We start from the raw sequence: 72,089 nt of genomic DNA on the forward strand, positions 1-72,089 counted from the left end.
ACTTCATTCCTTTTAGGATATGGTACACCAGTAGCAAGTAAGCCAGTGATAAGTTGATGGAGGAGGGTTAGGCTACAGTTAATGGGAATAATAAAAGCTATAAATATAATGTTCATCATCATCATCTTAGGCAGTTCCTACCAGTTCAGCAATAGTCAAGTTGAGGCTCTTATGCTCAAACTTACCTTCATACAAATTTAGAAGTCTCAAAAAATGCCCTCATTTCTTTAATCTTACCATCTTAGTTGTCATTTGGGCATCCTGTCTACCCTGCTACTTATTTCATTACCAAGATAAATGTATCCTGTTGCTTGCTAGGCAACAGAGTAGCCCTCCCGTCAGAAAACATCTTGCTTTACCTTTATGATGTCAGCTTGCTAGGCAACAGATTGGCCCTCATGTCAGACAACATCTTGCTTTAGGTTTATGGTGTCAAGAGCGCCTCAGGTCCAATTGTCCTTGTGGAAGCTGACCACACAGGAGGAGGAGATATCAGAAGTTTGCAGTAGGTTTCTATCTTTATTGATGACTTCAAGGCAAGCAGGAGGAGGAATGGTAAAGGACTCTAAACCACTCCAAGCACTGGGGCCTTTTTGAAAGCGGGACCGAGATACAAAAACAGATGATCCTTTCTGTCACGAAGCCGGGCTCCCTGACCTGGATGAGCTCCCTGACGTGGACAGACGGGGTGTGCCTGCTAACGTCTCTTCCTTTCCACCCCGTCCGCAGGATCCTTGTGACGTTTCCTGGGCTTCCCCGGCTCTGCCTCCAACACGTCAGTATCTGTATCCAGCCTCTATGACGTTGGGGGCGTGTTCTCCGACAGCGTCTACACACAACCACTCAGGTGCCTGGACGTCATCTACCGCTGTCCAATCACGGGAGCCAGGGGCGTTTAAGGAAGCTTTGTCCCATTCATGCAGCGCGGAACCTTTGGAAAGTGGACCGGAAGACGAGGAAGACGCCGCCAAGGAGGAAGAAGGAGGAACCGTCATGGAACCGCTTTTGAGACCCCTGGAGCAGAGACTCGACAAGCCAGGAGGCCAACGTTTCCATGAGCCGCCCGCCACACTTCCAAGGGAGAAGTGTGGCTCCACAAGGTACGAGGGCGTTTTCAGGGGTTGTTTACCTCACGGGGTGGGACAGGGTAGCCGGAGGGTGGACACTCTCGCCGTACCTTGCCATCCTGCACTCATAGGCAGCTATAGACGGTGGTAGTAACCTGGTGATCCCTCACTACCCTACCCCCCTCTCTCCCTTTGTACATAGCGATCTCAGTCCCTAATGTGGCTCTTTTCTTTTTCTCGAGTACATCCCCGGAGCAAGCAGACCATCTCTCGTTGAGTCACGACCGGAAGTGAAGACCTCGACAGTTCACCGTTGGAGAGACTCCCCGCCTATGTTTTCTGAACTTTATCCCTTTTGCTTGCAATCAACCCAGTCTTATTGAAGCAAATAATAAAAACCGGTTAAAGACACACTTAGACTTGTGGCGACTCTCCTTCACCCGACCCCCCTCCCCACAAGTGGTGCCGTGACTCGGATCCTTCAGTGAACCCCACCATTCGATACAGAATGGAGAATCTGTTGACCCAAATGAAAGCTGACAGAGCCGCGTTTACCCAAGCCATTCAGACCCAGTCCGACAATCTTATAAAACTGGCTGAAGGACAAACACAACTGATGACTGTGATAGGACAGGGAAGGACTGCAGCTCCACCCCCAGGCACTGTTGTACCGTTACAAAAATTCAGTCCAGGCGAGGACCCACTGGCTTTCTTTTTGAACTTTGAAAGAGCGGCAAGAGCCAGTTCCTGGCCTGGGGATAGATGGCCCTTCTACTTGGCACCCTTATTGATTGGTGAGGCCCAGGCAGCTTACCAGACAGTGAACCGTGATGGGACTACTGCTTATGCGGTCGTGAAACAGTATATCCTCGACAGGTTGGGGGTGGACGAGGAAACCCATAGACTCAGGTTTCGTCAAGAAAAGGGTTCACCCGGGGATTTACCCAAAACTCTGTTTTTTAAGTTAAAAGAGTCTGCGGACTTGTGGCTTAAACCCCAGGAATGAAACGTTGATGCCATAATGAACAAGGTATACCTTGAACAGTTCATCGAGTCCCTTCCCTATAGCACTCAAAGGTGGCTTAAAGAACATGCCGGGTTAACGCTGGATCACGCTATAGAAATGGCGACCTGTTACGCCCGAGCCCAGGGTAGGCCTTATACGAGGGAACCAGAGAAAAATGCCAAGTTGTTGCCTCCTGTCAAAACCGAAAAAAAGACTTACCCAAACCCCATTCCTGAACCAGTAAAGGCACGGTTCCAACGACCTGAACTTCCTAATACAGGCCCTCAATGTTATGATTGCGGAGAGTGGGGTCATATCGCTCGGTTTTGTCGGAAAAAAAGGAAAGAGAAGAAGAACCCATGGACGTGAGCTATGCCCCAAGGTCCATCTTGTACGCTCAAGAAACCGGAACCACTTTCTATGTACGTGTCTTATTGAACGGTACTAAAGTAAGAGCGTTGTTGGATTCCGGCTGTAAACAATCTGTTATAAGAAAGGAGTTGGTGGAACATACCTCTCTTCTTACAGGGAGACGGGTCAGTATCCGTTGTGTCCATGGGGACGTCAAGGATTATCCTGTGGCCAAGGTCACGTTGACAACGCCCTCAGGGACACAAATGGACATAGTCGTAGGAGTAATGGCTAGTCTACCCGAGCCTGTAATCATAGGGACCGACAACCCCACGTTTAGTACTTTACTATTAGAAGCTCTTCACCACCTGTCCCTTCCTAGTGATGCCTTGTTAGCCGCAGAGCCCTGGGCCACGGACACTCATTTTAGGACAGCCTAGTTGAATGACGCAAGCCTTAGCAATGCATGGCAGGTTGCCCGAAATGGACAAGACCCGTCCACCAGAAGTTATCCCACCTTTGTCGAAAAGAACGGCCTGCTGTATAGGCTCGCCAAGGTGGATGCCGACCCTCAATTGCTGGTCCCGAATAGTTTTCGTGATCAGATCTTGTTTTTTGGTCATGCTCATCTGTTAGCCGGCCACTCCGGGGTAGACAAAACTGGCCAGTCCATCTTACGTCATTTCTTCTGGCCAGGCATTTATGCCCAAGTCCAAAAATATTGTCAGGAGTGTAGGATATGTCAGAAGTGTAACCCGTACACTCCTCCTCCTGTCCCTCTGGTGCCCATGCCTATTATAGGGGTTCCCTTTGACCGAATAGGGATGGATTTAATCGGCCCTTTGCCGAAATCCTCCCGAGGACATCAGTACGCCCTAGTCCTGGTTGATTACGCCACGAGATATCCCGAGGCTTTTCCTCTTAAGGCTGCTACTTCTACAATGATAGCCCAGAGGTTGGTTGAGGTCTTCTCTCGTATGGGTTTTCCGAAGGAGATCGTTACCGATCAGGGCACCCCGTTTGTTTCACGGTTGATGCAACAGGTGTGCAAACAATTAAACATCAAACACATCAAAACGTCTGTGTACCACCCACAAACAGACGGTTTGGTTGAGCGGTACAACGGCTCCCTGAAGTTGACGTTAAAAAAACTGTTGTCGGGTGACGGGAAGAACTGGGATCAGCTATTGCCTCTGGCCCTCTTTGTGCTCCGTAGCCAGAAACAGTCTAGTCTAGGGACTTCACCTTTTGAATTGTTGTTCGGGAGACCCCCCAGAACACTTCTTGAAATCACTAAAGACAGTTGGGAGACTGAGGGAGCACAGGAAGCCGAGGCCCTTTTGGATTACACCAGGCAATTACAGAGCAGGCTACATAAACTCAGGACCATGGCTCACGATCACTTAGCGGTGGCTCAAACCAAACAGAAAACCCTCTATGATCGGGGTACAAAGTGGAGAGTACTAGACGTAGGTGATTGGGTTTTGATACTTTTACCCTCCTCTACACACAAAATGAGGAAGGAGTGGCAGGGACCCTTCAAGATTGTGAGGAAAATAGGACACACGACATACTTAGTACAATTAGGAAGAGGTAAAACCCAAATGTATCACATCAACTTGCTTAAAAAATGGCTAGGAACTCCCCCTCAGGCAGTCAATGTGGCGTCTCCTGTTTCCGATACAAGCCACACAGTTGGTGATGCTCCTATCAACCCTGAGCTGTCTGCTACCCAACAACAAGAAGTGAAAAACCTACTCATGTCCCATACAGCGGTCTTCTCGGATCAACCGGGCCGTACCCACTTGGCGGAATACAGTATACCTACTCTCCCCAATGCAGTGGTAAAACAAAAGCCCTACCGCATCCCAGAGGCAAGACGCATAGCGTTCCAGGACGAGGTAGACAGTATGCTGAAATCCGGGATCATAGTGCCTTCCCACAGCAATTGGTGCTCACTGGTGGTCTTGGTACCAAAGCTTGACGGTAGTGTCCGGTTTTGCATCGATTTCAGGGCCGTTAACCGGGTGTCTAAACAAGACGCATACCCCTTGCCTAGAGTCGATGAACTGCTGGACCGCCTCGGTGAGGCCCGGTACATCACCACCATCGATCTCACCAAGGGGTATTGGCAAATACCCCTTGCTCCTCAAGACATGGAAAAGACGGCGTTCTCAACCCCTTCTGGTCATTTCCATTTCACGGTACTCCCCTTTGGACTGCATGGGGCGCCAGCAACGTTCCAGAGGGTCATGGATGAACTGCTGGCACCTCACTTACGATATGCGTCGGCCTACCTGGACGACATTGTGGTGTTTAGCAAGACATGGGAGGACCACTTGACACATCTTGGGAACATACTGACCAGTCTAAAGGAGGCCAATCTCCACATTAACGCAAAGAAATCCCGATTTGCTTTCCAGCAGGTCAAGTATCTCGGGTATCTCTTGGGGGATGGACAGATTAAGCCTCAGACTGAGAAACTGGAAGCAATCAAAGCACTACCCTACCCCTCTACAAAGAAAGAACTCAGGGCCTTCTTGGGGTTGGTGGGTTACTACCGCCATTTCGTTGCTCAGTTTGCTAGTCTGGCAGGACCCCTCACTGACCTACTTGGGAAAAACACCAAGTCTGCTACACTCCCTTCCCCTTCTGTTGTGCAGTCTTCGGCCTTCCAGGCTTTGAAGGACGCCTTGACTTCTTCCTCTGTTCTAGTGTCTCCTGATTTCCTCAAACCTTTCATACTCCAAACGGACGCCTCTGGAGTGGGTATTGGTGCGATTCTTTCCCAGGTGGATGTGAATGGAGCCGAACGACCTGTGCTCTTTATCAGTCGCAAACTGTTTCCGAGGGAGCAGGCATATTCTACGATCGAAAAAGAATGCCTGGCTGTCCGTTGGGGTGTGGAGAAGTTGAAGTACTATCTCGAGGGGAGGCCCTTTGTGTTGTATACTGATCATGCTCCCTTGACTTGGCTCCAACGCAACCGTGGGAACAATGACCGCATCCTGCGATGGTTCCTGGCCCTACAGCCGTACCAGATTGAGGTCCGTCACAGGAAGGGTTCCTTGCAGGGTAATGTTGACTTTCTGTCCCGGTATCTGATTCCCCCCGATCGGGTCAATCCTGGGGGTGGGATGTGTCACGAAGCCGGGCTCCCTGACCTGGATGAGCTCCCTGACGTGGACGGACGGGGTGTGCCTGCTAACGTCTCTTCCTTTCCACCCCGTCCGCAGGATCCTTGTGACGTTTCCTGGGCTTCCCCGGCTCTGCCTCCAACACGTCAGTATCTGTATCCAGCCTCTATGACGTTGGGGGCGTGTTCTCCGACAGCGTCTACACACAACCACTCAGGTGCCTGGACGTCATCTACCGCTGTCCAATCACGGGAGCCAGGGGCGTTTAAGGAAGCTTCGTCCCATTCATGCAGCGCGGAACCTTTGGAAAGTGGACCGGAAGACGAGGAAGACGCCGCCAAGGAGGAAGAAGGAGGAACCGTCGTGGAACCGCTTTTGAGACGCCTGGAGCAGAGACTCGACAAGCCAGGAGGCCAACGTTTCCATGAGCCGCCCCGCCACACTTCCAAGGGAGAAGTGTGGCTCCACAAGGTACGAGGGCATTTTCAGGGGTTGTTTACCTCACGGGGTGGGACAGGGTAGCCTGAGGGTGGACACTCTCGCCGTACCTTGCCATCCTGCACTCATAGGCAGCTATAGACGGTGGTAGTAACCTGGTGATCCCTCACTACCCTACCCCCTCTCTCCCTTTGTACATAGCGATCTCAGTCCCTAATGTGGCTCTTTTCTTTTTCTCGAGTACATCCCCGGAGCAAGCAGACCATCTCTCGTTGAGTCACGACCGGAAGTGAAGACCTCGACAGTTCACCGTTGGAGAGACTCCCCGCCTATGTTTTCTGAACTTTATCCCTTTTGCTTGCAATCAACCCGGTCTTATTGAAGCAAATAATAAAAACCGGTTAAAGACACACTTAGACTTGTGGCGACTCTCCTTCACCCGACCCCCCTCCCCACACTTTCCAACAATCCATCTTAAGTATCAAAGTCCAACATACAGAGTGCAGGGGAAGACGTTAGATGAGCTTCCTTCCGTGAGAATGTAACACTATCGTTCTAAAGTAAGATAGTGCATTTTCGCCGCAATGGCAGCAATTTCCTTGAATGGTACATTGCTAGCATCTGGATCTAAACCAGGCTTTAGTAAACTTGGAAGCTGTCAAGTCTGTTATTAACTAACATGACCAACATAATGTGATCCATATTACTTCCATCTTGACTGAAATTATATTCAAGCACAGGCCCCCACTGAAAGGTAGTGAGAACATTCAGATGCTGTGAAAGTCTTTTTAATTCCTAAAGGAATGATGGTGAGATTTACTTACCATATAAATTGGTCAAATGATGCTGTATGCCGGAAGCCTGCTTTATTTTTTTTCTTCAGTCCCGGCAATGCAGAGAAATTCTGTTGTGAAACACTGCCACTGCTGGTCATTCAGTATAATCTGCAGATGGAAAAGGCCACTGTTAGCATATTTACTATAAACAGTACAAAAAGTTGTGATTTTTATAAAGGGTAAACAGATCAATTCTATGAAGTCTCTATTATTGTGAAAATCAACAGCACGTTAGAAAATCAAATCTCAATTTTTGTTTTTAAGCTCCCATACTTCTCTGAATCCCATGCCTCCTTTGCTAACAATCTCTAAATAACTGTAGCATGTAGATTAGGATATAGATAAAGAGATCTTTTTGCAAGCCAAGTGGCAGTGTACCAATCTCACTTCATTCCTTTTAGGATATGGTACACCAGTATCAATTAAGCCAGCTGATAAGTTGATGGAGGAGGGTTAGGCTACAGTTAATGGGAATAATACAAGCTATGAATAGCATGTTCATCATCATCTTAGGCAGTTCCTACCAGTTCAGCAATAGTCAAGTTGAGACTCTTATGCTCAAACTTACCTTCATACAAATTTAGAAGTCTCAAAAAATGCCCCCATTTCGTTAATCTTACCATCTTAGTTTTCATTTGGGCATCCTGTCTTCCCTGCTACTTATTTCATTACCAAGATAAATGTATCCTGCTGCTTGCTAGGAAAAAGAGTAGCCCTCCCGTCAGAAAACATCTTGCTTTAACTTTATGATGTCATCTTGCTAGGCAACAGATTGGCCCTCATGTCAGATAACATCTTGCTTAAGGTTTATGGTGTCAGAGCGCCTCAGGTCCAATTGTCCTTGTGGAAGCTGACCACACAGGAGGAGGAGATATCAGAAGTTATGCAGTAGGTTTCTATCTGTATTGATGACTACAAGGCAAGCTGGAGGAGGAATGGTGAAGGACCCTGAACCACTCCAAGCACTGGGGCCCTTTTGAAAGTGGGATGGAGATACAAAAACATATTATCCTTTCCAACAATCCATCTTAAGAATCAAAGTCCAACATACAGAGTGCAGGGGAAGACGTTAGATGAGCTTCCTTCCGTGAGAATGTAACACTATCGTTCTAAAGTCAGATAGTGCATTTGCGCCGCAATTGCAGCAATTTCCTTGAATGGTACATTGCTAGCATCCGGCTCTAAACCAGGCTTTAGTAAACTTGGAAGCAGTCAGTCTGTTATTAACTAACATGACCAACACAATGTGATCCATATTACTTCCATCTTGACTGAAATTATATTCAAGCACAGGCCCCCACTGGAAGGTAGTGAGAAAATTCAGATGCTGTGAAAGTCTTTTTAATTCCTAAAGGAATGATGGTTAGATTTACTTACCATATAAATTGGTCAAATGATGCTGTATGCCGGAAGACTGCCTTCTTTTTTTTCTTCGGTCCAAGCAATGCAGAGAAATTCTGTTGTGAAACACTGCCACTGCTGGTCATTCAGTATAATCTGAAGATGGAAAAGTCCACTGTTAGCATATTTACTATAAACAGTACAAAAAATTGTGATTTCTATAAAGGGCAAACAGATCAATTCTATGAAGTCTCTATTATTGAGAAAATCAACAGCACGTTAGAAAATAAAATCTCAATTTGTGTTTTTAACCTCCCATACTTCTCTGAATCCCATGCCTCATTTGCTAACAATCTCTAAACAACTGAAGCATGTACATTATTTATTTATTTGCGTGTTTGTATCGCGCTTGAATCGACTCCCTAGGGAGTATCTCTGCGCCCTAGAAACATAACAGACACAGTTAGAGATGGGACCGGATGGAGCTAATTTTGAAACAGGAAGGTTTTAAGTTTCTTCCTGAACATAAGATGTTCCGAACACTGTCTGAGGTCTAGAGGGAGTTTATTCCATAGCGATGGACCGGCCACGGAAAGGGCTCTACCTCCGTGCCTTGCTTTTCTTGCGCGGGGCACAACCAGTAGGGATTGGTTGCTTGACCTGAGGGAACGTGAAGGGGTGTAAGCTATACATTTATTATTGAGGTATGCAGGACCTAGTCCGTTTAAGCTTTTGTGGATTAGGCAACAGATCTTAAACTTAGTCCTCTGCCGAACTGATAGCCAATGTAGTCTGTCTAAAAGAGGTTTAGAAGCAGACCGTGGGGGGGCGTTTAGGACCAGGCGGGCAGCAGTATTTTGCACCACTTGGAGTTTTGCCAATACTCCCTCATTTACGGATAGTAACAGGCCGTTACAGTAATCAATGCGGCTCAGAATCAGGGCCTGTACTAGCGTTTTCCTGACTGAGTCTGGGAGAATGGGGAATATTTTCCGTAGTAAACTAATTACGTGGAAACATGATCCCACGACGTTGTTGCTATGTTGTTTTAACGAGAGTTCCTGGTCTAAGCGGATTCCTAAGTTTTTTACAATTTGTTTGGGTTCGGGGACTGGACCCAGATCATGTGGCCACCAATCTGGGGTCCAGAGAATCTTAGCCTCCCCGAACAGCATAACTTCGGTCTTGCTCACGTTACACTGCAAGCAGTTAGATGACATCCACTGTGCCACTGCTCTCATGCCTTGTGAGAAGGAATCCTTTACCTCGTCGGTCAGGGATTTAAAGGGGAAAAGGAGCTGTGTGTCGTCCGCATAGGATACGGGGACGAAACCATATGCTCGCATAGTTCCAGCCAGGGGTGCCACATAGACGTTAAAAAGGGTTGGGCTCAAGCAAGAGCCCTGTGGCACCCCTTTGGAGATCTTCACCTCCGCCGAGCGGTAGGCACCCATGGTGACAGTTTGGGTGCGGTTGGATAGGAAGCTTCTGAGCCATGTCAGGGCTTTGTCTGTTAGACCGATGTTTTCCATTCGGCTAGTCAGGATGCTGTGTGACACCGTATCAAATGCTGCTGACAGGTCCAACAGCACCATGATAACAGAAAGGCCCCTATCTTGATACATGTGCAGGTCGTCCATGACTGATATCAGGGCTGACTCCGTACTATGTTTAGGCCTAAAGCCGGATTGTGAATAGTCCAGTCCTCCTGTTTGTTCGATGTACATGGATAGATGGTGATTCACATGCTTTTCAAGGAGTTTTCCTAAAAATGGAAGCAGGGATATAGGCCTAAGGTTGGACAGATCTGTCCAAGGGATAGTTGTATTTTTTCTAATTGGTCTGACCAGAGCCCTTTTCCACCCTCTGGGGACCACACCGGTATTCAGGGAAAGATTCACCAGTGTCTGAATCGCGGGCCCTATTTCAGAAGCAATCATAGGCATGATTCTTGCTGGGATGGTGTCATCTGGGCAACCACTCTTTATTTGGGATATGATAGATGCTACCTCCTCAAGAGTGATTGCGGGAAATATGGCCGGGGGTGTGGGGTGGAGACCGGGTATTCCTTACTTAGCGGAGGAGAGTTGTTTCCTCCGAAGGACAGGTTTGCGTTAGTGATTTTTTCATAGATGTTATCTATTTTTGTAGTAAAGAAGTGTGAGATGTCGTCACACAGTTGCTGAGATTCGCACTCCGAGCTCTCGCAGGCCACTGGTTTAGTAAAGGATTGTAAGATTTGGTATAATACCCTTGGGGTGTTTCCCGCAGCTTCAATTTGGGATGCAATATGAGTTTTGCGAGCCCTACGAATGGCTTTGTGGTATATGGAGAGGGATTCCCAGAAGCGACTTCTGTCATCATTCTGGTGAGACGATCTCCATTTCTTCTCAAGTTTTCTGGCCGTTCTTTTTAGGGATCTTAAGTGTTCAGAAAACCAGACCTCTTGTTTGCGTGCCGGACGTGGTTTGAACAGTTTAAGGGGGGCAATTTGATTTACTGCGGTTACCAACGCACCTTCAAATATAGTTAGGGCTTCCTCAATGTCCTCTGTGGGCCTAGGGGAAGGTTCAACAAATCTATTTTTAAAAGAGTTTTGGGTGATTTTATGCCATGGTCTACGTTCACTTGGCAGGGCTATAGCATTTGAGGGGGAGTGCAAAGGTAGGAGGTATAGAACTCTATAATAAAATGATCTGTCCATTTTACTTGCGTTGGAGGGAGACATTTGATTTCTGCTAGGTTGGACATGATTAAATCCAGAGTGTGTCCTGCCTGGTGTGTGGGACCACTGTTGGCTTGTTTGAAGCCTAGTAGAGACAAATCTGTCAACAGGGTTTGTGCTTCAGTACACTCTTTTTGTTCGCTATGATGTTGAAATCTCCCACGAGCAAAAAATTTCTTTCTTTACTTACGTGGGGAGCTAGGGCTTCTAATAGTGTGGTGGAAAAGTTGGCACAGGGTCCAGGAGGTCGATAGATCAGAGCTCCTTTTTGGCAGCATTTGGGTGAGGTGCTGATTTTAAAGATTAGTAGTTCCAGTTCTGGGGTGCATAATTCATCTAGGATGGAGACATTTATTTCTTGTTTGTAGACTATTGCAATTCCGCCCCCAACTTTAATAGGGCGGTCTAGTCTGACCATTTTGTATCCTGTTGGGATTCCTAGTGTTATGGCCGGGACCGAGTGGGGTTTCAGCCATGTTTCCGTCAGGAAGCATAGGTCGGGTTCTGTTGATGAAATTAGGTCCCATACTTCGGTGGAGTGTTTAGATAGTGAGCGAATATTACATAGGAGGTTCTTATTCCCAAGCGATGCATTGATGCCCACCCTGTCAGCAATGGTGGGACTGTTCTCTACAAGGTAGCTTGACGTAGTAATCGTACTGCGAGATCCAACAGCAGGGTATGTATTAGTTTTGGCCTCCAATGCCGTATGGAACTGGGATTTGCAGTGCCGGCAAGTGAAAGGCCCCTCCAAGCTGGTGTAAACCCCCTTGGAACATGAGTCAGGGAATGTGCAGCGTAGGGACGTGAGAGTCTGAGGGGAGTATGAGATAATAGACGCAGACCAACGATCTGCATTGGTCATAATCGGTGCCATTGCCCCTGGCCCCGTCCTGTCGCGGACGGGCGCAGACGGGCTGGTCTTTGGCTCGTCTTAGGCGCAGAGTTAGGCGCCACCCTGTGCGCCAACGCTGCGCGCTGGGAGCCGACGAGGGCTAAATAGCCTTTGAAAATCGGATGTCTAGAGCGCTAACCGCTCTACTCTCCGTGTGGTCTGTCTCTGCCCCGCCCTCCACACACCGCGATAGGCTGAAGTGCTGCAGTACCGGTTCAGGGGTCAGGAGGTAGACTGAGGATCCCTAGTTGTATGCAAGTGAGTGAAATTCAATTTACAGCGTGCCTCTAGTTATCTAGCCAGGAGCAATACACATTTAAAACAATATTAGGATATGTGGCAAGTTATTACGAAGTGCAAGGACATTTTTAAAAAAACGATCATTAAAACATTTTTCGAGCTCCCTAGACAGTATTACAAGTAGCCCAGCGTGTCTGTGCAGTGTCAGCGCCAAGCGGAGTTAGAGTAGCTGCCACCAACTCCTTACCGCAAATGTGCCTGCCTCCTCGCTGCCTAAATAGCCTTTGAAAATCGGATGTCTAGAGCGCTAACCGCTCTACTCTCCGTGTGGTCTGTCTCTGCCCGCCCTCCACACACCGCGATAGGCTGAAGTGCTGCAGTACCGGTTCAGGGGTCAGGAGGTAGACTGAGGATCCCTAGTTGTATGCAAGTGAGTGAATTTCAATTTACAGCGTGCCTCTAGTTATCTAGCCAGGAGCAATACACATTTAAAACAATATTAGGATATGTGGCAAGTTATTACGAAGTGCAAGGAAATTTTTAAAAAAACGATCATTAAAACATTTTTCGAGCTCCCTAGACAGTATTACAAGTAGCCCAGCGTGTCTGTGCAGTGTCAGCGCCAAGCGGAGTTAGAGTAGCTGCCACCAACTCCTTACCTTAGGATATAGATAAAGAGATCTTTTTGCCAGCCAAGTGGCAGTGTACCCATCTCACTTCATTTGTTTTAGGATATGGTACACCAGTAGCAATTAGGCCAGCATCATTCCTTTAGGAATTAAAAAGACTTTCACAGCATCTGAATGTCCTCACTACCTTCCAGTGGGGGCCTGTGCTTGTATATAACTTCTGTCAAGATGGAAGTTAAATGGATCACATTGTGTTGGTCATGATAGTTAATAAAATACTAACTGCCTCTATGACTACTAAAGCCTGATTTAGATCCCGGTGCTAGCAATGTTCCATTCAAGGAAATTGCTGCCTTTGAGGCTGAAATGCATTATCTCACTTTAGAACGATAGTGTTACATTCTCACGGAAGGAAGCTCTAACGTCTTTCCCTGCACTCTGTATGTTGTACTCTGATACTTAAGATAGATTGTTGGTAAGGATAACCTCTGTTTTTTATCTCCATCTCACTTTCAAAATGGCCCCAGTGCTTTGAGTGGGTCAGTGTCCTTTACCATTCCCCCTCCTGCTTGCCTTGCAGTCATGAATCAAGATAGTAACCTACTGCATAACTTCTGATATCTCATCCTCCTGGTTGGTCAGCTTCCACAAGGACAATTGGACCAGAGGCGCTCTGACATTATAAAGCTAAAGAAAGATGTTGTATGACATGAGGGCCACTCTGTTTCCTAGCAAGCAGCAGGATACATTTATCTTGGTAATGAAATGAGTAGCAGGGTAGACAGAATGCACAAATGAAAACTAAGATGGTATGATTAAAGAAATTAGGGAATTTTTTGAGACTTTTAAATTTGTATGTAGGTAAGTTTGAGCATAAGAGTCACAACTTCACTATTGCTGAACTGGTGGGAATTGCCTAAAATGATGATGGTGAACATGCTATTCATAGCTTTGACCCCCCTTTCTGTTTCCGCTGAACAGCCGAACTCACACGGCCAGGAGGAGTGGTCCCGTGCAGACCCGATGGAATGGTGGAGGGCCGATGTGGATACAGAACGCGGCCCCTTTAAAATCCCCGGCGTGGAAGACGAGACTCCGCCCCCCTGGGACATCAGAGAACCAAAAGGAGGAGGATCCCGGAAGAAGACAGACGGCGTTTCCCGAGGTGGTGAAGGAGAGAGGCACGAGAACGCGAGAGTCGACTTCGAGTGTGGAGAGAAGGAGACGTGGCAGAGCCCAGTGGAGGACGACAAGCCAGGAGGCCACCGGTCGGGTGCTTCGCCCCGCCACGCTCCCGCGGGAGGGGCGTGGCTTACAAAGGTACGGGGCACGCTGGCGGGCTGGGTCTCTCGTAGTCAGCAACCTCCTGAGTAATGTAAATAAGTGTACAGTCTCTTGCTCCCTTTCCCTCACGAGCACTGCAGGCACTAGCTATTCTAGTAGAGCGCACTTGTACCACTTGGTGTCCCTCACTTACCCGGTCCCTAACAAACTCCGGTGAGGAGCGTCAGACTGACTCCCTACTTTCTTTCTTTCCTTTTTGGGATTACACACGACCGGAGTGGCGAACCTCGGCCCTGACAACCTTGTTGGAACCCCCGGTCTGGAGGGCCCTAATCCACAACGTGGCAGAAGCACCCTGGAACTCCCCATCTTCCCCAAGGGCGTCAGGACGGAGCCCGACGAGTTTGCCCGGATTAGACTGTCCAATCGACGGAGAAAAGCTTACTTAAAAATAAAGCCTTCCTTGAAATTACTTTTCTCTGGGTCAGAGTCGCTCCCTTCACCCCTCCTGTGCCCGATCCCGTACAACTGGTGTCAGAAGTGGGATCTCCATCGCAGTCCATCTGTGCAACCGAGATGGACGCCCTCATCCAACACCTGGTAAAGGGGCAGGAGAAATTAGAATGGGCAGTGGAACGACAGATCACTACGGCGCAGGCCGACCACGACCTATTTACGAACACTATTACCGCCCAGTTGGACAGTCTGCAGAAAAATCTGGTGCTAACTCCAAGTGCAGTAACAGTAGAGAGCAGGGTGCATGTCCCCAACCCCTCGGGGATCGCCCTACAGAAATACATTCAAGGGGAAGACCCCGATGCCTTCCTCATGAACTTCGAGAGGGCCGCCAGGGCGTTAGGATGGCCGGAGGAGAAGTGGCCGTTCTTTCTGGCTCCTTTGTTGACCGGCGAGGCGCAATTTGCATACCAGGTGGCCAACCCTATAGGGAACGCCCCCTACATGCTGATCAAAAACGTGATCCTGGACCATTTGGGGTTGGACCCTGAAGCGTATAGGGTCTGTTTTAGGAAGGAGAAAGGGACCCCGGGAGAGAATCCGAAGACCCTTTTCTTCCGCTTGAAAATGATGGCAGACAAGTGATTGAAACCCGAGGCCTGTACAAAAGATGACATCCTGGCAAAAATATACCTGGAGCAGTTCATGGAGGCCCTTCCTTATGGGTCTCAGAGATGGCTGAGACAACACTCCGGTATCACCGTGGAACAAGCCATCCAGATGGCTGCTGATTATGCGAGGGCTCAACCCCGCGGGTGGGAGCCGGAGAAGTACACCAAGGGCCAAACCCCGGTTAAAATGGAGAAAAAGACGAAGCCGCCAATGGACCTTGTAAGACCCAGACCGATGAGGATGGAATCCCCTACGTCTCGCGGACCTCAATGCTTCGAATGCGGCGAATGGGGTCACATAGCCCGTTTGTGTCCCCGAAAGCGCCCACCAGAAGAACCCATGGAGATTGGCTATCTGCCAAAGACCATCCTATACTCTGCCGAAACCGGAACATCTTTTTACGTGAGTATGAGGATAAATGAACATATGGTGAAAGCTCTTCTGGATTCAGGCTGCAGACAGTCTGTAGTCCAGAAACGCCTAGTTCTCCCATCTCAGTATGTCCCTGATTCCATTGTACACGTCCGTTGTGTACACGGAGACATCAAGCCCTACCCGATAGCCAAACTGACTATCTGGCCCACAGACAAACCCCCCTGTGTAGTGACGGTAGGAGTAGTGGACTCCCTTCCTGAGGACATGATTCTAGGGGTGGATAATCCCGGGTTCCTAGCCCTGTTCCGTGAAACAGTGTTTGACCGTCCCCGGACTGTAGAGGGACCCAAGGCCGCTTATATCACCCCAGACCCGTGGATATTAGATCGTAGTTTCTGATTCACTCAAGCTGAGGACAGAACCCTCTACAACGCGTGGGAAGCCGCTCATGCAGAACAAGATGCCTCTGCCACCTCTTTCCCCAGGTTCGTTATACGCAACGATCTACTGTATAGGGAAGCCGACCGAGGACAAAACCTCCAACTATTGGTCCCGGTGACCTTCAGAGAGCAGGTACTTTTCTTTGCCCATGCCCACCTGACGGCTGGCCACGCCGGTAAGGAGAAAACGACGGAGAGCATACTGCGTCACTTCTATTGGCCGGGGGTATACAAAGATGTGCAGGACTATTGCCAGAAATGCGAAATCTGCCAGTGCAAAAACACCCATAGACCCCCAGCCGTACCTCTCCAACCTATGCCTATCGTAGGGACCCCCTTTGAGAGAGTGGGTATGGATTTAATAGGACCATTGCCTAAGACCTCGAAAGGACACCAGTACGCTCTCGTAATTGTCGACTACGCGACAAGGTTCATAGAGGCGTTTCCCCTAAGAGCCCCCACCACCGCAAACGTAGCCGAGAAGTTCGTCGAATTATTCACTCATGTTGGATTTCCCAAAGAGGTCTTGACAGACCAAGGTACGCCTTTCACCTCCCGGATGATGAAAGAAGTCTGTAAAACACTGAACATCCACCACTTGAAGACGTCCGTTTATCACCCACAAACAGACGGCCTGGTTGAGAGGTACAACCAAACCCTAAAACTAACCCTTAAAAAGATGTTAGCCACCGAGGGCCAGGCATGGGACCGCCTGCTCCCCCTAGCGTTATATGTCCTTAGGGCTCAAAAATAGAGCAGCCTGGGATGTTCATCGTTTGAACTCCTTTACGGAAGAGTCCCACGGTCTCTGTTAGAAATCACCAAGGAGACTTGGGAGACGCAAGAAGCCCAAGAGCAGAAATCCCTCCTGGAATACACTCTACACTTACGCTCCAAGCTGGGAAAACTAAGATGTCTGGCACACACGAACCTAGAACATCAACGACACCGACAAACGGTATTACGACAGAGGGACGAAATTGAGACGCCTTAGAGTCGGTGAATGGGCCTTGCTTCTGCTACCGTCGGTTACGCACAAGAACGAATGGGTCGGTCCTTACGAGGTCATTGAGACTATTGGGAACACCACTTACCGACTTCGCATCTCGGCCACCAAAACACACACTTACCACATCAATCTGTTAAAGAAATGGATTGGCCCCATTCCGAGGAGCAACCACCTGGTGCTCCCCTCCCTGACAGAAGAAGCCTCAACCTTAGATCGGCTTGTCATAAACCCTGATCTGTCGGGGAAGAAGCAAAAGAAGCTTCAGAGCGTCCTACAACCCCTGTCACGAATCTTTTCGGATGTCCCGGGGAAGACGTCTCTGGTAGAACACTGCATCGAAACACCAGCAGGAAGAATCGTGAAACAACGGCCCTATCGGATACCAGCAGCCAGACGAGAGGCAGTCCGGAGAGAGGTGGGGGATATGTTGCGACTAGCTGTAATACGACCGTCCAAGAGTAATTGGGCCTCCCCAATCGTGATGATCCCGAAGCCGGACGGCTCAAAGAGGTTTTGTATGGATTTCAGAGCCCTGAATGCCATCTCCTCATTCGATGCCTATCCTATACCCAGGGTTGACGAACTAGTGGAAAAACTAGGGGACGCTGTTTTCATCACCACCCTGGATTTGACGAAAGGATACTGGCAGGTGCCCCTCCGTGAAGAAGACCGAAAGAAAACCGCCTTCATCACCGACGAGGGATTGTACGAGTTTACTGTTCTTCCATTCTGTTTACACGGCGCACCCGCCACCTTTCAGCGTCTGATGAACCAGGTGTTACAACCCTTTCCATCATTCAGTTCGGCCTACTTGGACGACATCGTCATTTACAGCAAGACGTGGGAAGACCATATACAGCACATACGTATCATCCTAACGGCGCTACAAAAAGCTGGGCTGCACATTAACTCCAAGAAATCCCGTGTCGCCTTCAATACGGTCAGATACTTGGGTTATGTCCTGGGAGGGGGCACGATAGCCCCACAAGCCGAGAAGGTGAAGGCCATTCAGAACACCGGCTTTCCAACAAGTAAACGCGAGTTACGTGCCTTCTTGAGTCTAATAGGCTATTATCGCAGATTCCTGCCACACTTCGCCAAGGTAGCCTCACCCCTTACCGACCTCCTCAGAAAAGATATCCGACAGAAGGAAATACTGCACCCCTCCAAAGAAGCCCGGGAAGCCTTCACTACCCTGAAAACAGCCATGACTACGGCGCCTGTGCTAGAATCCCCCGACTTCACTAAACAATTCATACTGGCCACTGATGCTTCGGACGTAGGGTTAGGGGCTGTACTGTCACAGGTGGGCAAAGATGGGGTAGAGCACCCCATTCTATTTATCAGCCGTAAACTGTACCCCCGGGAGTGCAGGTATTCTACTGTAGAACGCGAGTGCCTAGCGCTCAAGTGGGCTATTGACAAACTGCACTACTATCTGGAAGGGAGGACATTCATACTGCAGACTGATCACGCCCCATTGACATGGATGTACAGGAACAGAACCCTCAATGCTAGAGTACTCCGGTGGTTCCTCTCCCTGCAGCCCTATTCCTTTTTGGTGCAACATAAGAAGGGCACTGACAATGGAAACGCGGACTTCCTGTCTAGGGTCTTCCCTCTCCCCGATCGGGAGAGTCCAGGTGGGGAGGGGTGTGACGGGGCGGGTTCTCACCCTGACGGCCCCCGGGAGGAACACGATAGCTGTGACTGGTGGTCGGCTGTCCCTTTGACCCCCCTTTCTGTTTCCGCTGAACAGCCTAACTCACCTGGCCAGGAGGAGTGGTCCCGTGCAGACCCGGAATGGTGGAGGGCCGATGTGGATACAGAACGCGGCCCCTTTAAAATCCCCGGCATGGAAGACGAGACTCCGCCCCCCTGGGACGTCAGAGCACCAAAAGGTGGAGGACCCCGGAAGAAGACGGACGGCGTTTCCCGAGGTGGTGAAGGAGAGAGGCACGAGAACACGAGAGTCGACTTCGAGTGCGGAGAGAAGGAGACGTGGCAGAGCCCAGCGGAGGACGACAAGCCAGGAGGCCACCGGTCGGGTGCTTCCCCCCGCCACGCTCTCGCGGGAGGGGCGTGGCTTACAAAGGTACTGGGCACGCTGGCGGGCTGGGTCTCTCGTAGTCAGCAACCTCCTGAGTGATGTAAATAAGTGTACAGTCTCTTGCTCCCTTTCCCTCACGAGCACTGCAGGCACTAGCTATTCTAGTAGAGCGCACTTGTACCACTTGGTGTCCCTCACTTACCCGGTCCCTAACAAACTCCGGTGAGGAGCGTCAGACTGACTCCCTACTTTCTTTCTTTCCTTTTTGGGATTACACACGACCAGAGTGGCGGACCTCGGCCCTGACAACCTCGTTGGAACCCCCGGTCTGGAGGGCCCTAATCCACAACGAGGCAGAAGCACCCTGGAACTCCCCATCTTCCCCAAGGGCGTCAGGACGGAGCCCAACGAGTTTGCCCGGATTAGACTGTCCAATCGACGGAGAAAAGCTTACTTAAAAATAAAGCCTTCCTTGAAATCACTTTTCTCTGGGTCAGAGTTGCTCCCTTCCCCCCCTCCTGTGCCCGATCCCGTACACACACATAAGGTGTTAATGGCCCGCTTAGCAGCGCTGGTCATGGTGAACATGTTGCGCCCCCAAGAGTCCAGCCAGCGGGCCTCCCGGGACGGTGGAGACAACAGTGGCGGCAGGGAGGGAAAGGCAGTCCGCAAAAGTGGGCTGGAGGCAGAGGGGTAGAGGGAAATACACGCCGGGTTAAGCGGCGCCGGAAGGTGCCGGTACAGGAGGTGTTGGGGCAATGGGCCCCCTGTGGCGGGACACCCCCAAGTCCCCATCAGGGAAGAAAGGAGCAAACCCTCGAAGTGAAGCAACAGCTACCTCCCACCAGAGCCCTGGTGGAGAACCTCCAAAAGATGATTTGCAGGGAAATGAGCAAGCAGGTCACCCATGCGCAAAATACCTACAGCGAAGGCCGCACCCGCCTCCGTAGGGTCCAGCGGTAGAGAAAGCAGCTCCTCTGTGGGTGACGGCTGCAAACGAAGGCGACCATCTCCGAAGCCAAGCGGGCGAGCAAAGGCCAGACCTGAAAAGTAGAAGGAGGGGCCGAGGAGTGGGGGACTTTCACTCCTTCCGCGAACACCGCGGCCTCAGGAATGACGGGGAGCCCCCCTTTGATGACGCCGATGGAAAAGCTACAACACGGCGGTCCATCTCTGGTGAGGACGACACCAGTTGGCACCCAAGCTCCGGAGAAGAGGGAGAGTCCGAAGACGAGTCCGCAACTCGACGCCTGTCCAGTACCACAGAGTCCGCAGCCTGAGGCAGGACGTCATCACCATCCGGCGCCAAGGAAAACGCCGGACATATCTCCCCCACATCAAGCAGTGCTGGGGACCGGAGCTGAGCCGGAGCTGAAGTGGCCAAGGGACGGCGCCAAAATTGCGTAGACTCAACCTCCGACTAGGCAGTCACCTGTGTTGAGGGGCGAGAGGGACGGGGGAGTGACAAAAAGCCCTCCGCCAGCTTTGACCCAGAATGGGACATAGGGGGTCCGCCGACCCATGCGGTGCCACCAAGGCAGATTCAACCTCCGATGAAGCAGCCACCGGCATGGAGGGATGAGAGGGGCCCGGAGGGGGACGAGGGGTCCCCATCCAGCCTCGACCCATAGCGGGACGAGGGGGGTCTACCGACCCCTGCGGAGCTGCCCGGGCCAGCAGCTGCTGGCACTGTAGCGGCATCACCTCAGTCATAGATGAGGCCATGGCCTGTCTAGAGGGCCAAGCGGGGCTCGAAGATGTGACCCGAGCCCAGACAACCTCTCGCGACACCATAGGGACTCCCGCAGGAGTTTGCTGTGAGGCAGAGGTGCCGTGGTCCGAAGGAGGGATCCCCAACGGCACCACATCCTCCAAGCCTGGAGCCGAGCCAGTCCGCACTGGGGCCAGAGCCGCCGGTGACACTGTGGAGGGCCCCACACATGCCAAGGGATCCACCGACGTCCCAGGAGGGGAAGGAGGAGGAGGAGACGCCAGCAGGGCCTGCAAAGCCGCCGCTTATGTCTCCATCTGGGCTCTCGATGCCCCCTCACCAGAAAACAGTGGATAGGGAGACAAAATGCGAGCCGCATCACCCGCGGAGAGCCCATGCCCCCAACAGGCCAAAAACCAGCCCCTGGGGACAAGCTGCGACACTTTCCCACCAGGGGTACCTACGCTTCTTTACTGGTGCCAAAAGGACAGCCAAGTACAGGCACCTAAAGTGTGGCCTAGCAACATACGTAGCAACTACTAGTTTTGTCAAGACAGAAGAAATTGGGATTTCCTCTGCAGCTGCGCTTGCTGTTAAACTGGCCCTAGCACCACCAGGTTCAGGCAAAGCCAGTATTGATTGCATTCTGATCAACGCTTATATCTATCCCAAAGAAAAAAAAAAAGCAGCAAATGAACTACACATCTTCTTGGAGGAGGAGTGTATCACGGGATGATCAACAACTAACATTGTACGTACAGGGGACTTCAACCTTAACCTCATGGGGACTCCACAAGAAGAGGTAATCTTAGCTCAAAATATAACTTGGGACCTACCGTCGCAAGGGAAGCTACAAACAGCTAAACAAACAAAATTGGGAGCGCAGATACTTGAAGAAATGGAGCACTTCAATATCAGAGCCTTAAACGGTAGGTTTGGGGGAGATAGGCCACCAGCTCCAACTTACTACTCAACGAGAGCCAACAGCATACTAGATTATACCTTTATCTCATTACCTCTTTTTCATTAAACAACCTCATTCTGGATAGGAAAAAAAACTGACAGTGACCATTGCCCTCAGGAAATTGTTTTGGACATTGCGAGACCCATACTCGAGCGATCAAATACCCCAAAAGAGTCTATCCATACGGTTAATTTAAAAGACATTAAGTACTCGGTAGCAATGGGCAAAAACTTAATAGGAAGGGCACAATATCACTTTACGGAGCACACGGGATCAAATGAAATCATAAAATGGGAACAATTTACAACCACCATGTCGAATTATGCAACGAAGCCCAAAGCACAAGCAAAGCTCAGCAACATGGACAATCTATCTCGAGAGCACAGAGAAAAAAATTAAGAAAACAAAAAACTCGATTTACCGTTTAATGAGATAAATACAGCTGGATCCTAAAGAAAAAGCAAAGCAAAACCACCTTCGGACACTGAAATCTTCACTAAAAAAGCTGAAATGGGAAGCAAACAAAACAATGGAGGAAAACTTGTGGGCAAAACTCCACTCAGACATTAAACAGAATGACGGGGCAAGGTTTTGGAAAACCGTTAACTCTCTAACACGTCCAGCAAACATGGGGGTTTCTTCAAACATCACAGAGGAAACATGGGCACTCTATCTTGGTAAGCACTTTAATCGAGACTTACCCAACAATCGGTGGTTATCCGACCTTAACACCACAAAAGACTATAAAGCTGACAACGCGCAACTAATACAATCGTACACAAACATTAAAGACAGTCATGAACCAAACAATTCCCCAATGCTGCAACATAACATCAAACGCCAAATCAAAAAAGGCAGAAGGGAAGGAGTTCCGGGTTCAAACGGGATCCCGCCAATCCTCTTCAAACAAGATGTGGGTTATTGGGCAGCTGCTCTCGAACCCCTTTTTTTTTTTTAAATCAGGAGCTCGAACATCTTGCCAGGCTCCTGGAAGGGCTCTATCATTACCCCAATATATAAAGCAGGGGACAGGACTCTACCCCAAAATTACAGACTAGTGGCCCTAACTGACAATGAGGCGAAGTACTTCGCAGGCCTTCTGTTGGAGGAACTACAGGCATGGGCCACAAAGAAAGCTCTGATACCGGTTTACCAGACAGGTTTTGTTAAATCAGTGGGCATGACGCCCAATATACTAACCATGGGCATTTTAATAGATAAGGGAGAGACAAAAAAACTGCCCCTACACCTCTGCTATATAGACTATAAAGTGGCTTTCCACAACATCAACCGGAATCTCCTATGGTCAAAATTAAACGGCTGGGGGATCTCAAAACCATTGTTGGACTTGTTAATATATCTGCACACGGAGACTTGGATACAGATAAAGGTGGGGGACGGCTCACTGCTGTCAAGGCGCATACAGACCAATAATGGCCTCAAGCAGGGTTGCGTTTTGGCCCCCACACTGTTTAACCTGTACTTGGGCGATCTGGCTCCAACTTTGAACAACTGCAACTCACATGCCCCTAAACTAGGAGGGCTTAACCTACCATGCCTCTTATATGCGGACGATATTGTTTTAATAAGCCACACCAAAGTAGGTCTCCAAAACCTCTTGAACACCACGCAGAGCTGTTCCAAGACAAACAACCTAATAGTAAACCTCGAGAAAACTCAAACTATGACCATCAGCAAAAGAAAAAGGAAAACCTTTTCGTGGTTTTGGAACAGATCTCGCATCAAAGACACGTCGACATATAAATATCTAGGCGTGAAGATTGATAACGGCGGTCGTTTCAGTGTGCAAAGGTCTAGCATCAGAGGCAAAGGACTTGCACTGGCAATTGCCTTAAAAACACTGAATAACAAGCTCTCCGGCCCATCTCCAACACCTTTGGTACAAGTTATCCGTCCCAAACGGCTGCCCACAATAACTTACGGAAGCGAGGTGCTACGAGGCAGAGGCGCAACAATACTCGACAGCACAATCATAGCCGCATATAGAATCATCTTTAGCCTTCCTAAGCTGACCGCCCCACCACAGATCAGGCTGGAGTTTGGCAACCAACAACAGCTCCTGGCACGACAGGGGGCCTACATCTGCGTATGGGACAAAGTGAGGAAATCCACAGAAGGAACTTTGAATGAATATCTGTGGAGAGAGTTAGAGCAATCTCCGACCTCACCAGCAGCTAAATACTTAGCAAAAAGTCTTGCAAACACCGGGCTGGAACAGCTCTGGGCTTCCTCCACAGACCACAAAACGTTCAATAAACTGGCAAAGAAGTCGATTAAACAACAGTCGTGGGTCCAATACAAAGCAGATTTTTCAAAAAGAATGCACGCCTGGATGATTTTGAACTCATACTCGGCAAAAGCTCCCCAGCACTATTTTGGTCTGGGCTACGCCAAAAAAAACAAAATGTCCTTCTTAAGGTACAGGCTAGGTCTGCTGCCGTGCAGTCAGCATGTTCCACACTGGCTAAAAAAGAAAGCAGGCACGCTATGCCGGCTATGTGGTGTCACGCAAGAAGATATGCTTCATCTGCTATGCTCCTGTGAGACAATGCTAGAGGAGCGGAAACTTTTTCTGAAGCACCACTTCATCCGACATGGCACACGAAGGAGCGCAGTTCTCACCTGTTTTTCATCTCAGGACCCTCAGCTGAGCTGTAGCCTTGTAAAATTTTTAAAGGCAGTGGAAAAAAAATGCCCGGACTCGATCCTTGAACTGATTTAATACACAAAAAAAAATCTGATTTTAACCTGTTTTAAAACAGAAACTGCGTCTATTGTCTAAATACTAGTGTGACAAATGAAAGGTTAACATTTTTTAAAATCAGGATGAACAGAACAGCAACGTCCACGCCATGCTGGTTCTAAAAAAAACATGTCATTTTATATTGTGTTTTATTTTAATTCATATTTTGTAATTGTATGGCATTGGTTTTAATTAACTGTGCAAAATAAACTTACTTACTTACTTATCCACCCACCCACCGGGGAGCGATGCTCATGCGGTATCGGAGAGAAATGGGGATGACGACGGCCGCTTCTAAAGCCTTCCGCAGAAGCTGATAGAGGAGAGGAGACGAAGAAGACTTTGAGAGACGCGCCGAGAGCAGTTTAATCCTGCGCTCCCACCGCTACTTTGGCTTCAACAGTTGACACGCCTTGCAATTAGTGGAGCTGTGATCTTCCCCTAAACACCACATGCAAATGAGGTGAGGGTCCGTCACTGACATAAGGCGTCCACAAGATGGACAAGTTTGAAAGCCCGAAGGCATTCACACACTGTTCCACACAGATAACACAATATTGAAAGAAAAAGGGGGGCCTAAACAGGCCCGGAACAGAGACCGGATACGCGTTGCACGTGGTAAAGAAAAAAAGTGACGTACGGCACGTCGGGTGGGACTTATGTGACCTCCCTGACGTCACGTATGCGGACAATGCCTGGGCGGAGTCGTGTGATGTCGTCTCCCCGACGCACAGGGATGCTGTGGCAAAAAAAAAAATTCCAGATCCAGTCTCACGCCTGGGGATAATTCTACATTAAGGAATCTGCGGCTAGTAATCTCTATCAGAATCAAATAATAAATAATACATTTTAACATCTTCATTTTAGCCAATTTCTACCAGTTAAGCAATAGAGATGGCAAGACTATTATGCTCAACCACCACACGTTCATACAAATGTATACATTTAAAACAATGCCCAAATGTCTTTCGTCTTTTCATCCTAGTTTTCAGGAGGGCCTCCTGTCTACCATGCTACCCATTTCAATCCCAGGCTAAATATATCCTGTTTCTTGCTAGGCAATTGATTGGCCCTCATGTCAGCTGACATCCTGCTGTAGCTTAATGATGTCAGGGCACCAATGGACCAATTGTCCTGGTGAAGATGACACACAGAAGGAGGAGATATCAGCAATTATGCACTTGGTTACTATCTGTAATTATGTCTGCAAGACAAGTAGGTAGTGGAAAAGTAAAGCACTCTGAACTATTCAAAGCATTGGGGCCTTTTTAAAAGTGGGATGGCGTTACAAAAACACAGTTTTTCCTCAACCACAATTAATATTGAGTGTCTGAGTCCCACGTACAGAGTGCAGAGGTTCAGGTTAAATGCAATTCCTTTCGTGAGAATGGAAGATCATCGCTCTAACGTAGGATAATACATTCTAGCCTCAAAAGGCAATAAATTATTCAAATGGAATGTTGCTAGCACCGGTATCTAAAGCAGGCTTTTGTACCCTTTGAGGCAGTCAAGCTCTGTCATTATCTATCATGACCACCACAATGTGATCCAAATTACTTCCACTTTGTGAAAATGTATATTCACGCAGAGGACCCCAATATAAGGTAGTGAGGACCTTCAGATGATGTGAACGTCTTTTGATGCCAAATGAAAAGATTGTGAATTTTACTTACCATATTAATTGGTAAAAGGATGAACTAAGGTTCAAGTCTTCTTGTTTTTCTTTCTTTTTTTGTTTTTTAGTCTCGGCCATGCAGAGAAAATCTGTTGTGCAACACTGCCACTGCTGGTTTCTTCAGTATGTTCTGCAGATGGAAAATTCTACTGTTAGTGCATATACCATATGCAATACAACAAAAGCATTATAAAGCATTAACAGATCTGTACTATGGGGTCTGTAATATAAGTATATTGCCCTTATATCAGATGACATACTGCTGTAGCTGTAAGATGTCAGGGCACCAATGGACCAATTGTCCTGGTGAAGACGACACACAGAAGGAGGAGATATCAGCAATTATGCACTCAGTTACTATCTGTATTTAGGACTGCAAGTCAAGTAGGAAGTGGAAAAGTAAAGCACTCTGAACTATTCAAAGCATTGGGGCCTTTTTGAAAGTGGGTTGGAGTACAAAAACACAGTATATCCTCAACAACAATCAATCTTGAGTATCAAAGTCCCACATACAGAGTGCACGGGTACAGGTCATATGTGCTTTCTTCCATGAGTAATATGAAGACAATCATTGTAATGTGGTAGCTCCAGACTTATACCAGCCATTTAAAGCCCGGAGCCGTTCCATTGTCCTCAACAGAGCTCTCAACATTCTAATTTTCTAATTAAATTAAATTAGTTTCTTGCAAATCATGAATATTTTAAATTTATCTAACCTATTCAATGTTTTCTATTTAGCATGTAATGCCGCGGAGATGGAGTGAATCGGTCACATGTTATGGTGCAAGGAATGACTGCGAATTGTAACTCCACCAGCGTTTCAGAGGGTACCCAAACACGTGAATGCCTTATTCTCCCCTTATGGGATTTTAGGATCACTGGCCCAATATGTGACACCCAGTGACCGTCAGTCTTTTAGATGCAGCTCCTTGGCATAACTGACTCTGCACCTCCCCTCCAGGTCTGGCAGAGGTGATACTTGCATGTGACCAACTGTTCCCCTGTCCTAACAGCTGTTCAGTTGTGATGATGACATGTGACTCACTATGTTCCCATACTGCTTTTATACAAGATGTCACCCCAAAAGGAAGCACCAGCGCTCCGATTGCCCGATATCATTTTATATATAAGATAACTGTGTCAAGTTTAACATCTTCAGCCAGTTCAAGTTTTTTTAAGGACTCTCATGCCCCAGGATCCTACTGGATTTTTGCTAAAAAGACAAAACCGGTTGAGGCTTTCACTCAAGATTAGTGAACACTAGGCAATTATGTATCATACTGTTCCCTGGCCATACCAACCTCATAGGGGCACGATGGGGGAGAAGGACCAACAAACAATATATTACAACCTGACAAAGCGAGTCCGACATGCATTACCACAGTAAACACACAGACATCTAAAGTGCTACAGAAATGAGAAGTTTGACATCTGCATTTCTAGCTAATTTAATCCAGTGCTTTGATTTTTCTTTTGCACTGGTAGGACTTGCAAACAGACAGAAGAGATAACATGCACTACTCAAAAGCTATGCTCACAAATCTGGCATGAGACACTTGTAAGGCCGGCCACCAAGTCTTAGACTACAGAGAAGCAAGGAAAACAAAAATAACCAGAATATTCCTACCTGTATTTAGTAACCTACTATCCAATCTGTGTATCTTTGTTTACCGTGTGAAATCTTCCCAAAGTGGCACATAGTTTAGATATTTGAACTTCTACACAACAATAAGAATAAGCTGACCTCAAATTGCTTGAACAGTATGGACTTCTCGGGGCCAATACCACACACTAGTGGGCAAGCAGTCATGTCAAGCGCACTCTGCCTCAAGGTAGAGGGGTCCTGTGGGATAGTGAATGAGTGCAGGTCCACAATGCTGTGCAAGACCTGAACTCCTCCGGCAGCTGAACCCAGCTATGGGACGGCCCAGGTAGTTGCCTAGGTGACAGATGCCTGTAGGCTGGATACCAAAGAATTTGAGGGGCTTGGGAGAGTTCCAGCACGTCTAAGCAGCAACTAATACCCAGGAATAGTGAGTATCAGTGTTCCAGAATTTCTATTTGAAGCATTTACCCACTTTGCCTGCAGGTGCACTTTATTTTAGGAAACGTGCCACAAGAAGACGTATGCTGGCAATAAACAGACGCCGTATGTCGTGTAGTCAACCTTCGCCCACAGCGGCAGATCTTATTTTGCTAGTGTTTTAACACTTCAATCTGCAGTGCTTGAGTGCTGCCCTCAATCACCGTTCATGTCAGACAAGCCCTCAAGCAGGAGCAGTCAGTTATGAGAGGAAAGGGGACTTTCTCTTCCATGCTTGATAACGGACTTGTTACCATGCTTTAATCTCCATTCTTTGAAAATCTCTGACAAGCCGTGCCCGCGGATGATACGCTGATCTAAGTGCAAGTGACAATTTGAAATGGCCGGGAGAGGGGGCGCAAGGGGGTCTTAAAATCAATCAATCATGCCATTTGTATAGCGCACTACTCACCCGGGAGGGTCTCAAGGCGCTTGGGGGGAGGGGTATGCTACTGCTCGAACAGCCAGGTCTTGAGTTGTTTCCTGAAGGCGAGATGGTCCTGCGTCAGCCGAAGGTGGATGGGGAGGGAGTTCCAAGTCTTGGCAGCCAGGTAAGAGAAGGATCTTCCTCCGGCGGTGGCTCTTCGGATGTGTGGTACGGCTGCGAGGGCAAGGCTGGTGGACCGTAGCTGGCGGGTGGGCGTGTAGAAGGTCAGGCGGTCGTTGAGGTACTTGGGGCCCAGGTCGTGGAGAGACTTGTGTGCGTGGGTGAGGAGCCGGAACGTGATCCTCTTGTCGACGGGGAGCCAATGCAGGTTCCTCAGGTGGCTGGAGATGTGGCTGCGTCGGGGGACATCCAGGATGAGTCGGGCGGAGGCGTTCTGGATGCGCTGGAGTCTTTTCTGTAGCTTGGCTGTGGTTCCGGCGTAGAGGGCGTTTCCGTAGTCCAGTCGGCTGGTGACGAGTGCCTGGGTGACAGTCTTTCTGGTCTCGGTCGGGATCCAGCGGAAGATCTTGCGAAGCATACGCAGGGTGTTGAAGCACGATGAGGAGACGGCGTTGACTTGTCTGGTCATCGAGAGGGAGGGGTCCAGGATGAAGCCCAGGTTGCGTGCGTGGTCGGTTGGCTTGGGTGCGGTGCCCAGGGCTCGGGGCCACCAGGAGTCGTCCCAGGCAGAGGGCGAAGATCCCAGGATGAGGACTTCCGTCTTGTCCGAGTTCAGTTTCAGGCGGCTGTCCTTCATCCACTCGGCGACGTCTTTCATCACTTCGTGTAGGCAGGTTCTGGCGGTGTCGGGGTCTCTGGTGAGGGAGAGGATCAGCTGGGTGTCGTCGGCGTAAGAGATGATGTTGAGGTTATAAACAATTTCCAAGTCTTCACACTGTCATTGATAGCGCTACTTGATTGATGGACCTTACGCGGAGGCAGGACCCATGCAGTTTCTGGCGCAGTGTGCCCAAGATATGGTGGGAGGTTTATTCCTTTTAAATTGAACTGGACATGCTGCTATGATCGTTCATGTATAGTAACAATACTTTTTGCACCTAACTTTCGGGATACTAAATACTTTCTGCACATCACCACCACCCACCAACAGTGCTTTAAATGGGCCGTTACTCACTGGTACAGAGTAGGGGCACTTATTTTTTACCCCCCATTCAGTATTAGAACTTCTCCATGCCCAAGGAGAGCACCGATACTACCAGCAGCATCTCGGGATTTGGAACTAAATGGTGATCATTTGAGTATACACAGCATTTTTACTCAGCTGCGCAAGCTCATGTGATTACCATATCACACTGTCAGTGGCAGAGCACATAGCTGCCAATGTTTAAGATTGCCATGCATGGCATTTTCTTAATTTCAGTGTAATTAAGAGTGACATTTCAACGACTATGAGTGACACTTTCTTGCAAGCAATGAAATATAAAAACCAGAAATGACACCTATTTGATCAACAAGAAACTCTAAGAAGTCATTGAATTAAAGTGCGCTAACAGGGCATGCGAACTGCACCAGCGAGCTACTCTGCTAATCAATTCGGCCCATGCCGAGTGGTGGCCTGAGTAAAACAACCATGATAAAAAAAATAAACAAAACATAAGCAAACGCTCGATTTAAGATATGTGTAGAGATAAGATCCAGTGTGGAAACCATCATATTCACCACAAATCGGTGGCTTAGTCGCCCATTACCCCACCCCTAAATTAAGCAAAGTTATCATCCAAGCAAAGTTATCCTCCAAGCAAACTGATCGTAAAAAACACAGGTGGAACCAATCCTTTTAAACATAGGGCAGAGTTAATCTACAAACATATGACTGACTGCAAGCTGAGCCACAAAATTAAAGAAGACATACTGATGACCCTCTGCACTGAATCACACTGCGCTTATTCACGGAGCTTACTACGTGAAAAATTATACCAAGCACTCCTCGGAAAATATAAATGAAAATAGATAATCAGAACAATTGTAAAGAGCACAAAAATGCAGCTGTTGCTGCCTAAATTATCAATAAACTCTGACCTGAACACGGTGATGCAGATCCCTCACAGTCTCAATTCAAACTATAAATGATGAATAGTGCCTCGGAAACAATTGTTTACTTACACCTTTTCATTGAAAACATAAACGAAAAAGAATTAAAACAATGCTCCATGAATAATTATTTGCAATTTGCTTTTGTATAAAGACGACTTTAACTTAAGCACAGAATACAACTTGCTATATCCAGGAGGCCTCCGATGTGGTTTAATATGTAACTGCTATTTCAAACTCTCCGGGTTCAACATGATCAGGCGGGACAGAACAAGAACAATGAATGACTTATGAATTATGGTCGAATGCACTCCATTTCTTTCAAACCCTTTTTTAGATGCTAGAAAGGAAGAGTTTCAGGAGCGGGACCCCAGAGTAACCTCTCAGCGTGACTAGACAAATGTGCCCGGTCCCCCTACTGCGAGATTTTAACAAATGAGCAGATGATTGACGTTCATTAACGAGCGGGGGCTGGACAAATGTGCCCCTCTGCCACGACATGTGAAGGTCTGGGCAGGTGAATGTTGCAAGTGTGGGTGGGCCTTACACGACTCTAGAATTAGAACTAAAACCTGCCTCCTACCTGACAGTCTTGTACAACCAGGGCTCGAGACGGGGTACCACGCGGGTGGACGGCGTCCCCCCACTTATTTTACCAGGGGAACGCCATCCCCCCTGCCAAACAGCTGGACTTCACTCTTTGGCCTCTCTGAGACGAGGAGCTCGGCACCTTTCGTGGCGTCACTTCCGGCCGTGACGTCACTTCCGGTGACAGCGTCCCCCCACTTATTTTTTTACGACTTGGGTCCTGTGTACAACACAAGTCTGAGTGCAACTCTAGCTCTCAAGTTGAGAAAAGGCGCTGCTCTGCCAGAGACGCTCGCTAGGAAAACAAGCATTGCATAGCCAATAGGTCTCGCCTTTGGGACCAATATAGTGTTTAGCCATGCAACACTTTATCCTGGGTAATACAACATCTACTGGTACTTCATGTGCCACTGGTGAACAGCCACGCACACCTAAGTTTGGGTTTTATTGCTAGTTGATGAACACTGGAAATGTAATTCATGCCCAAAAAGGGCAAGCCTGCAACCTAAAAGAAATTAAATGATGAATACAAATAATGTTATTGAAATAATGCCTTTACTAGCTGCAATAGTCGGTGATGTAATGAAAAAACCTATATTGATTAACGGCAAGAATGACATGATGTATGTTACTTGATTATTTTTGCAGCCCCTTTCGGAAATGTGAAAGTCAATGAGGGATGAATTTGTCTTATTTTTTATAGTTTTAACATTCTTACTGTAATTTCGCATTGTGGATAATAGTCGTCATTAACCAGGGTTCACAGTCTGCAGTGCCGAGACGGAGCTTAAAGGCGATCTTTTCAACGTATAGCGTGCCATTGAGTCTCTAATTAATAAATCTGACTACCTAATGCATCACAAAACCTCAAATAATTTAAGTACTAAGGTCTGATAATCATCAGCTACCTTCCGGAGAAAGCCTGGGGCACGTAATGATCTTGTGGCTCACTTGAAAAGAGCGTCACTACATTACATCAAAAGTGTACTAAAAAGTTATGCATTTTTTGGGCTATAATAATTATAACACAAACAACATATCTTTCCCTTAATTTTAGCAATTCCACATTATCATGCTAGTTTCACAGATATATTCTTAATTTTTCCGTTGATAGGCTTGCTTTTTCTAAAGTTTTTGAAAAAGTAATTTCTGGTCTTGATCAACCTGTGAAGTGGCAGGCAAGCGTATTAAATCAATAGGAATACATGTGCTATAATTCTCAAGGGACACTGAAATAAACAAATACCAATCAACTGGAGAAAATTCGTTCTATTGAAGTGACTAATACCTATTTTTAACTCCATTGTTATAGGTTTGAATATGGGCATGAGCAGCACAACTTTCACCCTCTGAGGAAAATACAGTCAGTAGCACTGAATATGGTAATGATAATGATTAATCTGCAGGACAAATGCTTAATTCTCAAGGGTTAGATGACTCTCAGGCCTATGCAGCATGTGCTCAAGCCACTAAGCTATCTCACAAGATCTATTTTCAGGAAAATGTTGGGTTACATTTCCTGGAGAAGCTGGTGTTCATAACTCCAATAAACTATATTTTTTTTTATACGCCAGTGAAATTGGCAGCTTGTTTCCTAATGAGGTGAAAGTAAAATGCAAACATCATTACCTTTTTTATGCACTAGTTCCCTGACATCCCCACAACACAGGTTCGGCATAGCCAACAGGTTTTGCCTTTGCGACCTATTGGCTTTGCCAATTGCTTTTGGTTGGAACGGGCAGTATTGGGACACACACTGGGCAGCATCTTTACTCGGATGAAAAGCACCTAAAGTTCATTTGTTTCGGAGAGGAGCTAAAGAAATTATTTACTGACGATCTCACTTAATGCACATTTTTTTAAATAAATAATACAAGCATTTAGAAACATTTGGTCAGTTACAGGTGATAAAGTAATGAACAAGTGAGCGTACGTGCAGAGGCGAACCTAAATTTACTGCATACGGTGCAATGGCACCGGGTACTGTGGTGTTGGGTTCAAATCAGGCCTACATACTCTGCTAAACTCTCGAACACCTTAGTATAGAAGTTGGCACGGACACTGGAAAAGGTAAAAGACAAGTTTATTAAGACCCCATGGGGTGGTGATACATTCCTACAGCACCCTTCGGCAATGTAAGAAGTAGCACACCGAACATCGGTGCGCGACCTCTTTTATATAGTTTTAATAGCAATAAAAAAGATAGGCGGTTACAAGTTACACATTTTAGGTACATATAAGGTCATTTTTGGAACACAGCCAACGTGTGGGAGGAGTTCAATAACACTGGTCAGTTAGTGCTAACATTCCTAAAGAGTGACCAGTTGATGCATAGTGCGCATGTGCGCTTGACCAGTATTAAAAATAGCCTGTTGCCGAGCAGAATAGGGACCATGGGTATCAAGAAAGGACAAAAGGGCACACTGACCACGAGGCTGCGTGTTCATAGGAAACGGAAGTCAGAGGGATTCAAAATGGCCCCGTTCGTTTTGGTCAAGTTAACAGAAAAGACCGTGTAGCTGTGCTAAACGCTAACTCAGGAGCTGCCAAAACACGACAGACGGCCCTTTTAGCATTTAGCAAAAGCTACCTCATAGTGAACGTAGTCAGAATGTTCATCCTCAATGTTAATAGCCATTATTTTCAATACTTCATCATTGATCAGTTTCTCTTGCTTAACAATAGCTTGTTTGGACGGAATACAGGCTGTGATACATACAGAACATAATGTAGGGCCACATTGAATACATAGAAAAAAGAAAAAAAGTACTCCAATAAAAACACAGAGAATCGTTAATAATTTCCAACCCCAAGTACTAAGCAGGGTCCAGAACCAACCAGAAAAGGTCCATGTTCCATTTTCTGGGTGGATCTCAGCAGCTATCTTATGTAATTTTGTAATCGAATCATATACAGAAGGTGAGTTATCTGGTACGTACACGCAACAACTACTTCCGATGACGCGGCATGCTCCACCCCTATCAGCTAGTATCACATCTAGAACCATTCAATTCTGGAGCGCCACAATTCTGGTAATTTGCAATTCCTCAGTAATATTCCCTAAAGCAGAGGCAGTTTCATTAGCGACAGCTTCCACCACACGCGTAAGCCGCCTTATCTTCCTGCTATTCAGTGCAGCTCCTACGAATGAGAATAACCCCAAATTGAAATCTACATATTGTTGTAAAGTGGTATCAGTCTGGTCTATTTCATCAAGATCTACTGCTCGTTTTACTCTGTTCAGTATGAAATCATGGTACAGAACGTAATCATTGTGGTACATGGGAGGAGCAATAAACACAGGTGGTAATACAAAAGCTATATAACACGTTCCTAACCATCCCAATGGTAGACGATGGTATCCCTTATTTCCACAAATGAAATATGTGTTACGTGAAGCTACAAATGCAATTCCAGTTGGTGTATCAAAGGTAAGTGTAATATTACATTCACTGCGGCCTACAGGGATTGTACCTTTATTTCTAATACACAAATCTGCTTTTGTATCAATGACTGTTATCATATGCGAGCTCGTCACATTTATAAGTCTTTGATTCGTATATACACGAGGTGTAGAAACATTGTCCGGACGGTACTCTTCCCATTCAAACTTAGTTCCTTCAGCGTGTGGATAGCCGTCTTTGTCGTTATAACATATTTTATTCAACCGAAAAAGTAGTCCACCTTTCGTTGGCCATCGCAGAGTAAAAAGAAGAGTGTACCAAGCATGACAAGAACCATTATGAGAAAACGGGAGAGGAATGAGTGGTGTTCCTCCCTTCTTCTGATGTCCGGGCAACATTCCACATACCCAACAATTGGACGTGTTGGTCATGTTATGAGTATGATGCAAAATCTTAATAAAGCTGTTATTCAAATAAGTCTGCCTATGTCTTTCTTCGTGAAAAGGCAGAGTGAAATGAAAATGTTCAGATGGACTTGGAGTGGTGGGCAGCAAATGTTCTCGTACAGGAAACAACAGTTCTATAGTCCAAGCTAATACTGCGATCACCACTACGGTCAAGACAAACAAAACAGCACCAAGAATTCTCCCTTTTCGTGTCGAAGGAGATGCCATAGTTCACAAAACAATACTCTTCACAAGCAACACTAAGCGAGAAAAATAAAATAAAACGATGGTTCTGAACCGAGGCTGCCGTTGATTTGTTCTCCGGGATTCAAGACGGGTGTCGCTACACTGGGCAGAACTGATCCCCCCCCCCCTTGATATTCCCGGCTTCCGTTTCACAAACCTCAGAGCGGTTACCAACCAGTTTCAAAAACACAAAAGGAATCTTATTTCCTGGGGCGTAGATTGTACTTCACTTTATCAGAAACAACGTGGTCCGGGAAGGCTCCCTCCAATTCATCAGGCGTGACAGCTGGGCTCTTTTCTGTATCCAAAATCTTTCTGTAGTCGGATAGCACCACAGGGCTCACCAGATCCGGAGAGACACGTCGGCAGTGCGTTGAATGTATCTACCGCTTCTTGTTGGTGACTCTCACAGCAGTTCGCGTAGCCAGCAGCACTTGCTCAGGGCCATGCCATCTCGGTTCCAAACTGCTGGATCGCTCAAATACTTTGACCATCACGTGGTCCCCAGGGCGGAGATCGTGAGCCTCACCAGTGAAGTTATCAGGGAGCGCCTCTCGAACCTGTTGATGAATAGAAAGCAAATCATTTGTTAATCGTGCCAGATAATCGTTCATCATTATACAAGGCATATCATGTATCAAACGAGGTTTTGGAACTCCCCAAATATTCATAGGCCTTCCAAACACCACTTCGTAGGGTGTGAGGCCAGATCGAGAATGTGGCACTGACCGAATGGACAGCAATGCCAGAGGCAAAGCGTCCGGCCATTTCAGAGATGTAGATGCCACTATCTTTGCTAGCTTCAGCTTCAGAGTTGCATTGTATCGTTCTACTAAACCTGCTGATTGAGGATGAAAAACAGCATGGAATCGTTGCTTGATTCCCAATCCTTTCAGGACGTATTCCACTACTTTTCCAATGAAATGAGGGCCATTATCACTCCACATAAGTTTACAAACACCGTAGCGCGGGAAGTACTCCTTGAGTAACACCTTAGCTGTTGTCAATGCTGTATTGTCTTTCGTAGGGTAAGCCTCAATCCATTTGCTGAAGGCACACACCACTACTAGGACATACTTGAGATTATTACAGCGTTCCAGCTGGATGTAATCCATTTGTAGTACTTCGAATGGTGCAGTAGGTGGAACAAACCCTCCTTTAGGAGTATGAGTCCCTTGTCCAGGATTGTGCTGCAAACATATCAGACAGGTCTGCACTACTCTCTTAGCCGTGCTAGCAATGTCAGCATTTTCCCAAACTCGTGTAAGCAATTTAGTAATTGCGAGAGCTCCAATGTGTGCCAGCCCGTGTGTCATTTGCACCATTGTTTGTAAATAGGCCATGGGTAGTTTCCATCTCTCCATATCTTTACTACGCCAGCAACCCTCATCATCCAATACTCCTTCAGTGGCCCATTTCATACGTTCTGCCTCAGATGCTGACTTCTGTATATCTAGTATTTCTTCTCTAGCATCATGCCACCGCTCAGCTTGTGACTTCACCACATACATGGGGAAATTATTTTGCAGCATAGCGGTCTCTCTCGCAATGCGGTCTGCGAAAGCATTGCCTTGCCCTATTTTGTCCGTCACCTTTTTGTGTGCACTGCACTTGACTATTGCAACTTTCTTTGGGCATAACAGTGCATTCAGGAGATCGCATACCAATTCTCCATGCATGATGTGTACTCCGTGTGAAGTCAGGAATCCTCGTTCCTTCCAAAGTAGGCCAAAATCATGCACTACTCCAAAAGCGTAACGACTATCCGTGTAAATGTTCACACATAGCCCAGCACTTAACTCACATGCTTTCGTTAAGGCTATCAATTCAGCTGCTTGAGCCGATTTCTGGGGTATTCGTGCTGCTTCTACCACGGTCTTAAGTGTCGTGATCGCATAAGCTGCAGAAGTCGTACCATCTGGTAACCTCACGCACGATCCATCAACCCACAGTTCCCCATCTACATCTGGAAACGGTATATCCTGTAAATCGATACGACCCTTTGTCTGTTCCTCAGTCAGAAAAACACAATCATGTTGTTCTTCCTTCTGGGTCTCAGCAACAGGATCCGGCAGTAAAGTAGCAGGATTCAGTGTCGCACATCGCTTTAGTGTGATGTGCGGCGCCAACAACGTTAGCTCATATCCTGTCAAACGGGCACTGGTTAGATGCTGCGTTTTTGTTTGATTCAGTAACGCATCTACCGCATGGGGAACTAGCACCAACAATTTGTGTGACAAAACTATTCCCTCACTTTGTCGTATCGCAACTGCTGTTGCTGCAACTGCTCGAAAACATCCAGGCAATCCTCGAGCCACAGGGTCGAGTACCGCCGAGAAGTATGCACAAGGCCTCTGTTTGTCTCCGTGTGTCTGCACTAACACTGACAATGCACACCCATCCTTCTCGTGTACATATAATGTAAAAATCTTCGTGTAATCAGGTGTACCTAACACTGGTGCAGAACAAAGAGCTTGTCTCAATTGTTCAAAAGCGTTCTGACATTCATCCGTCCATTCAATGGGAATCGGTATATCTTTAGACAACAATGCTAACAATGGTTTAACGATATGTGAAAAACCCAATATCCATTGCCTACAAAAAGACGTCAAACCTATAAAGGCGCGAACATCCTTCTGAGTGCGAGGGACTGGAGTATCTAGGATTGCTTGAATTCGATCTGGTGTCAATGCACGGCCCTCCTTAGACAAAAGATGACCGAGGTAGGTCACCTTTGGTCTACAATATTGTAGCTTTTTCTTCGAAACTTTATGATTATGTTTGGCCAGGAAGGAAAGCAAGGAAAAGGTACTCTTCTCACATTGTTCTGGCGTGTCTGCAGCAAGTAAGATATCGTCTACATATTGAATGAGAACCACTCCCTCTTGTAAGTCAAAGGAATCAAGCTGTCTTTTTAATGCCCGACTATAAATGCTAGGACTTTCAGTATAGCCTTGAGGAACTCGACAGAATCTGTACGATTTATTATTTAATGTAAAGCCGAATAGATATCGACTGTCAGGATGTACAGGGATCGAAAAGAAGGCATTCTTCAAATCGATGACTGTAAAAGTAGTTGCCGTCGATGGAACCAACGTAAGCAACGTGGTGATGTCAGACACCACCGGGTACTGAGGCACTACTATCTTGTTTATTTCCCTCAAATCAATAATGAAACGGTAAACCTTAGCATCTGTATCTCTTTTAAGGATCGGTAAAATTGGGCTATTGCAAACATTGTAGGGGACTTCCTCAACTACTCCTGCCAAAATCAAATCGTTCACAATGTGCATCAAAGCAAGTTCTCCTTCTCTGGAAATCTTATATTGTGGGACACGTGGTAGAGATACTCCCTCCTTTACAGTAATACGTACTGGAGGGATTAACATCTGCCCCACATCCGTGTCAGAAGTGGCCCACAACGTGTTTGGTAAGGAGGCCAATACTTCAGATTCATGGAGAAAACACACTCGCTCAAAGTCTGGGTAATTCTCATTCAACACAACTCGCACTCCTTCTGGGGCACAGCGAATAGTAGCTCGAAAGTGTTTTAACATATCAAGTCCAATATTATTATCTGGTGTATTTGGAGACAACAAAAAGGGACAAGGGGCAGCAAATTTATCAACATGAAATGCAACTGGTTGAGACAGTGGGCTAGAAGTAGGTGTTCCATCGAACCCTATTGCTGTAATTACCTCGCCAGACAGGGGAGCCCTTGGAACCAAGTATTTGGACAAAGCGCTACGAGTAGCTCCTGTATCGACCAGAAATTGATCAGTAGAACCCAGAACATGTGCTTCTATGTATGGACCTCTTTGATCAACTGGTACCTCAACCGATTCCACACCCCATCCTACGCAATCCTATGCATAATGCTCATCCCGTGGTTCAGCAGGACCACCCTCATTTATCTGATATTGATTGCGATTATCAAACGTATTATAATCTGACTGACCACGACCCCTTGCTCCATATCCTCCACGATCATTCGTACCATAGCCTCCTCGATCATTCGTGCCATAACCTCCTCTTGACCCTCCATAATAATTCCTAGATCTCCCACTTCCTCGTCCCCTCAAATTACGCTGCTCTCGAAACACCGGACAGTCTGCAATCCAATGCCCAAACTGTTTGCAGTATGCACATTGATTCACAGAAATGTCAGAACGAGGGGGAGGAGCATTACTGTATGATCCTCGCCCTCCTCTACTGTTTCCTCTCGTAGCCTGAACCTGAGCTAACATTACCTTCGTCTTCAAATCCTTCGCCTTCTTTTCACTACTTTCTTTCGCCTCCAATTCCTGTCGTTCATAATATTGAGCCATAGTCAATAAAGAAGCAGGGGTTGCTGTGGTCCATGAACTTTCACTCATTTTCAATCGTTTCGCAATCTCCGGTAGGAGATTAGCCACATACTTATCAACGAATAAATGCCTGCCAGTATCTTCTGTCAATAATTGACCACTGTAATCATGGAACGCTTCCTCGAAGCGAGAGAAAAAAATCGGAAACTGATTCATCCGCTTTCTGCTTACAAGAGGCTAATATAGTCCAATCAATCTTTTTAGCGGGAGCAAGAGTCTTTAGTTTTGTTAGTATGGCCCCTGGAAGGTCTAATATTAATTGACACGGCTTACATGCTGGTTCTCTATCTAAATCAGCCTGAACAAGATCTTTCCAAGTGGCCCCAAGAGTCGTGAGGTCATCAAACTTACGAATCGCTCTCCACATATCAGGAGGCAATATCAACCCAAAAAATAGGTCAATATCAACTAACGTCATAATACACGAAGAAATTGCGCTTTCAACATTTTCATAAAAAGCCGCAGGGTTTTTACGGGGATCAGGTAAAGCATTCTTAAGCGCCATAACATCTGCTCTATTCCAAGGCGTATAAACCCAATTATATACAAAATACCCTTTCGCGTCTTTGGATCTTTTATCATCATCTGTGCCATCCCCTTTATGAGGGACATATAAAGGCGCAGCTTCTCGCATAGGTCTAACATTAATCGCAGCGATCTTATCTGTTTCAAAGATAGGGCATTCTTTGGATATCCCCGTCGCTCCGGACGCAGACGAATTCTTCGACTTTTCCAACTCCCGTAGTCGTGTCGCCTCATTTCGCAGTTGAATCAAACGCTTGAAGAAGTCGTCCGCATCTGAAAGAACAAAAAGACCTTTACGAAAATTCTCACGACCCTCGGATATCTCCTTTGGTTCTAACTCGAGAGAATATTTTCTGTACCGCTCAACAACTTCATCTCCAAAATGATCTAAGAAGTACAGTCGCTCCTGATCAGACCACTGTTCCATTTTTACAGTAATGTCAGAAACAGTAACAGTATTAATATTTAGCTTTCGTGCCAACAAACGTAATTCCGCAGTTCGTTCTGCATGTAACCTGGTACGCTGTGTTCGATCACTATCCTCGTCTGATTCCTCGCTCGGAGCCGTGGGTGCGACGTACGGAGGCGGACAACGATCTAGTAATGAAAAATCATCCGTTTCATTAGTAAGGACTGGATAGAGAGGACGCCTGATAGGGAATTGACCATTAACCTGTAAATTGCGTTCTCGTCTCTCCCTCTCTTTCTTTTCCTGTAATTCCTTCTCCTGTAGCTGTAAAGCTTTGTCATGTGCAGCCTTCCGCTGCACTTTCTCCGCCAAGGCTTCCTCACGCTTCGCTCGTTCACGCACCTCTTTCTCCCACATACGCACACAATCAAACATATCTTGTCTAGACCTTCGCTGAAACAAACACTGCTCTACATATTGTACCTTTCGAAGGTCAAACGACCCATATAGTGGCCACTGTAATTCACGATCAGTCTTAGTATACTTATGCCATAATGTACTATACATTATAGGTGGAATACCGAATTTGACATACATTTCACGATTTGGAGTCCCCTCTGGGGGAGCCGGCTGTTTTTCACTTAATCGATAATTGGTACCATTTTCAGAACAGCACATCCTACGGAGTGTGCTAAAAACAGGCATGTTTCAAAAAGTACCATGAAAGCACGATACTACAAAAATGACACCTAACGCGGTGTACCGTTCAAATCAAATAAATCAGAGAAATATCCCTACATGCCTGCCTATGTGAGGTGCACTTCACATATTCAAATTCAGATTCAAAGATTCAAACGTTAGCTAACAAATTCAAATTCAAAATTCAAAAGGCCACAGTAAGTGTCAGTAGACTACCTCACCCACCAATCAAAAGCTTACCAAATATTTTCAAACGTCCAAAGTCCAACTGCCAAGTTCTGTGGTCAAATCAGCCAAAACGGCACATCACGACAATCCAAGATCAGAATCTCAGTCGAAGACCGGCGCCACCTGGAAGGTCAGATCGGAAGGAAGGGAAAACACACCGTGGGTGCCGAGACTCGGGTCACTCAGTGGCAGCGTACGCGTCCATGGCGAGTTTCCTGACCTTCGTCACGACCTCTCCTTCGGGCATCCGAGTCGCCGATGAGTCCCTTCGTGGTCGCCAATTGTGGTGTTGGGTTCAAATCAGGCCTACATACTCTGCTAAACTCTCGAACACCTTAGTATAGAAGTTGGCACGGACACTGGAAAAGGTAAAAGACAAGTTTATTAAGACCCCATGGGGTGGTGATACATTCCTACAGCACCCTTCGGCAATGTAAGAAGTAGCACACCGAACATCGGTGCGCGACCTCTTTTATATAGTTTTAATAGCAATAAAAAAGATAGGCGGTTACAAGTTACACATTTTAGGTACATATAAGGTCATTTTTGGAACACAGCCAACGTGTGGGAGGAGTTCAATAACACTGGTCAGTTAGTGCTAACATTCCTAAAGAGTGACCAGTTGATGCATAGTGCGCATGTGCGCTTGACCAGTACTAAAAATAGCCTGTTGCCGAGCAGAATAGGGACCATGGGTATCAAGAAAGGACAAAAGGGCACACTGACCACGAGGCTGCGTGTTCATAGGAAACGGAAGTCAGAGGGATTCAAAATGGCCCCCGTTCGTTTTGGTCAAGTTAACAGAAAAGACCGTGTAGCTGTGCTAAACGCTAACTCAGGAGCTGCCAAAACACGACAGTACCAGGAGCCTGAACTCCAGTTATGGTTTTACTTTTATAGCTCACCAGCAGAGCGGGTGCTTGCTCCAGGGTTCCTGGCACCCTCAGTGCCCTACCAACAATTACCTGCAATGAAATTCAACTTATTGAATGCTGCTGAAATGGACAGCAAGAAAAGGGTCTGCTTTTGAAATGGCATACTAAATATGATCTACTAAGTTGTACGAGAAATTATACCTCTTCTTTACAGTGCTTTAAAGTAACATACTTTGGTGCTCATGTAAAGCACTCTAATGCCCTTGGGAAAAGATTGCTCTGTATAAAACAGCAAAAATAAATGTATTATGGTGCTATGGAGTCTCAAGAGTCACCTGGCATGGAGAAGCCAGTTTTTCTTTTTACTGGAAGCCAGGCTCTGTGCAGCAAGATGGGAGGGCATATAGTACAGATTGATAGAAACAAAGGTGAGAGGTTCAATTTCCACCCTGAGCCATTATAGGCGGATCACAAGGTCAAGTACTCTTATCTAACCAATGACTCTGGGGCCACCAACAGGCTTCCCTGCAGCTAAGCCCTTACATTTGCCAGAAAGGGACACTATGGATCAACATTAAATTGGATGCATTCATAGCCAGCCAATAATTTTTTATGCAAAGGCATGATATGATGTACCAGGCGAGTTCACAATTGTAACAGTGTTTATGTGACGCTGTCCAGAGGGCTTTATGCTGTGTGTTTGACGAAAGTCCAGTCCCCGTCATAACACTCGTCAGCCCTTTCATCGGCCTTTGTTGCTCCTGTAAAAGCAACTGTGAATGATTGTTAAAGCAACAGTTTGAGTCTGAAATCCCACCACCATAGGAAGAAATACAATTACACATGGAGTCCTGGGTGCAAGAATGTAGGAGTTGAGCTCAATCGCTTCCATCTTTTTACAGTTGCCTTTACAGAAGCTCAAGGAGACAGTATTGTGCCTGCAGAAACCAGAGGCGACCACGGGTGCCAGCAGGACCTTGGAGTGGAAGAAAAGCTTTTTTAGGCTGCTCACATTTGTAGTTTACGGAAGCAAAAGGAAATACAGAAATATGCGCCAAAGACCACACGGTGTCTGCAGCGCTTTCAAGCAACATATTGTAGGATGCGGGGAAGCGGTAAGCCGCTAAAATGGGCGGCAAGCAACATCATGTACTTTTATGGAGTGCTGCAAAATGCAAATATTAAAAAAGAATTTCCAAAAGCGTGTAGCCAGTTACAGTTTGGGGGACCTCTAGCAGACATGAATACATTGGGTGTCCTCTGACACAGGGATCTGAGACTCAAACTGCAGCTTTTCTAAACATTCACAGTTGCTTCTACTGGAGCGCACTATTACACATGGTGTCGGGGGCACAAAAATGTAGGAGTAAAGCTGAATAGTTTCATAGTAGTTCCATCGGTACGCCTCTGCCCACAACCTCCCCCAAACCAAATGACACACAGACAAGCATGTTGGGATGAAGAAGTTGCAGGTTTATTTGTAGTACAAATAACAGAATGGGTTAACTGACAGGCGACCCCATACACCCCGCTACCCCTTGTTGCAGGGCGCCTGAAGTTGAGCCAAAGAAGCGGACACCAGCGGTCATAGCCCGGTGTGGTACCTGGGAGGAGATCCTCCCACCGGTGGACCTATCGTCCACCCACCCCACGCTCCGGACAAGGGAGAGTTAACTCACACCTTCTCCATCCAGGCGGGGTGTTATCGGCAAGCCCCCGGTTGCTCAGGCTTACAACCGCCCTAAGGACTAACGGGGCACCGTCGAAACCAAGTCCCCGAGAAGGGCCCCCTGGATTATGTATGACTCAGCACGGTGCGTTTCGCACTGGGGCTTCAGGTCCTGTTCCTGCGCCTGTCCTGTATGGGGCTCACCTTGTAACTCCTCCTGCAGCAATAGAAAACATAAATACATTATTAATAACCCCCCTCCCCACTTCCCCCCTTTTCAGCGGGTGAGCGGCAGGGAGGGGAGCTGAAGAGCGCGGGCCTCGCGTCCGTCGGGGGGATGGGAGGGGGCTGGGAGGCCTAAGGAGCTTACGGCTGGCGAGGAGAAGCCTAGGCGCGACCGACTAGGGAGGGGGGCAGCAGCAAAGGGGGCACGAGGAGGGAGGGGCGACCATTATAACCTGTCCCAGGGGGGACGCCCCTTTCCCTAGTTGTTGACGCCCCCCCCACCACCTCCACCCACCGGAAAAGGGCGGACGGCTCCCCACGGCCCTACTACTGGGTCTGCCCTCCTATGGGGTCCCCTGCAGGGACCACAAGCATCCTGCAATCTAATTTCAGTTGCCTTTACCGTAACTAAAGGACCGACACAAGCGTGCCCAAGACAACAAGGGAAGACCGTGGGTGACCTTGGAGTGAAAGTACATTTTTTGAAGCTGCTCACATTATAATTAAGGAAAGCGCAAGGAAATATTGAAATGTACACCCACGACCAGACGGTGTGTCTGCATCGCTTTCAAACAACACAACGTGGGAGGCTGGGGGTGGAGGGACGGGACAGAAAGCAATTACAGGTTACGCATCTTTATCTTGAAGGTAGCCTTGCCTCACGGTTCACATACACTCTGTCATACGTTTACATTCATATTTTCTTCAGTTCAAAAATTGCCCTTTCTTCTGAAATGCTTCCAACGACTCTTCATGTTGTTTATGAAAACAGAGAAGTCTGAGGCTAGATTCATCCAGCCATGGGCAAGAGATCCCACCGTTCCTACACCCCCACGGAGCTCGCAGGAGAATGGCAACTGTAACCCTGAGTGCTTCCGGAACACATGCAGACATCACGCACTTACTTTACGTAATGTGTAACGTGAGAAAAAGAACTTTGTTTATGCAATAACATCAAATTGTCATTTAGCTGAATGTATTTAAAATAAAATAAAAATAATTTACAAACGCGCACACACGGTACTTTGTTGAAAACAAACAGGGAACTGATGGAAAAAAAAGTTACAACACTTGTGAACATGTGTGGTTTGGTTGCTTTCAATTGAAATGCGATAAATGGGTTGTGGGGGCTTGGATCCACATCCTGCAGTTGGGGGTGCCTGCTTATAGAGAGAGTAGGTGGGGAGAGGTGCGTCAGAAGCAGTGCCCATGGCTAGCCAGGGAGTGGATCGCCTCCCAGCAGCGCTAGCACCTGAAAAGACACGCGCAGGTGTCGCGCTGATGAGGAGAGGAGGAGGCAGCAGAAGGGGGGAGGAGGAGGCAGCAGAAGGGGGGAGGAGGAGGCAGCAGAAGGGGGGAGGAGGAGGCAGCAGTAGGGGGGGGAAGAGGAGGGGGCCAGCGGCTGTTTCCCTTGCGGGAGCCAGCTTTGAACCCATCTGTTAATTACTAACAGATGGTTTTAAAGCTCATTCTCGCAAGGGGATAGGCAAACGTGCACGCGCTGCCATTAAAAGCAATACAACACGTGCACGTTTTTGCCTGAAAAAGGCAATCCATGGCTTAAGGTATTTTTCCTAGGCAGCGCATGCGCGCTGCTAGGCCAGACCTAAAAACAGCTGCCGCCCGAGGCGAATGGCCTGGCTCGCAGCCTAGGAGGCCAATCCCCCTGCAAGCCATGATCACAGGTGGACACCTTGATAGAAAACAACAATGACAATGGCCTGCAAAAGACATCTCCGACGTGGTATTGATTCGCCAGACTGCGCAGCTCATAACTGCCAAAGTTAGAATGCTATGTATGACATTTTAATAATTTCAGTGTAATTAGGAGTGGCACTTCAAAGACTACGAGTGACAGTTTCTCACAATCAAAAAATTAAGCGATTAAACATTTAGGAAAACACACAAATATCAGAAACTACCCCCATTTGATAAAGCAAATCTCGATTTATGGTATTTGTAGAGACAAGATGCGGCGTGGAAACCAGCATATTCTCGCCATTGGCGGCTTAGACGCCTATGACGCCATCCCTAAAACAAAGTTATCCTCCATGCAAACTAATAGTCAGAAAACTCGCCGTAAACAACACAGGTGGAAACACTCCTTTTAAACACGAGGCGGAGTTAATCTGCAACCATGTGACCGCAAACTGAGACAAGAAATAAAAGAAATACCTGACCCTGGTCAGTGATTCATTCTAGGTTTTTTCACCATGCTTACTACGTGAAAATGATCCAAGCACTCCTCAGACAATGCAAATAAAAAGTGAGAAACACAACAATTGTAAAAAGCACAACATTCAGCGATTGCTGCCTAAATTAACAAGAAACTATGACCAAAACACGATGATGCAGAACCTTCAATCTCAATTCAAGCTATAAATGATGAACAGACTTTGGTAGTGCGTCAGACACAAATTTTTACATGCACCCTTTCATTGAAGAAAAAAAAACATGAAACAATGCTCCATGAATAAAGTATTCGCCATTTGCTGTTGTATAAAGACGACTCCTGCAGAGGAGAATACAACCCGATTTCCCCTCCAGGAGGCCTCCGATGTGATTTAATATATAACTGCTATTTCAAACGGTGAGGGAGCAACATAATCAAGTGGGCCAGAATACGAATATCTGAATGAATCGGGCTCAAACGCCATTTCTTTCCAAAACTTGATTTAGGTGCTAGAAGGCAAGACATTCAGGAGCGTGACCGCCTGGCGAACCTTGACATAGAAGTGTGCCCCGTCCCACTCCCGTGAGCCCCCAAACCGAGCAGATGATGTTGATGAACCGGGAAGGGGGGGGGGGGGACAAGTTTGCCCCTCTACCCCAACATGTGAAGGTAGGTCTTGGCAGGTGAATGCTGCGAGTGTTATTGGGTCATGCACGACTGTTAAATTAAGAGTAAAACCCACCTACATAGTCTTCTTGTCCGACACAACTCAGGTTGCGACTCCGTCTAGCTGGTGGGGAAAAAGCGCCGCTCTGCGAGAGACGCGCGCGCTAGGAAAAACACAGCTGCCTGCAGTCCGCCGCCTGAATGGCCTTGAGCGCTGCATAGATGGCCAATCCCCCTGCAAGCCGTGATCAAAGGAAAAGGCGTCTTCATTGAAAACAACAACGACGAAGAGTTGCAAAACACATCTCGAATGTGGTGCTGATTGTTGATTCTCCAGGCTGCGCTGGCTTTTCGCTAAAAAGACAAAACCAGTTGAGGCTTACACTTAAGATAAGCGATCACTTGGCAATTATGTTTCATGCTGTTCCCCGGCCATACCAGCCTTGCAGAGGCAGGTTGGGTGAGAAGGTCCAACAAATAATACTGTACAACCTGACAAAACAAGTCAGACATGTAAACACACAGTAAACACACAGACATCGAAAATGCTACAGAAATTATAACGAGTTAGACCTCTACATTTCCAGCTAATTTCATCGGTGTTTTGATTTCTCTTTTACACTGGTAGGACACACACAGAAAAAAGAGATAACATGCACTACTCTAAAGTTGTGCTCACAAATCTGGCTTGAGACACTTGTAAGGGTGGCCATCGAGTCTTGGGACTACAGAGAAGCAAGGAAACTAACAAATAACCAGAATACTCCTATCTGTATTCGTTATCTCCTGTCCAATCTGTGTATCTGTATGTTTACCATGTGTAATGACCCTGAAGTGGCCCAGAGTTTACATATTTGAACTTGTACGAAACAAATAAAATTAGAATAAGCTGTGGTGTCAGCGCTCTAGCCGCGCTGATGCGTGCGTGTGACGTAACACGCACTGGGGTCACGGCGCACGCTGGTGCGCATGCGTGAACGGCGGTTCGCGCCAGAGAGAGCGATTAGGAGCGCGATAGGAGCTGCTAGCCCGGCGCTCTTCTATATGTTGTATATTAAATAAACATACTACCTGCAAACTTCATCCTGCGTGTGGTGGTCATTAAAGGGGAACCTCCCTACTCTACAGTGGCGACGAGGAGTGGGATCTCACCCACACGAAAAAGATAAAGAGAAAACAAACAGCAGAGGGGAAGGGAACAAGGACCCGAGACACACCAACAGCCATTGCCCACCGACAGGAGAGAAGGTGAGGCACAAACCGCCGCAGGACACGAAAGGAAGAGCGTGGCAGAGGCACAGCGAACCAGGCAGTCACACCACGTAACCACTAACCCAGCAACACAGACACCGGCACAGGAGCACGGCAGGGGCAAGCAAGCATCCCCCACAAAGGCCCTAGCGGAAAAAGGTGACCACGTGGAAAGGGAGAGAGGAGAAACGAGCACGTCGCAAGCGGCAAGTACCGGCACACCGGGCAGCCCCAAGAACCAGAGAGGGAACGACGGCGCGCCAGGCAGCCCCAGGAATCAGGAAGATGAGCCAGACAGACGAACTGGAATGAGCAACCAAGCGTCCTCACTCACGGCACCCATCCCTTTCCTACCCAGGCCGGGGGAACCCCAGATGAAGTGGGAGGACTGGAGGGAATACTTCAAAAACTACCTAGAAGCCCTAGGAGACAAGTCCAGTGATGAGTTCATCCCCGCAAGAAGAAAACGCATACTACTACACAACCTGGGCCCAGAAGGTATCAGGGTGTTTACGAACATTGCGACGACACCCCGACAGGCAGCAGATGCGAACGTCTTCAAACAAGCTCTAGAAGATCTGGATGCCCACTACCGCCCAGCAGTGTGTGTCTCAATTGATCGGTACAACTTCCAACAGAGGAAGCAAGGAGAAGGAGAGTCCGTTGACGACTACGTAGCAGCCCTGAGACGGTTGGCGGTCACGTGCAAGTATGGAGCGAACGAAGAAGAGTTTATTAAAGACCAGATAGTAATGCACACAACCAACAGGAATGAGCAGGACAAGCTGTGGGCTCATGGCGAGGCTACGCTGAAGGAAGTCATTGCGATGGTGAAGAAGGCCGAACTTTCGAAGCGTTGTGCTGATGCTGCGAAAAGGGAGAGTGCGCAAAGAGTCATGGTCAATAGAGTGGACGACGCGGGGCCGTCAGGAAGACACAAGATGGCGCCCGGAGACAGCAGAGAGACCTCAAAATGGGCGGGAAGGCCAGGACAAACAGAGAAACACCAGATACCAAGCCCGCGTGCTATCGGTGTGGGAGTGCGAACCATGCAGCCCAGGACAAACGCTGCCCGGCATTTCGCGCGAAGTGCACTTTCTGTGGTCTGGTGGGCCACTACGAGAAAGTATGTCGAAGGAAGGAGAAGAGGTCAGTCATGAAGTACATTGCGCAACCACAGCACGAAGAAGGAACCAACGAAGAATCAGATGAAGATGACAGAGTGCTGTGCATCGAAGAACTTGTGCTGGGTATTGACACCAAACACTCAGACAAACCACGTGCGGACATGTTGATAGGGGGAGTCAAAATTAGAATCACAATTGACTCGGAATCCCCATACACAATAGTGCAGAGGTCGGTATGGGAAGAAGAATTCAAACCCAGCCTAGGTCCCAGGCTAGAACCACCGGACATACGGCCTGTGTCATACACGGAAAACCTGATTCCCATGGTGGGTTACCGGAGCCTGAAGTTCGAGTTCAGGGGAAGGACGGCTACATGCAAGCTGTACGTGGCGGAGAAAGGTCCGTCGGTCCTAGGATGGAGAGACCAGGGAGACCTAGGAATCAAACTAGACCCTGGCGGCAAAGAACAAATACTTCTCACTGACAATGAAAGTTGGCCAGACTTGGAAAGTGTGAAGAGGAAGTTTCCAAGGGTCTTTGGATGAACAGTAGGGAAACTCGAGAAATTCATGCACAAGATCATCCTCAAGGAAAACTCCCAACCGGTGTCCCACAAAGTCCGAAATGTGCCCATAGCAGTGAGAGAGGCTGTACAACGAGAACTGCGCAGACTTGAAGAACAAGGGATCATAGAGCCCATTGACAGCTCAGAGTGGTTGGCCCCCTTAGTGGTCGCCAGGAAACCCAATGGCAAGATGCGCCTACGTGTGGACCTGCGCGAACTGAACAAATGCTTGGTGGTAGAGAAGTTCCCGCTCCCAAGAATCGAGGAAATGCTGGCCAAGACCAGAGGAGTGAAATGGTTCTCAACGGTGGACCTCACGTCAGCATACTATCAGATTGACCTGCACCCGTCGAGTAGGAAACTCACATCCTTCATCACACCATACGGATGCTACCAGTTTCTCAGGATGCCCTTCGGGCTAGCGTCCGCCGCAGCGGTGTTCCAAAAACTCATGCACCGTCTGTTCAAAGAGGTCGACGGCATCCAGTACTTTCAGGATGACATCCTCATAATGGGGAAGGATCGCAAAGATCATGATGACAAACTGGACAAAGTACTTAGCGTGCTACAGGAGAGAGGGCTGACCGCAGAAAGGGAGAAGTGCAGATTTGGGATGACAGCCGTCACCTATCTGGGTCACGAGATAAGCAAACATGGGATCACTCCCAAGAAGGAAAATGTGAGGGCAATCTGTGAAGCCAGAGCCCCAGCCAACAAAGATGAGGTGCGGTCATTCCTTGGAATGGCCGAGTACTATAGCAAATTCGTCCAACACTTTGCAACAAAAACGCACAAGTTGAGACAGTTGGTAAGAGACAAGACAACGTTCCTGTGGGATGAAGAAGCTCAGAAGGAGTTCGAAGAGCTCAAAAAGAACATCAGCCAAGCCATGTCTTTGCAGGGGCACGACCCCACAGGAAGGTCCTTTCTCACCACGGACGCCAGCGAGAAAGGTTTGGGCACGGTCCTGGCACAGGAGAGAGATGACAACACTGTGGAAACACTCAGCTTTGCGTCCAGAGCATTATCACAGACGGAACAAAAGTTCAGCGTGATCGAAAAAGAAATGCTAGCTGTCACCTGGGCCATGGGAAAGTTCTGACAGTTCCTGTGGGGAACAAGGTTCCGCGTTCAGACCAACCACAAGCCCTTGGTTAGAGTGCTTACCTCTTGCGGACACGACACAGCCACCCCACGGATCGCGAAGATGACTCTGAAGCTTCTAGAATACACATATGACGTGGAATACATCCCGGGGACACGCAACAAGGTGGCGGACTACCATAGCAGGGCCTCAGCCATGGAGGACGCGCCCACACCAGTAGCAGAGAACGAAGAGATGGTAGCGGTGATGGAAGATGTGGAGAAGGCTATCAGCTTACAGGAGTGGGAGCAAGCGTACGAAGAAGACGTGAACCTAGCAGAAGTTAAGAGGAATCTTGTGAAAGGTTGGCCGGAAAAGACAAGACTGAAGGAAGTACCCCGGAGATTGTATGAAATAAGGGAAGAATTATCCATGAGTGATTCGGGAATCTTCCTTTACTGCAATGACAAAGTGGTACCGCCGGAGAAGCTGATCCCTTCCCTGCTGAACCTGCTACACGAGGGTCACCTGGGAATAGTGAAGACCAAGTCAAGGGTTAAACAGATGTACTGGTGGCCAGGAATGGATACCAGATTGAGAGACATGTTAGAGACTGCAATCAATGCCAAGAGTCAGACAAAGTACTCAAACCGTTGAGTCCTGCGCTGGGGAAATTTGAGCAACCCCGCAATCCCTGGGAGGACCTAGCGGTGGACATACTAGGGCCGGTACTGGATAGCCAAGGGACAGCCAAGTACATATGTGCCATCATTGACAAGTACTCCAAATGGCCTGAGAGGCATGTGCAAGAGGAGATGGACTCAGAAGTGGTGATCGGGTTTCTCACCTCGGTGTTCCTAAGGGAAGGAATTCCTAGGACACTATTAACAGACAATGGTCCGCAGTTCACCTCCGATAAGTGGCACTGATACACCGAAAGGAACGGCTTAAAATCCAAGCACACCTCGGTGTACCATCCAGTGAGCAACGGACAGGTGGAGAGGTTTAACCGAGTCCTCATGGGATCAATCCAAGCGGCCATCATGCAGGGCAAAGACTGGGAAGTAGAGATTCAGAAAATGTTGTGGGCATACAGAATCACCCCTACCGCAACAGGATATAGTCCCTTCCAAATTCTACGGGGCAGACACCCGTTCACGAAAGACAATGTATGGAGGGAAAAGACCATCACCAGTAAATGGTCACCTGCTGTAGTCCAACATAATTTGGAAAAGGCCCAGAAAGTATACACGGATCACTACAATCAGAGAAAAAAGGTGAAGGAATCGGTTCTAGAGAAAGGAGAGTGGGTGAGAGTCAAGCAGGCGGCACTGAAGAAGAAAGGAGAAAGCAAGTATAGCCCACCCCTACAAGTGGAAGAGGTGTACAACAGAGCAGCACTTCTGAGCGACGGCAAAGTATGGTCCCAGGATCGCATGGCGAAGATAAACAAAATTGTGAAATGGCCGGAGTAAAGAGATAGCAGCCCTCCAGTCCAGAGACTAGAAGAGGAAGCAGGAGAAAGTGCATCCAACGATGGAAACCAAGAGAAAGAAGGTGCATGCAGAGAAAGTGGAGATCCGAGTGAGCCGAGTGTGAGCGAGTCATCAGCCAAGGAAGAAGTGACACCCCGGGAGAACGAACAAGGCCATGAGAAAGTAAAGGAGAGTAGCCCAGCGGCCAAGGGTGTTCATGGAGCCTCCACTCCGGTTAGGCACACGCGAGCGGGGAGAGTGATTGTCAGACCTGCACACCTCAGAGACTTTGAGTGAATGAACATTTGACTTTGGACTTGAACTGTTCGTTGGTGTAAAAGGAGGAGATATGTGGTGTCAGCGCTCTAGCCGCGCTGATGTGTGCGTGTGACGTAACACGCACTTGGGACACGGCGCACACTGGTGCGTATGCGCGAACGGCAGTTCGCGCCAGAGAGAGCGATTAGGAGCGCGATAGGAGCTGCTAGCCCAGCGCTCTTCTATATGTTGTATATTAAATAAACATACTACCTGCAAACTTCATCCTGCGTGTGGTGGTCATTAAAGGGGAACCTCCCTACTCTACATAAGCTGACCTCAGATTGCTGGAATAGTATGGATTTCTCTGGGCCGATACCACACACTAGCGGGCAAGCAGTCATGTTGAGCGCACTCTGCCTCAACTTAGAGGGGTCCTGTGGGATAGTGACTAAGGGGTTCATTAGGATGGCGGGCGGAGGCACAACCGCAGTGCTGGCGGTGGGGGAAAATGTCCTTTCCCGCATCTCCAGCAGCGGTTCTCGTGCCCCCCATATTAAAATGGGCAAACATAGTCCATTTTTCGTCCGCTGCAGAGTTATGCGGACCGCCTGAAATCTGCGCCCGCCACCGCTGCGGAGCGAGCCAATAGAGACACACCGCCTTGCGGAATGACGTCCCTTCCGCCATGATCCAGCTGGCTACCAACCTCCGAAACTCTATTACCATATATTCATCTGGGCCCATATACACACTCACTCATATAGGCTGGTTATCGCTGCTGGGGGTCAATTTTTATAAATGCTTTAATAAGGATCAGTTACCTGTATCATCTCACTAATCTTTTAACTGATCATAAGACCTTTTCTTTTTAGTCAATGGACCTATTTAGTTGGAATTAGTTGATGGTGATATGAAATAGGTTCATTTATCTTATATTTTGTTATATAACCACAGACTCTGGAAAAGTTTAAATGTTTTATCTAGTTAAAATCATATTAGCCAAACAAATTACAGTACTAACTCTGTCTCTCCGAAGAAGTAAGATCAGTTTACCTAATTTTAGTATTCTATTTCAATGAGATCTTCACAACAACAGTACCTCAGGAAAAAGAGGATAGAGAGAGCAGCACATTGACACAATACACAGAAATATATTTACCTAGGATGGTGTGGAAATCAGACCCCTCTGGCCAAGAGATTAATGGGTCCCCTGGGAAAGATCAGGTGACAGGGACTTCAGGACAGGATAGATGACCTCTCTGGATTCGACGCCTGCATCTCACCCCTCTCTGACACTAACTTCCTCCTCGATTTTTCTGCAATCTTCTTCTAATTAGATCACCTCCTCGATTCTTCAGCGATCTTCTTCTAATTATTTGACTTGAAAATTCTAAGTCTGCCTCTTCAAATATTCAATCAGCATTCGGACAGCAACCCGGTCTCTCAGCATTTCTTTTGCTGTGACTGTGCACTGTTCTAACTACACTACCTCAATTATACCTTTCTGAAGGCATGTACCACCCTAAATGTTTCAACTTTATGAAACTCCTACTTCTGATTGGACAAGCTAAGGGGATGATCATCATACCATGCTAAGTTTGAATAATTTTCTTTAGTTCTTTGTTTTATGCTCCTGCCCATTAATTTGTTTTCCCAAGCTTTATTTCCCACCCGTATTCACAATTTTATCAACAACAATGTATACATTTTACAGTAGTCCATTGAGTTTTCAGGATGTCCAGCTGGTTCCAGGGCATGTACTGAGAACGGCCTTGGATGGGTTTCAAGATTTGACATCACTGTGTTTGGCTTGTCATCATTGCACCTGCGTAAGGAGTCATGTGCAGGTTAAACTTTTGCGTCGTTCAGAGGCCAAAAGTCAAACTAATAGAGAGGTCAAAAGAAAAAGTATTAATTTCGAAATAAAATTATTTCACTGTATACCACCTCTACTCCAATCCCATTTGCTTATGAAGACTCTCCAGCATTAGCATTTAGTATATAACTCATTTTAATTTCAGCAAAGCAAATGCTTAGCATGTGAGTTTCCAAGCGGCCATTTTAGATGCATTTGTGCAGAAGCAGAATTTTCCCTCCAAGCGTAAAGACGTCATTCTGCGTAGATGCAGTTGACGCATGCTCCGTACAGTTTCCCGCCTAAGCAGGCATTTTAAGTTCCACTCGGGTTATTTGTTAGTAAAATACATATACAAGCTTCATCTAGCTAAAACATATATATAATGTAGTGCATTTTAGTATCACAATACATTATTAATACTACGTTACGGGATTGTATGAGAGGATTGCGTCCGAGCAAGTCTCTTTTTTACGAGTCCTTGCTCCATGAATGCTCTCTCTGATGGCATTTATACCATCATAAACTACCCATACCCAACCAGATGCCAAGTTTACCATAACTCAATTCCCTTTCCTGTCCTTTCATTTACCACTCCATCTTTATCTTTCACATTTTTCATTTTCTTGTACAATGCTCCTTTCATTTCTTCAAGCTTAATTTCTTCATATTTTCTTTTCTTTCCCTGTTTATTTACTTCATACCTTCTTCTCTTTCTACAACATTTGCACCATATCCTTATTACTAAAGCTATTATTGTTATTCCAAGTATAGGTAGTATTATTTGGGCTACAACCCCTTTACCTATATTAGCAAACCAAGCCCCTTTCGATGTTATGCTATTTGTTAATTTCTTGCATACATTATCAACTTCCAGTGGTTTCAGATCTTCCTCCAGTTTTGTGATATTTTTAATGTACCCTCCAATTTCTACATTTTTATCTGGAATATAAGTGCAACAATGTTGCGCTTTCAGCATTTTACAGACTCCACCCTCTTTTGCCAATAATATATCAAGAGCAAGTCGATTTTGTATAACCATTGATCTAATCACAACCATTTCTGTATTGATCATAAGAAAACCTCCAGCAGTATCAGTTGATAAGCAATCAACTACTGTAGATAATTGACAAATTCTACGTGAATTCAGAATTACTCCCACTGAAGGTATCAATGCACTAAATTTGTCAACTACTATTTCAGTAGAACTAGATCTTTTATTACGGATTAGTTCTTTGTTGTTTTCGTTGCCTCCAGTGATTCTTTTCACATGATAAACTTTTGGGAATACTATTCCAAAATAGCAACTCCCATACCATTGTGCAGGTAGCTTAAAATAAGCCTTATTCCCACATACATAATAAATTCCAGGAAATACTTGCTCAGTACTCCCTTCTAGTCCCCAACCTCCAAGAATCAAAAAGTTATGTTCCCATTCACTGGAACCAATAAATGCGTTGTTACAGTCAGTCTTTAATCTATGGAGACAGATCTTCCCTTTCTTTTTTAAATCTAGGGACATAGCAGCATGAATCTTGCCAGCTGTACAAATGTTTTCCTTCTCAGCCCATGGTGGAATGAGCAAATTAAATTATTCTTAGGGGCTTCTACTATATCTATTGCCTTTTGTGTTAAGAAAAATTCACCCATGAACTGTGCAGCTTGATTACTAAGTACTGGATTCATATTCTTACGAATAGGAACCTCTGAAAATATCACATCTAAATTTGAATAATAATATTGTAGCTTTCCTGTTCTATAAAATAGACTTGTTAATACACTACATGAAATGCCATATGTTAGTAGTAAATGGTGATATGTGACACCTTCTGCTACCGAAGCTGCTCATTGCATATATATATATACCAATCACTAATTTCCATAGTGTCTCCATATTGAAACAATTACTTGGTGAATACATTTAAAGAAGTGTAAGTATCTGTAACTGTGTGATGTATTTCTAATTCATCTGGTGCTTCTAATTCTATTCAATCTCCTTTTATATCAGCTAACTTTCCATTTGTGTTAGTGTTATTTTTCTTTTCTAATTTCATTAAATAAGGAACTGCTATTGTTAAAAATACCCAAATTACAATCACTAACAACATGCTACATATACATGTTCTACAACATTTCTTTAAGCAATTTCGTTTGGTCTCCCAGCAACTCTATGCTCAGCCATTATAGTCTAAGAAGATTTCTCTTCTTTCTTTTACTTTACTTTCATAATTTTATTTCTTTTATTAGTTCAAGGAGGTCTCACTTCTCCTTCGTCATTCTGTTCTGCAATTTTTTCTTCATCACTTTCTTCATTTATATCTAAATTCTAAAGTTCTTCAAGAATCATATAGGTCCATTCAGGGCCTTTGAAATTATTTTCAATATTTTTAGTCTCTGACTTCTTCATCTGGGTTTCTCAATTAGTTGTCCTCACTGACTAGTGACTTCATTCACTTGTTCAGGTTCCTCACTAATTCTCTTTAGGTGATATTTTAAACTTTTGACACAACTTTTCCAGTTATCACCTTTTCTAACCCTTTTACCTTGCACTGCACTTTCACTTTCCTCGTCTCTTTCGAGGGTTCTTTTAGTTTTGTTATATTGTGGCACAATGTGATTTTCTTCGTCTTCTGAGTCCCCCTCTATCTGTCCTTGTTCAGGGCTTTGTTTGTATGACACCATTCACCTGAACGTGTTCATCTTCTTCTATCTGATCCTGTTCAGGGCTTACTTCCACTTTTTGTTCTTCTTTTCCTAACTGGTCCTGCTCAGGTCTTATTGCACTTTGCTTGTTTGCAGCCTGAACACGTTCTTCTAAACCTATCTGTCCCTCCTCAGATCTGTAAATATTTTGGTTCACCTCTGTCTGAGTATATTTTTCTTTCCTTATCTGATCCTGCTCAGGATCTCCAACAATCTCAACTTAATTTTCCTGAGCTTGTTCTTCTACACCTGCCTGGTCCTCTCTAGTTTCTTGCCTTTTTAATCTGGTTCTATTTCTTGTTTTAATAATCACATCTGGTATGTCAATGACTGGCATCCAGACTTCCTGACTTGTGCTCAGTTGTTCTTGGTCTGCGACTTCAGAATCTGTGATTCTAGATTCCTCAGCTGCTCAGTCTTCAGCAACCCCAACTACTGGTTTTAGTTGTGTGTTTTCTTCCTCAGGAGTTGGTACCTTCTTGGTATGACTAGCATGTATCCAGTTAGGCAAACCTGCACATTTCACTGCTGTTGTTGTAACCAGTATAACCTGTCAGGGTTTATCCCACCTGGGTGCTTAACATGTCTCTCGGGTGTGATTCTTCACCACCACCAGTCACCAAGATTGAGGTCACATGCTTGATCCTGCTGCCTGGCAACTGCGTCTTCTCCAACCTGGTGAGAGATAGAACGCACTAGGTCAGCCAATCTTTTACAATAGTCTAATACCAGATCATCAGTTATACTCAGCAGTTTGTGTCCTGGTATAAAAGCTAATCTCATTGTTCTTCCCATGAGTATTTCATGGGGACTCAACCCTGTATTTCTGTCAGGAATTTTTCTGAGTCCCATCATAGCAAGAGGTAATGCATCTGGCCAACACAGTGATGTGGATGCGCACACTTTTGCCAGTCTCGATTTTATTGTGCCATTCATTTGTTCCACCACTCCAGAAGTGTCTGGGCAGTATGCGCAGTGCAGTTTTTGTTCAATTTTAAATGCTTCACAGATTAATCGAATGCTTTCATTTTTGAAGTGAGATCCTCTATCTGAATCCACAGTTACTGGAAAACCAAAAAGTGGAATTAACTCTCTTAATAGTAGTCTGGCAACTGTTATGTTGTAATTTGTTTAGTTGGATATGCCTCCACCCATCATGAGAACAAACAAACTATGACAAGAATGTACGTCAATCCTTTACATGGTGGTAACTGGATGAAATCAATCTGCAACCTCACAAATGGTCATTCTGCCTTTCCAATTCTTTCCCAACTGGCCACTATGTTCCTGCCTGTATTTATCTGTTGACAAATTAAACAACTCTGGCAAAGACTCTCTGCGACAGCTCTAAATCTCGGATTGTACCAATTTTGTCTAAAGAGTCTGATCATGGCATCTCTGCCTATGTGTGTATCTCCATGGTACATTCTGGCCATTTGTGAAAGCAAGCAATCTGGCATGACTGGTCTACCATCTAGATAAAACCATATGTCATCTTCTGCTCTCCTTTGACACCCTGTTTTTATTCAACCTTCCCTTTTACTCACTTCCACCTCATCCTATAAATGTCTTACTTCATCCCATGTTTCTAATGTTGAGAGTAGCATAAGTTGGCATCTGATTCCACTTTTTCAATTTTCCTGTTTACAGCCATTTTGTTTTTGGCACAGTACTGGGCAACTTGGTCAGGGTATCGATTAGCAGCTGCCACATAGTCATCTCCTGACTGATGTGCAGCACACTTGACCACTGCCACTTCTTTTGGCAACTGTATTGCTTCTTAAAAGCTTTTTGACAAATTTTCCATTTTTAATAGGGGTTCCTGAAGATGTTATGAAATCCTTCTGCATCCAAAGTTGGCCAAAGGCATGCACAATCCCGTAACAATACTGACTATCAGTTAAATGGTTACTCTCCAATTTTTCCCAATTTTACATGCTTTAATTATAGCTATCAATTCGGCTACTTGTGCAGACTTGACTCCTGGTAAATAGGATGCTTTGACTATTCCAGCCAAGCTGCAGACAGCATAAGCAGCACTTTAGTCCTCCTTCTTCATGCCTCATGCACAAGCCATCCACAAATAGCTTGTTTTCACTTTCTTTCAGAGGCTCTTACTGTATGTCTGGATGAGGTTTGGTACAATATTCAGTAACAGCTAGACAATCATGCTCAACTTCATCTCTCACTTCTTCCCCATGTAAATCAGGCTATAGAGTAGCTGGGTTTAGAATAGTATACCTGACTACTGTCACATTTTCTGCTCCTAAAATAATTATTTCATACTTAGTTATTTGACTTGGAGTAAGGTACTGAGTTTGTGCTCAAAGAATTTCCACTGAATGTGGGACATAAACCTTTATGGGGTGTCCCATCTTAATGGACTCACTTTGTTCAAGACTCATGCAGGTGGCAGCCACTGCTTTTATGCAGCCAGGTAATGCTGACGCTACAGGGTCTAAGGTAGCAAAAAAATATGCTACCGGACGTCGCATCAGACCATGTCGCTGAGTTAATACTGATAAGGCACAATTTTCTCTTTCACAACAAAATAATGCAAATTCTTTTGTATGGTCTGGCATACCTAGGGCAGGAGCTTCACATACACAATTTCTTAATTTCACAAAAGCCTTCATGCTTTTATCATCCCAAACTATTGGGTCCTTTGCTTGCTTCTGTGTCATTTGTATTAGTGGTTTGGCCAGTAGAGAAAAACCTGCAATCCATTGTCTACAATTCCCTACCACACTAAGAAACATTCTGATTTTTCTCTGGGTTTGGGGTAACTGCATCTGTTATATTATCTTTATTCTTTCAGGGATCAATCTTCTCACTCCGCTCTCTAATTGATGTCCCAAATATTTAACTCTAGTTTGACAGAATTGTAATTTCTCTGGAGACACCTTGTGTTCTCCATCCACCAAATGATTTAACAAAGCAATGGAATCAGCAACACAATCATCTTGTGACTTTGACGTGACAAGCAAATCATCAATATATTGTACTAAAACTGAATTTTTGGGCATTACTAGCATTTCTAAACACTTTTTCAAAATTTGATTAAATATTGAAGGGCTTTCTGTTTACCCTTCAGGAATCCGATTCCACACAAAAATACGATCTTCAAATTTGAATTAAAAAATATACTGGCCGTCTGGGTGTAACGGAATGGAGAAAAATGCTTGATATAAATCATTTACAGTAAACCACCCTACATTCCATGCTATTTGATACAGGATTACTGCTGGATTCGGCACTACAGGACAACAAGGCACCACAATTTCATTAATTTTCCGTAAATCCTGCCTTATCTGATATTTTCCGCTAGGCTTCTTAATGCCAATTATAGTTGAATTACAAGGACTGCTCATTTCTTTCTTTCAAGATGCCTTGTACAATCATTCGTTCTATTTCTGCTAGGACTCCTGCTTTAATTTCAGGGATCATTTTGTATTTTCTTGTATTTGGGAAGACAGCACCCTCTTTTACAGTGACTTTCACTGGATCTATATCTGTCATTAACCCTACTTGTTTCCTAGTGAAATCCCACACCTCTGGATTTACTGTCAATTTTAATTCATCAGGTAAATCATCTTTTGTCATCATTGAATACATTTCATCTACTTCTGCACCTTGTTTTGCTAGCATTATCTTGTAAATACCATCTTATTCAGGGGTCTTTATTGCAAGATAATCCGGTGTGCAACAGATGGTGCAATTCATCTTGCACAATAAGTCTCTTCCTAGCAAGTTTATTGGACTAGAGTCGCACACTACAAATTTGTTCATTTCCCTAAAATTGCCAATGCATAATTCCATGGGTTCTGTGATTGGAGTTCTAATCTGTCTATTTGAAACACCTACTACTTGGATGGCTTCTCCCGAGAGGGGTAGGTTTGGCATGGCTGCTGTTCTCACAGAAGAGCGGGTGGCACCAGTGTCCAACAAAAAGGTAATGTCCTTTCCTTCTACCTTCCCATCAATATATGAATCTGAGTTATCAACTGGTAAGGATGCGCCAAGTACGCACTCCTCTTCCTCCCCCTCAGGCACCGTCATTGATCATCTTAAAAAAAACAACTGTTCTGCAAAACAAATTGTGAAGTTACAAAATGTATATTACCACTTTCTCCTGGAAATCGGGTGTCTGCACTGTACTTTGCTCTGTTCATAACATTTGGCATAGGGGCAGATGGTAACTGACTCTGTTGATTAACAACCTGCTGCAGTTGACTCATTATCACCTCATTCTGCGCCTGTGGATTTAAATTTTGATTTGGGCCATTATTATTTTGAATATTTTTACACTCGTTTTCCAATGCTCCAATTTTCTGCACCCATGACAAGGAAATTTCTTTCTTCTTTGCTTCCTCTCTACTCAATTTCCCTTTTGGGTTTCCCCCACTATTTTTAATCTGTCCATGTCCTTTTGCTTGATCATTAATCTGACTATTTAAGTTAAGCTCTTGTTGTTCTGCCAATTTTATTTCTGCCCACATTACTTTTTCTTCAAACTTCTTGCGTCTATTTTCAATTTCATCTCTGCAATACTTGGCATACTTAAGTATCTCATCTATTGGCTTTCCCCGCCAACACAACGCTGCTGAATCATCTGTGAAATTTCTGGTCTTAGTCCAGATACAAAACGATATAAAAAATGTCCCATACCTTTATCTCCAATATTCTCAAATCCACTCTACTACTTGAATACCTGCAACAAGCGTTCATAATAAGCATGCACAGTCTCATTTATTTCTTGAGTGGTTCTGCCTATTTTTATCCAGTCTGTTTCTTTTGGGTTGATTTTCCCTTTCAAGAAACTGATCACCTGGTGATATTTATTCATTACCTCCTCTGAAGGTGCTCCTGTTTTTTCATCTCTTGGGTACTCATCACTAGGCCAATCAACTGTAATTTTACATTCAGTCTATAAATTTGTAGGCACTACAATGTCAAATAGACCATCTAAATCCTTCAACAAAGCTTTAGAAACTTTCACAAACCTTTCAACCTGTCTATACCATTCAACTGCCTTTTCTCTTAACTTCGGGAAGTCATTAGTAAATGACAAAATATCTTGTTGAGTCCATGGAACATGTACATATCCCCCTCATGGAACCTCTTCCATCGGGCACAATCTTTCTGTCTTTTTAGATTCTCTCAGTAAATATTCAGATGGGGTTTGATTTGCCTGTGCCTCCTCCTTTTTCTTTGCCCACCTAGTCTTCCACCTGTTCAAATCTCCTCATTTCTGTAAAATTGTCATTAATTCTTTAATCTGCAATTTCCTTCCAGACATATTCATATTTTCTAAATCTTTATCAGTAAAATCTGCTCTGTATGGTTTCTGCAATACTTTCGATCTCCCTATTTCAATTCCCATTTCGGAGGCAAGCTCCGTCAATTTTGCATGAAATATCTTAGCATTTCTAGTTATGCTCCTACATATGAATAACAATTCTTCTTCACTGTAAGTGTTTAGCCTGTCTACTCCCACATTTCCAGCTATCATTTCTTCCAATTATACGTTTAATTTAAAGATGTCTAAAATCTTTGGCTGTTGGTTCAGTTTGTCTATTCCCTGTGCCCACCTTTCTTATTCTTCTGGAGATACTATAGTGGCACTTTTAGTTCCTGTAGATGTTTCTAATCGTATTTCTTTTGAACAACTAGGGGTAACTCTTTTCGGGGTTTCATCTATCTGTTCTCTTATCGGCAAATCCATTAGAGAAATTACTGATTCGCATTCACTGACTTGATCCTCAATTATTATGTTTTCTTTTCTAGGTTCTATTATAGGAGTGCTCATAACGGGTGGTTTTGGACAATTTGCCTTAACCCCATACAATGGAACAACAGAACCTATGGTCACTGGTATAGACAAAGCTTCGGGGTGTGTACTCAATTGGGTTATTTTCTGTATTAATTCTTCTCTATTCGTATTTATTGCCTTCCTTTTTTTTTCTGGAGTACCCTTCCATTTATTAAGTCATGCATAACCTGAGGAACCAATGGTGTTTCTAAAGCAGGGGCGCTTGGAGTTGTTCTACTGGGTCCCTCCTGATATGGTGAAGGATTCTTTGTTAGGATATCTTCCATAAACTCATCTTCTGATTCCCCGCAACCTGTCATTGTTAAATGCTTAGCTTTTTCTGTACACTTTCCTCCCAACTATTCCTCTAACATTATACAGGATACAGTCTTTCTGTAACCATTGCTTGTCTCCATTGTTTCATCTGATCTTCACGTGACTCACAAATTTGTTTAGGATAAAATCCTCTATAACTCCTAGTACTTCTAGATCTGTCTCGCTCAAATGACTCAGCTTCGTCCTCTGATTGTGTGTGGCCAGCAGCGGGAAGAGCAGGACTCGTGCTCCCAGTGACCAGCGGGGCTCGAGAGGAACCACAGCCCCTCCCCCTAATCACCGGGGGTTTAAAACAGCGCCTTGCGTCTCCCGCCCTGCGGGAGATGCTTCGTCTTCTGATTGTGTGTGGCCAGCAACGGGGAAGCAGGACTCGTGCTCCCAGTGACCGGCTGGGCTCGAGAGGAACCACAGCCCCTCCCCCTAATCACTGGGGGTTTAAAACAGCGCCTCGTATCTCCCGCTCCGTGGGAGACGTTTCGTCCTCTGATTGTGTGTGGCCAGCAGCGGGGAAGAGCAGGACTCGTGCTCCCAGTTACCAGCAGGGCTCGAGAGGAACCACAGCACATCCCCCATACTTCCGGCAGTGGGTTAAAGGCTGATCGCCATCCCCGTCCCGCGGGACGCGCGCGGACGTGTGCAGGGCTAAGCCCGGGCAAAGGGCGGGCCATCTGTGGCCGTCGGGGGCCGGAGGAGGCTGGGTTGGGCCACCCCCTTGACATTGCTTCTTGAAGGTACTGTAGTGCTGTGAGTTCCCGAGGATACAAAAACTATGGGGAAAAGGAAAAGTGCGGAGGATGGTAGCTAGGCCGTGGATGTGACGTCCAGGGAGGGGAAAAAACCAAGGAAGATGAAATCCAAGAAATCAATATCACATGCAGGGGGGAACTGTGTTATGGACCGTATTGACGAACTGATTGAGGAATGTAGAGAATTGTTACCTGCTAAGCCCCATTTATGCATAAGGGGCCCAGAGGGTGGAGGCAGTACTGTAGTTGTTGATGGGAGGGGGTCAAAGCGGGGTACAGCGGTGGTCCCTGAAATGTTTTCGGGAAAAAATCAAGGTGGCAGAGGTCTAAAACCCGGGAATACCGAGGGGGCAAAAGTGTGCACTGACTCTGATATAATACAAGTACCCACCTCTACTGCTGTGACTCCCTCTGTGATAGACCCGACAATTCTCATCTGTAAAAACAGGTTTGCAATCCTAGCACAAAATGATAGTTGCGGTTCAATACCTGGTGCTCAAGTACCCTTGATCGATGTGCCCCAAGTAGATGACGAACTCCAGTTGTCAGGCGTTCATGGTTCCCTACCGTCAACAGAGGAAGATAGCAATCCCCTGTCCCTAGTGGTAAAGCGTTTGTGTAAACTGGTAGAGGGCATGCAAGCCAAAATTGAAAGCCTTACCGCTTCAGTAAATAATATGAGGATGGGTTTGGGCCCCTGTTCAACCTGTAAAGCAAATGTGAAAGCCAGTGAACTATGTAGAGGTCAGGATAACGAGGTTGCTGAACGTAGTGGTTCCCATATAAGTAAAGTAAATACTCATACATCTCGGCATTCCATATAGCGAAGCGGCAAGAGCAACGAGGGGCGTGCCGCAAGCTCACTATGGTTATGGAAATGGGGCTAGACAATCATAATGTAACAGTAGGGGAAAAGCAGCCAGGGGAAAAGGGTGATGGTTCCAACTTGGGTGGCAGACTTACTGAACAACGGAACGTTACCAGCCACATAGAGAATAAAAATGTAATTATGAGACTAAGGGCCAGATGTAGGTGGCCAATTACCGGTCGGTAACGGCCGAATTCGGCCGTTACCGACCGGTATTTGGATTTTGAGATGTGGGAGCATGCTTTACAGAATCGGTATTTTACCGAATCTGTATTTACAGATTCGGTAAAATTACCGAATCGGTAAATACAGACTCGGTAAAAATACTGAGTCTGTAAAAGCACATGTAGGTAGCACATCTTTGAGTGCCGCAGGCCTTTCAGATTCGTTTTTTTAACACCCAATCCAATTGGGTGTTAAAATACCGAATTCAGGTGTGCATGCACATGTGTGCATGCACACCTAGCCATGTGACAGACAGACGTGCCCTTAGGGCATGTCTGTGTGCCACATGGCGCACATGCCTATTTTTGGGGTGCCAGAGGGTGTCAAAGTGACACCCCCTGCACCCTTGCAAAAATCGGTATTTACCGATTCTGTAATTACAGAATCGGTATTGCCCATTGATTCCTATGGGCTTCAAGGCCCATAGGAATCAATGGTCAATACCGATTCTGTATGTACAGATTCGGTAAATACCGAATCTTAACGATTCGGTATTTACAGAATCTGAAATACCTACATCTCCCCCCTTCATATTTACCGACTCTTAAATACCGAATCGGTAGAATTCGGTATTTAAGAGTCGGTAAATATGAATTACCTACATCTGGCCCTAAGTGACCAACAGCCTAATGTCCGCTTGAACAAATCACCAAAAGTGTTCATGGTGAATGTCCCCAAATTGAGCCCTGGCAAGGATCGAGAATCTAGTTAATCTCTAACTAATAAGGCAATCCACTGGATCAGGCACATCAGAGGTTGCCGATCTGTAATTAGAGATGACATCCTTAGAGCCCAGGGGATCACTTTTCATGGGGACAAAGTAGATTGTATCGAACTGGTCTTTAAAAGTACAAATATGGCAGAAAATCTAATACAGCTGGAGTTTAGAAGCTGCTTCCCAGACTATTCTACGATACAAATGAGATCCTCTCTCCCACAGAAATGGTTGACTGGTCTAGATAAGCGAGATCGAGGGAGCGAATTAGGAAGCTCTGGCCTAGATTGTAATGATTGACTATCCAATGAAGCTGTCCAAGCAGGTCACATTGAATGTATGGCAGCGGAAAGCCAGAGCCCACATATAGATTCTAACCCGGGCACCACTTGTATAACAGTAATTTCGAGGTCATTTGAGGATCCTGATACCACTATGACAAATATAAATGTAAATTCGAACGCTAGCCTTTCACGTGACCCTTCCAAATCCAGATTGATTTTATCCTGGAATATTGCAGGTTTGAAAACGAAGGTCGAATCTCTGGAATGGGCCTTGTTTTTTAATTTACATGATATATGTTTATTCCAGGAAACCTGGTTACTTGAAGTCCAGTTCTTTTCTGGGTTCTTGAACTTTAGTGTACCTGCAGAAAAGGGAGAAAGAGGGCGACCCTTGGGTGGTTTATCTATCTGGATTAGGCAGGACCTCGACGTTAGTGTAAAGGTTCTCCCTTCTAAACACAGGGACATACAGATTGTTACTCTCAAGTTTAGAACCAAAAAACCCTTAGATATTTATAATCTGTATGCGAGGAGCACTGGGGGTAAGAAATCGGAAACTTTAGCCGTCCTAGAAGAACTTATAGAATGTTACTCCCAGCATTCATATATAGTTCTAGGAGGTGATTTTAATACGACCTTTGAGCCCTTGCTAGGTGACGATTGGAACATCTCGGATGAGGAAGACAGGCAGTGGGGAGTCCCCAAACTTAGGGGCCGATTAAGATGGCGGACGGACTTGCGTCCGTCCGCCATCCCAGAGGTGGAGGGACCGTCCGCATGGACTGCGGAGGTCCCTCCGTGCAAATCAGGATGTGACCGCCACCCTGGCGGTCACATCCTGGATATTTAACATTGCGGCGGGTGCTGCTTCAAGCAGCACCCGCCGCAATGTTAAAAGTGCATGTGTAACATTTACATGCACAAAGCGGCAGGCACCGCGCGGTGCCTGCCGCTTTGTGCATGTAAATGCTGGGGGGTACCATAGGTACCCCCCATGTGCACCCCCCACCCGCCTACGCCCTGGGGGCCCGCAACGGGCCCCCAAAAGCAAAAGTACACATGCTTTTCCACGGCGGAAAAACCGCAGCGGAAAAGCATGTTTACTAATGCTTCCTAATTTGGCTGGCGGTGTCTGATAGACACTGCCAGCCAAATGAGAGCTTTTCCACCGCGGTTGTAATCCGACCGCGGCGGAAAAGCAGCGGACAGAATCCAAGACCCACCAGCCATCGTAATGCGGCGGTGGGTCTTTGGTGACTCCGCAGAGGATTTTCCGCCTCCTCCGGGCCGGCGGTGGCTTCCGCCGGCCCGGAGGAGGCGGAAAATCCTCTATCATAATCGGCCCCTTATTAAATTGGAGCCAGTAAAAAGGTGGACCGTTCTAACAATTCAGATTTACTCACTTTGTTTGAATAAGGGATTGAGAGAAACCAACGGTAGGACACTGCGAGACATGTTAGGCGCTACTACTTTTAGGAGTGGCCCTCAAGAAAGCAGAATCGATTACATCCTGACAAGTCTTGGATTATGGAAATATCTAGAGGATATGTCGATTATCGATAGGGTTGAGAGTGACCACAACCCTTTATAATAATAATAATAATCCACATTTGTAAAGCGCACAATAACCCGTAAAGGTCTCTAGGCGCTGGGGGCCGTCGGGAAGATTAAGCAAGCTATTGCCCAGAGTCACATGGTGCTGGGCTAACCTGCCGCCGGAGCCGGGGATCGAACCCTGATCCCCAGATTCCAGCGTCAGTCGCCCTGGCCGCGTCGCCACACCTCTCCCTGTATGTATATCCTTGTCATATTGGAAGGTACCCACCGATGGCAGGGGGCTCGCTGAAGGGTCTTCCCCTGATATAGTCATTGCGAATGATATGCGCCATGTAAAATGGGCCAAAGTGTCGGAATGCCAGGAGCATATAGATTTTATATCTAGCAAGCTAGAGCAAGTTACACGTGTAATGGGGGTACAAGCCAACAAAGGGGACATGGTTTTAGCCTTAGAAACAGGTACCAATATACATGAATCCTTTTTTGGCGATCTAAAAAGTGTATTTGTTAGGCCGTGTAAGCTAAACAAAAATCACACCTATCACACTCCACGTTGGTACACTGGGGAGTGTAGGCAAGCCCGATTAGATCTGGGTAGAGCCATCAAAAGTGGATTAAGCATTAGTGTGCGCTTTGCTAGGGCAGCCTACAAGAGCGCAGTATTTAAATCTAAGCGTGCCTGGGATGAGCATAGGTGGCAAGAGCTTAAAGACGCAGGTGCTAAAAAAGATTCAAGAAGATTCTGGAATGTACTCAAGTGGGGAAGCGAGGGTAACTCTGACAAGCCCCAAAATTGGGTAGCACAAGATGAATGGGTGGCCTACTTCAAGCCACAATATGCTAAGGGAGTGGAATCAAACCCAAATCCGGAGGCTCCATACACACCCTTTGTGGATGACGCATTTAATTTAGGTGATGTGCATCGTGCCCTGGATTTGGTGGTTCCAGTTAGAGCGCCAAGCATAGATGGAGTCCCAGCAGACATATTATTGCATGATAGAGACTCCTAGGGAAGGTACATACTGTTGTTGGCAAGCATAATAGCTAAAGGAGCCTCAATACCCAAATCATGGAATGGGGCGGAAATCATACCAGTGTTTAAGAACGGGGACAAATCGTTACCTGGTAATTGCCGCCCAATCAGCCTGATTGATACTATGCAAAAGATTTTTGGCAGGCTGATTTTAAACAAGGTACAGGAGTGGGAACAAGTGCAGAACATTTGATACCACCTACAAGCAGGATTCAGAGCCTCTATTAGCACAATCGACCAAGTACTGCACTTTGCTATGCTTTACTGGAAGACTGTGCAAATAGGTGGGGGTAGCCTATATGCTGCCTTCATTGACCTAAGGGCTGCATTTGATCTTGTCCCTCGTTCAACCCTGTGGTCAGTGTTAAATGATATGGGCATGCCTCGTGCCCTTCTCTCATTAATTACAAGACTTCACGAACCTCATTTTGTGCAGATTAGGTGGGGCCGCCCAGGAAGCGTTACCAGACGGTTTCCTGTTGAAATAGGGTTACGACAAGGCTGCGTCCTTGCTCCAACCTTATTTTCCATATACATAAATGACGTGGCTAAATTATTGATTGAAGCCAACGTCGACGCCCCAACTCTAGAGGGAGCTAAAGTACCCATTTTAATGTTTGCCGACAATTGTCTAATTATTGCAAAAACCCCGAGTGGATTGCAAAAGGCGTTAGGAATTTTTGAAAACTTTTGTACCACTCGAGGTGTAGTGTGTTTATCTAGGTACCTATATTGATACTCCTATTTCTGACCCTTGTCCGGTTATTAATTCACTAATGTCCATACACCGGCACAGAAACCCGTTTTCAGATTAGGTCATAGCGCATGCTGTCACATTAAGCAAGCGCTATCCCTCCAGCCCCCTAGAAAGCACACCGAGTTCTCAAAACAAATCAAACCTCCAGCAGACCTGGGAAATCCCCCGCAGCTATTGTTTTGATTTCGCTCGAGAACTCCTGCAAAGAATGTAAGAACGACCAGTCCTTATGACATTCTTGCTGACGTCTTATGTCCATCCTTACGTCAAACACGGCACCTTTCAGGTATAAATATACCGACGCTGCCCTGAGCTAAGACACGGTGGTGACGAGCTTGGAGCAGCGCTACTTGCCGGAGAGCCCAGCTGATGCAGAAAAGCCCACGGACGCTGCCCCTCCCTTTTGACGCGCTGAGAGAGACGCTGCCTTTTCTCCTGCCGAGAAATCCAGCCTCCGGCGTTCCCAGCCGCCCTCGCGGGTAACTGGGATATCGAGTCCTGAGACAGAGATACCAACCCTCCAGCCTTCTAAATCCCAGGTACTGAACTGACTAACCCCTTACAGAGAATTCTTGAGTCAGATCCTTGGCAAAACTATCTTAACTTAAACTGCTACTTATTTACTCCTGCCCAAGTATTAGGCTTAGGTCAGGTACACCAGGGTAGGCGTAGTTAGAAGCACCAGTTGAGAACGATTAGTCAATGTATATATGTATGTATATCTTTTATCCATTTTAAGTATCATATGGCTAAGAAACCATATAAATGCTTTTACAGTATTATTTTATAATTCTGTTTTTACTGTATGCACTTTACTTAACTATAATTATTGCAATAATAGCGATTCATTTCTCTTGTATGAGAAAAGAGACTGATCAATAAATAACATCTTTTTATTGAACCATGCCCATCTCTTATTTCTCTACAAACTGGTGAAACTAAGAATGCACGTACTGACTGAGTAAAATAGTTGTCTTTTGTTTTCACACGACTCTAGAGATATACTCCTGATTAGGGGAGAGCAAAGTTGTCATGTTCTATGGTTGTCAGAAACTAAATCCCTTCTTGTCTATCCAGGGAGGTTAAACTCCTCCTTGCCTATTCGAGAAAGTTTCTAGTGAACTCTGAGCTAGCTGGCACACATAACTTTAAGTCTAATATCGTCAGTAGAAGACCTAGTTAACCACAGTCCTACGTCTATACTATTGAAGATATTATTCCAATGCGCAGAGCCTATTGGGAAAATAGGAACTACACTACATGGCGCCCAACGGTTTGGATAGGCGATAAAACTAACGCAAGACATTAGAGTAACTCAGTCGTGCTTTTTCACACAGACCCCTTTTTCCCATAAAACTCCAAAGACGTCTGGAGTGGGTGAAAGGTTAAATCCGCCAAACTTAGTAGGAGGAGACTCCTATGTATGGTTTTTGGTTTATTCAACGTTGAAGGATACAGTGTTCCAAAATATTGTGCATCTAATCTTTGTTTCCTTGAAAACCTGATCTGCAACAAAAAACCTTCTTGTCAGTAAAATGTCAGACAATGAAGAAGAAAGGGAGGCAGCTAGAATAGCAGCTCAACTCCTAGCGGATGACACAAGTCTCCTGCAAACTGACCCGGGTGCAATACTCATCCCGGTCAGCATAAGAAAAACTATAACTTTAAAACTTATAGAAAATGGACTAACACCGAGAGGTGGTACAGTCATATTCGTAATTGAGGCACACGAATATCGGCAGACAGAGGTATTCTATTCATGAATAAATTTTCCAGCAGCAAACGCTGTAACAAAGGAGTTCCATTATTACAAGATAGAGGAACCTCCGGATGAGTACACCCCGTTCGAGGAGGTGTAAATACCACTCAAATACCAAGAGCACCTGCTCTGGTTTAAAGGCGCCCTAAAACATAATGATCACATCACCAGGCTCGGTCCACTAGGTAGACCAGGAGCGACGTGGCCGGTTCTAGCCGGATACACACCAAATCCAGACATTGAAAAAATGTCAATACCAGAACTTTTAACACAGTTAAAACAACTGATTAAAATACACAGACAACTAGTCCAATATGTAATGCGGACTTCAACAGTCCAACCAGCTATTAAAATTCCACAGCTGACCCCTCATCAGGGGAACACAAATAAAATCACACCACAGAACATACAGGCCTGTCTAGGTAAAGTACCCATTAAACGGGAACAAATTCCATTCTGGTTAGCACAGAAAATCACTCAAATAGAGGCGGTATTTCCAGATACCACCCCTGTTGAGAAACACAGAATT

The 72,089-nt window shown here is 46.2% G+C and overlaps 1 long non-coding RNA gene across 1 annotated transcript; it reads right to left on the reverse strand.

Moving 5' to 3' along the window:
• Nucleotides 1-8,222: 8,222 nt before the first annotated feature.
• Nucleotides 8,223-47,355, reverse strand: LOC144761681 (uncharacterized). Its single transcript, XR_013595845.1, has 3 exons — nucleotides 47,224-47,355; nucleotides 26,064-26,195; nucleotides 8,223-8,332 (listed from the first exon to the last, which is right to left on the reverse strand). It is a non-coding gene; the product is annotated as an uncharacterized LOC144761681 (long non-coding RNA).
• Nucleotides 47,356-72,089: the final 24,734 nt, after the last annotated feature.

The sequence above is a fragment of the Lissotriton helveticus genome, chromosome 6 (assembly GCF_964261635.1).
Source record: "Lissotriton helveticus chromosome 6, aLisHel1.1, whole genome shotgun sequence".
Taxonomy (NCBI): Eukaryota; Metazoa; Chordata; class Amphibia; order Caudata; family Salamandridae; genus Lissotriton; species Lissotriton helveticus.